At 36.1% G+C, this 70,657-nt stretch overlaps 6 protein-coding genes across 14 annotated transcripts; 3 read left to right on the top strand and 3 right to left on the bottom strand.

The window, feature by feature from the left end:
* Positions 1–5,681: 5,681 nt before the first annotated feature.
* On the bottom strand, positions 5,682–8,842 carry LOC131671819 (farnesol dehydrogenase-like). The gene is made up of 5 exons (XM_058948562.1): positions 8,569–8,842; positions 7,935–8,138; positions 7,530–7,780; positions 7,272–7,418; positions 5,682–7,205 (listed from the first exon to the last, which is right to left on the bottom strand). The coding sequence occupies exons 1-5, from the start codon at positions 8,654–8,656 to the stop codon at positions 7,164–7,166; spliced, it is 732 nt and encodes a 243-aa protein (XP_058804545.1). The 5' UTR covers positions 8,657–8,842; the 3' UTR covers positions 5,682–7,163.
* A 772-nt stretch (positions 8,843–9,614) lies between these two features.
* Positions 9,615–11,343, top strand: LOC131671805 (proteasome subunit alpha type-1). Its single transcript, XM_058948534.1, has 5 exons — positions 9,615–9,769; positions 10,096–10,346; positions 10,432–10,591; positions 10,666–10,875; positions 10,946–11,343. The coding sequence occupies exons 1-5, from the start codon at positions 9,767–9,769 to the stop codon at positions 11,177–11,179; spliced, it is 858 nt and encodes a 285-aa protein (XP_058804517.1). The 5' UTR covers positions 9,615–9,766; the 3' UTR covers positions 11,180–11,343.
* A 151-nt stretch (positions 11,344–11,494) lies between these two features.
* On the bottom strand, positions 11,495–13,800 carry LOC131671804 (lipoyl synthase, mitochondrial). 2 transcript variants are annotated; one of them, XM_058948532.1, is made up of 7 exons: positions 13,464–13,800; positions 13,037–13,134; positions 12,659–12,973; positions 12,439–12,595; positions 12,302–12,359; positions 12,078–12,233; positions 11,495–11,982 (listed from the first exon to the last, which is right to left on the bottom strand). In XM_058948532.1, the coding sequence occupies exons 2-7, from the start codon at positions 13,106–13,108 to the stop codon at positions 11,616–11,618; spliced, it is 1,125 nt and encodes a 374-aa protein (XP_058804515.1). In that variant the 5' UTR covers positions 13,109–13,134; positions 13,464–13,800; the 3' UTR covers positions 11,495–11,615. The 2 variants fall into 2 exon arrangements, with proteins under 2 accessions (XP_058804515.1, XP_058804516.1); XM_058948533.1 differs by having other exon boundaries at positions 13,037–13,123.
* Positions 13,801–15,900: 2,100 nt separating this feature from the next.
* On the bottom strand, positions 15,901–20,965 carry LOC131671831 (uncharacterized). Its single transcript, XM_058948577.1, has 8 exons — positions 20,632–20,965; positions 19,655–19,802; positions 19,453–19,548; positions 18,675–18,731; positions 18,330–18,558; positions 17,606–17,791; positions 16,634–16,833; positions 15,901–16,075 (listed from the first exon to the last, which is right to left on the bottom strand). The coding sequence occupies exons 1-8, from the start codon at positions 20,963–20,965 to the stop codon at positions 15,901–15,903; spliced, it is 1,425 nt and encodes a 474-aa protein (XP_058804560.1).
* An 8,972-nt stretch (positions 20,966–29,937) lies between these two features.
* Positions 29,938–53,603, top strand: LOC131671824 (uncharacterized). Of its 5 annotated transcripts, none has more exons than XM_058948568.1 (9): positions 29,938–30,236; positions 38,607–38,770; positions 42,589–42,746; positions 42,833–42,989; positions 43,582–43,878; positions 44,820–45,169; positions 45,516–45,883; positions 46,406–46,667; positions 46,749–53,603. In XM_058948568.1, exons 2-9 carry the CDS (start codon positions 38,617–38,619, stop codon positions 47,172–47,174), a joined length of 2,172 nt encoding a protein of 723 aa, XP_058804551.1. In that variant the 5' UTR covers positions 29,938–30,236; positions 38,607–38,616; the 3' UTR covers positions 47,175–53,603. The 5 variants fall into 5 exon arrangements, with proteins under 5 accessions (XP_058804551.1, XP_058804553.1, XP_058804552.1 ...); XM_058948570.1 differs by having other exon boundaries at positions 38,602–38,770; positions 45,543–45,883; XM_058948569.1 differs by having other exon boundaries at positions 38,602–38,770; positions 45,540–45,883.
* Positions 53,604–56,393: 2,790 nt separating this feature from the next.
* Positions 56,394–66,687, top strand: LOC131671817 (protein singed wings 2). Of its 4 annotated transcripts, none has more exons than XM_058948558.1 (9): positions 56,397–56,822; positions 58,084–58,209; positions 59,278–59,440; positions 59,872–60,031; positions 60,648–60,796; positions 61,546–61,776; positions 62,419–62,577; positions 62,812–63,012; positions 64,474–66,687. In XM_058948558.1, exons 1-9 carry the CDS (start codon positions 56,518–56,520, stop codon positions 64,657–64,659), a joined length of 1,680 nt encoding a protein of 559 aa, XP_058804541.1. In that variant the 5' UTR covers positions 56,397–56,517; the 3' UTR covers positions 64,660–66,687. The 4 variants fall into 4 exon arrangements, with proteins under 4 accessions (XP_058804542.1, XP_058804541.1, XP_058804540.1 ...); XM_058948557.1 differs by having other exon boundaries at positions 56,399–56,822; positions 61,543–61,776; XM_058948559.1 differs by lacking the exon at positions 58,084–58,209 and having other exon boundaries at positions 56,394–56,822; positions 61,543–61,776.
* Positions 66,688–70,657: the final 3,970 nt, after the last annotated feature.

The following is a 70,657-nucleotide window of genomic DNA, read 5'->3' as shown; positions in this document are numbered from 1 at the left end:
ATCCCATGTAAGATCCCTGATGGGATCCCATATGAGATCCAGTACGGGATTCCATGCGGGATTTCACGACCGGGAATCGTTAAGGGAAATAAAAAAACTAAAATTTCAAAACAAAATAGAAGAAAACTTCTCTATATCCACAGATGAAAAGGAAATGTGAAACATATTTAACTGCTTCAAAAATGTAAGAAACAACTCCAATCGATTCAGCAATAACGATTTAATACTAAATGAAAATGCCAAGAAATTTGCAAATGAGCACTGCGCAGAACCCAATTTTGATTATTCCTCATCTTTACCAACAGATAGCTCTGTAATTCCATCTCATGAAGATCTTGATAAACCTTTCACTTACGAAGATTTCTTATTAGCCCTTAATTCTGCAAATGATAAGTCCTCACCTGGTCTCGACCAAATAGATTACAAGATGCTAAAATATACACCTGACATCTTCAAACAGTACTTTTTAGATACTTTAAACGTATTCTTCAACGAAGGCACAATGCATGGCAATTGGAAACAATTCCTCATTGCACTGATACCTAAAGGAAGTAACGACAAATTCCGTCCTATTTCGCAATACTATATATAATATATTTCGCCCTCACTAAAACTGATAGAAAGAATAATCAACACAAGACTTGTTCACTTTGTAGAACAAAACAAACTAATCTCTGACTCTCAAAATAGCTTCAGGAAAGCTAAATCATGCCAGCACGCCTTAGCTCACTTAATCACAGACTTACATATAAATAAACAACTTGGACTTAAAACTGGCTGTGTCTTCATTGACATCAAGGCTGCTTTTGACAAAGTAGATCCAACCATTCTTGACGAAATCTTAAAAAATATGAAAATACCATTTAAAATCCGGAGATTTATTTATAACCTTATGATAAACAGAAAACTATACTTCAAAATACAAAATAACCTAAACGGATCTCACTCCAAAAGTACTGGAGTTCCTCAAGGATGTGTTCTGAGTGCAATTTTATACAGTCTCTATATCGCTAGATTACAAAATGCTCTCTCAGACTTAGTTATAAAACTCATTCAATAGGCTGATGATACTGTCATTTATACCGCTGGCAATGACATCGAAGAAATATTAAACATATTAGAACACACACTCAGAGTCACTAAAAATTACTTCGACTCTATAAAATTACTAATCTCTCCAGAAAAAACCCAATATATAATTTTCTCTGAAGACAACTTCTCGAATATTACTAACTACACCTTAAACTTCAATAATCACACCATTTCTCCATCGAAACAAATAAAATATCTTGGAGTGCTAATGGACTCCAATCTTACATGGAACGCTCATGCAGAATACATCATAGGCAGAGCAAGCAGACTCATGAATATAATAAAGGTCCTGAGAGGTACCTGGTGGGGTGGACACCCCATAACTTTACTCAAAATCTACACGTCAGTCATTAGAAGCACATTAGAGTATAGTCTCTTTCTAACAAACATCTCTAACACCTCTCTCCGCTCTAAAATAGAGAAAATTCAAAATCAAGCAATCCGACTAGCATTAGGATACAGGATATCCACTCCCCTAAATGTATTATATGATGAGTCGATCAGTTTTGTTTGCTGGCTTAGTTGAATTATCAATTTTATTTCATGAATTTAAGTTGTTCTGACTTGTACATCTGATATGGAATGCAGCTTTTATCTAACATTCCAAGTGGAGGATAACAAAGAGAAAATTGCCATAATAATACATAATAAATAAATTTCAGATGCAGTTGACATTCTAACATGTACTCAGTGCACTTCGTAACAGTAGCAAGGGCAAGGAGGGTCAGACGATGAGTTTTTACAAAATATTTTGGATAGTTTTGGCCTCTTCTGTAGAAGACATCAAGTTAACATGCGTGTGTTTATCTCAGCTAAAGGAGAACCAATATATGCTACCACTGAAACACACATTTATCAGGTACTTTTCATTAAATCTTTCAGGAATAAAACTTAACACAGGATGAATGTTTGCTTCTTAAATTAAACTTCCAAAATACAATTACAAAATAGAAGTAAAATATTCAAGGTTGATTGTTTAATAGAAAAAGTAGTTGTTAATCGAGATCTTTTATTGCAAATTCAGTCCTTGAATCTATTACATGCAGTAGTTGAAAGTGAAACAATTATCTTATATTATATATCAAATTTATATTGATTAGCTTGTATCATCACAGTTGTTAAATGTCTTTTTATTTCTAAAATTAAGGATTCCTGAATATACTTTTGAGATTTATCTGGCAAAATATCGGAAAAATGGAAAGCTCACGTGGTGCCCTAGTTTGGTGTATTATTTACTGGAGGTGCTTGTTAATTATGAGAAGTTCTAGTAACTTATACTACGTGGTTTAGAAGATAAAAACTTGTTGGTTGATGCTTATAATCTACCTATACATAATTCAAGCTACAGATTATACAAATGTTTCCAGATAGACAGTTGATTGCTTTAGCTTCACTTAAAGTTGAAATATCGCTTTACAATAGTACATTTAAAAACATTTCAATATTAGTTTTCAATTGGTGTTTTTATCAGTGTGGCTCAATTTTCTACTCAAGGTAAAATTTATTAACAATTAATATGTAATGAAGTAACAATGATATAACGAATATTTCAATACTGATATGTTAAATTTTATGTTTAAGGTTTTCAAATTTTATTACAATACAAATTGTCTGCTAGTCAATAACGATGGTTGCAACAGCTTGTCCATATGAAAATGTTATAATATGTGGAGACAGAAAGGGTAGTATATATGTGTACAGACTGCAAATCGACTCGTGAACTGAACAACAATGCTTTAGTTGAATTTAGTTTACTTCGGTTTACTATAGATGGCATGGAGTCTGCGACTGAGCAACAATGTTCTATTTATTCTTCACTATTAGTTAAAATGAATAGTTGAGTTAGATGAACTATGATACATCTAATATAATCTCTTTATTTGAAAAGAGTGAATTCGCTCTAGTGTATTATAATTGAAAATTCTGATCTACATATCATTGAACATAATATTAATTATGTTAGTAAAGTATACCAATATAATTAATTAACTTAAAAAATTATCTATTCGTACAGCATCTACAGCTTTTCAATAAAAATGTTTTCGCGGAATCGTTTTTGAAAATGTAAACATCACCGAAACTGGAACGAGAGATAAAACAGCTAACTGCGGACGTATGTACAAACGATATAGATTCGTCTCGACTTCGTTTCGTTTCGTTTTCATGGCTGTGGGTACCTGAGGACTCCGATGCGCCACAATTCAAATTTGAGATCGTCTTGACTTCATGAAAATGAGCAACATTGTTCCATTCGAGGCGCATGCGCGAAACAATGTCAGAATAACCTTTTTAAATGCGTAAGAGTATTATTTTATTTTAATTAATTAAATGATAAACTTTTTAATAATTTTATGTTGGGTGCCAATAATGCGTGAGACGCACTAACGATTGATATATTGTAAAAAATTATTTTCACGATATGAACCACTATATTTGGAGAATCAAATTTGGGTGCTAACGCCAGCACCCATAATTAATTTTATCAATTTTTCACATAAAGAACATGAGCATAATCGACGCACAAACGATATGTGATTAATTAAAAGCCGCCCAATCGAATGGTGTAATTAATTTATAGATTTGTTCAATATTTCAATTGTTGGGTGCTAACTTTTAAGACCTAGTTTTGACTATTTAGCATGTGTTGTTTTTCTGGCAGAGGTGTCAGAGGTTAGAAGTGTTTGGTGATTTTCTTCTATCAAATGGAGCAAAGAATTTGTATTAAATTTTGTGTGAAAAATGAAATCCAGTGCTCTAAAACTTTTGAAATGTTGGCAATTGCATACGGCGAGTCTACTATGAGTAAAAAAAATGTGTATAAGTGGTATAAGCTGTTCCAAAAAGGCCGAGAGAATATCGAAGACGAACTTCGCCCTGGACGTCCCAGGCACATCAACAAATAAATATTCACCAATAAATATTTTTTAAGAAAACCATAGTCACTTTATTTTTTGAACACCCCTCGTATCTCTGTTCTTTGCTTTTGCGTTTTTATGTCTTACAGCGTTAGGGGATTGCTTATTAAATTAATTTTAAACTGTCGCGTTTTATTGTATTCTTATTGTACTAACCTCAAATCGTTTGCGTTTTATTCATGCATCTTTGAGTGATATACTATTGCAGTTTTGCAGGTGAATAAATACTGAGAAATTTACTTACAATTATACCTCACACAGTGAAAGGGGTGATTTATATTAAAATGTAATCATAAGAAAAGAAAATAAATTAATACAAGTTCGCAATCTAGACAAATATAAGTCATCATTAATACAAGACAGTGACTGCCTAACTAAAAACTTTTCTGAACTTTCAGTGTCTTTTATATGAAACAGAATAACTTTTCTTACAGAATTGGAGATAACATGTGTTCGCGGCATCTGCGCTCCATGCGCATAGCACGAAAGTAGAGAGTAATAATTTATAACAATTTTTTGGTGGCGGTTGTAAATGTGAAAGTTTATTTAGAGATTCGGTCCTTTGTCGCTTAATGTTTTCTCTCTTTTTTTTTTGCGGATGGGGAAAACCCAGAATATTAACACGTGCGGCAGTTCCAGCGGTGCGCGCGCGATACAAAAGAAAACAGGCGGTATGGTCGTCCAGCAATTGTCGCGCAGGTAAACGTTCGGAGGGAAATTCGGCACTATAAACCTTGCTTTTTTTAATTGTCTCCACGAACAGGCCCAATGCTGGAGAAAGCTCTGATCCTTCTTCAGGAAGGAGGAAGCAGTAGTAGCTCTCGAGAACTCGATCCTTACACCTCGTAGCTCTATCTCAGCACCTCGTCGCATTATTTTTCAGTCACCTAGTTGCGCTCAGTTAACTGCTGCTTTCAATTGTTACGTCGTTGTGTTAGTTTATCGTGCTAGCCTTCACGGGTAACGTGTGTGTTGAATGTGAGTGCGAGTTCCTGCAGTATCGTGCCTTTTATCTTGTGACTTGTCGAACCCACGATCGCAACAAGGGCTACCGGCACCCGTAGGCCTAGCTGAGGATATGCGTGATATCCTCTGAGGCGTCTCCGACCCTGGGCAGCTCAGACAGCAGCAACTCGGCCCTACTTTAGGGGCAGCATAGTGCGGGCCGTGCCCGTGACCAAGACGTTGGCACTGTGCTGCTCTAGGAGACGACCTTCCTTCTCGCACAAGGTGCAATTAGCGTCGTGTGGTAAGCGAGTAGTCTATAACTTGAATGGCCATTCACAGGCAAAGCGAGCCTGCCGAAATGTATTAACTATAATAAGTAGCATAACTCTGTACATTCGTCGACTGTATTTGCTTATATTTAGATGGCTTTTCCCTACTTATGACTGGGGTTTTTATGCCGGATAAATACGAGCCTAATTATATTTGATAAAATTATAATAAAAATAAATCCATATCTTTTATTTGTTCACTATTCACGCACCATATTAGTATTAAATTTCAAATAACTCAATATACATGAGACTTATAAATTCTTTCTTATAGGGGATCAGAATTTCTGTGTTAATTATATTTAACTTGGAATTTCTACTAAGAATTGTCCAATTTGACCAACATGTATAATAAATTATTAAATGTTTATCTAAAATTCATGCATGTATTTTAAATAAACTCATGTCTGTACAATATAGTTTAAGCAATGAACATGTAATATTAAAAAATATGAAATGTATTGAAAAAAACGTTGAGGATGTGAATTAATTACACTGCCGCTTACTTGTCTTGGCTATTCAATTAGCCCTGTTCTTCTTATTACTAGTCTTCTCATTTAGACTCTTCTGTTAAGACTTCTCAAGAAAAGAGTAAGTAAACTTTCCATTGGAGTATATAGTTTGAAATGATGATAATTATGTGAACTCCAAAACATCTTCAAAGTTCCACCGAGAATGTGTGAAAAAAATGTTCATTCACATACGAATATATGCAAAAAACGTTTAAAGCGTGGCTGGAAGCTCTGTATTTTTTCGATGATAATATTATAATATAGTATAATGCAATATGCATTAAAGTGGCTTTTTTTCAACTTATAGATTTATTAGTATTTTTAACTGTTTTAAAAGCTGTCAGTTTGATACAGTTTTTAAATTTAGATCCCATAAAGCAAGTTAAAAAATATGTATTGATCTTCAATAAAATTTAATTTACTGTAAAAAGAAAATGTATCAACATAACAAAAGCTTAGCTGATCCTATACATTCAAGTTAAATACTAAAGCTTTGTGTCCTCCGCTAAATTTCCTCGTGTAAGTAACAATAAAATAAAATTGTAATGATGCACTTAGTACCACATTTAAGCGTAATTTAGTAAACATAAACGATGTTTGCGCTTGGCACATGATGCACTGTAATCGTCCCATCTCCATCAGACACGCAATTACTAAACACGCTCTTCGTGGATTGACCGATCACCTTCGAACAAATTATCTCATATGCAGCCCAATGTTAAACTTATTGCGAGTTGAATGGATTACTTATGAGCTCTAATTTCGCCTAAGGTTTGAATTGTTTCCTAATTGAATATACGATGAATTTCTTTTTGTTTTAAGAGTATCGTACGTGAATTAATAGACATTGACATGCCCCGATCAACCTTGCAAGAAAAACCTCGACTGGTATTGAATCGCAAAGATGCGGTTAATGCAGTATACTTACTGCTCAAACTCCTGCAACTGTTGTGATTTAAAATATTGTTATTATATATTTTACCGCTTGAAGTCCCGATGAAAATAAATTTCTTTCTTAATTTTCTAAGCTTTACTTTTTCTAAATATGCTGTACAATAACGTTTTCTTTGTTTATTATTTGTTTTAGAATAAATAATATTCTTTATTGTATAAAAATATATTGTATATTCCTTAGAATTTTTAATTTAAAGATCGTAATATTCATATCAAAACTTTTACAAGAATCAAAACAGTTTGATATTATTTACAACGGTAATTAAGCTTTATTAATATTACGAATAGAGATTAATTTTTAGCCTTAACGTGAGAATATATAATATATGTATGAGAATCAAGGTGCATCATTTTGAAAATTTCAAATGTGAAATAATTTTAGCAATATTTTACGTTGTATAACTGAATATCTTTTACCAAGATTCGCCTAAGGGACGTAGAATAATATCTTGGACCTGTAAGGAAACGTTGACAATTAATAAAACAAAGCAATAAGTTTCAGAAATAATTAAAATATTTACCAAAACGTGCGGAGGTAACGAGAGAATGAAAAATACTGCTTGAGCAACATCTTCTGGCATTAGAGTTGGTGATGCTTGTAACATATCTGATGTGAAAGTGGAGTAATTAGCTAAAAGCTCCGTTGCTACTACGCCGGGACTAATTGTCTGAAAGATGCATGTTTTTTTGTTAAAAATGTATGCCAAAGTACATTTGAATAAAAAGCCTGATTAAAATATGGCACTAGAAATATAATTGTTAAAGAAAAACAAATTTACCGAAACACGAATTTTCGTGCCTGCAAGCTCATGTCGTAGGGTGTGCGCGAGGGCATTTACGGCACGTTTTGTGGCCGGATAAACGTTAAAACCAGGCACCGCTGGCACTCTCTCCCCTGCCAGACTGCTAATGTGAATAATTACAGCCTCCCCGTTGGATTCACGCATCGAGCGCACGGCCTCGCGCGTGCAAACGCACAACCCAAGCACGTTCACGTCGAAAACGACACGCCAATCCTCCAGACTACCATCTGCACAATACAGCACGTGCAAACCATAACTTTCTTCGGAAAACAATTACATTTCGAAACAGCTCCGAAGAATTTTTATTAAATTGTTTTACTCATTTTTTTTTTATTTTCAATCAATTGCAAATATCTATAATTGCGCAAGAAAAAGTTTTACCAGACAATGTGGATTCTTTTGTGAAACCAGCGTTGTTGACGAGCACGTCAATGGAGCCAAAATTTTCTCTGATCCAAGCAAAAGCAGTAATAACATTGACTTCATTCGTTATGTCGCATTCAACGGCATGTAATTTCGCCTCGGGATCATCGACCAATTCTTTCATCTTTTCTACTCTCCTTGCCAGCCCGACTACGATTAAACCTGCCAATTAAGCCAGACAGTTTTTTCGAATAATTACCTTTTCATTTATGTTATGGCCAATTTTCAGTAATAACAATGGGGGCTAAAACTCAGTGTAGCTGTTCTTAAAAACACCTGTTAACGGTTCAAGATTACACGAGAATGACAATTAATCAAAATTTACTCTTTTTCGATCCCTTCATTGTTGATATAGCAAGAAAACATTATCAAACACGTCTGGCGTGACACAACTTTAACCACGGCACGCGCGTCTCAAACATAACAAGATAAGTTGCATTAAATCAAGCCGAAGGTGTTGTATTAAGGCTTCGTCATCTGTGCGCGTGCAATTTAAAATATTTACGCGTTTCAAAATATTCGTTTATCAACAACAGGAATACACACAAGCAAATAAAGAATCATGCACGAAGAAATGTATAAGCGAGCGTACCATCTTTCAGAAGCTGTTTAACAATAGCGGCTCCAATGCCGACACTCGCGCCCGTGACGACGGCGACTTTGCCAGCCCAGCGTTCCATCGCGCGGTCGTTGAAATCGCGATTTGCGCGCAAGCTAACTCTGCCGACGCGATCCAAAGCTTGCTTGGCTTTTATACGAGGCGCGCTTACGATGCACTTGCTAATTCGTTGTATACGTGCAGGTATCGCTACGGATCAAGAAGTCGAAAGTCGAGAGTTGCCGTGGTAAACTGATATCGCAGGTGGAATGGCAGTCTTTTTATGAGATGCTGGTCGCCGCGTGCGGTGCGCGCTGCGGAACGAATATATATAGGCTAGGATCACGGCTACATTATCTTCGACATTGCGAGCGCGTGCGGCCGCGGCGTCGAATTACCATACATCTGCTCCCGAGCTCTTTTGAACTCTTTTGGCCTTGTTTGTTAATACTCTATATACTTTGGTTATTGAGCGCTTCACATGTCCAGCACAATATTATTGATCGTCCAATTGTTTTAAAGCGCCTTTCACGTAGATCCTAAATAATTTTTTATTCCCTTATACTTATGTTAGTTTTTTCTTCAATGGTGCGTTCTTGCTCATTGCATACTTAAATTTATTTAATATTGTTTTTAAACGGAAGACAATGCTTTTCATTTTGAAAAAAATTTGTTCCGAGAGCTCAAGCCAGTAAAAATAAAAAAACATGAGATACTTATTATTGATAATATATTTCATGGTATATACAACCTTTTCAGTTTTCTAATTTTACGAATTTATATTTTCAAAATCTTTAGAGACAATTTTAACATCGATATAATCGTTGATATATCAAGATTTACTTTAATTACGATGAATTAATTAATCATTTTCAAAATTCACTTAATAATCCTATATTATAAAGGATGTGCCATTACTTGTTACATTTGATATTGTTAATTTGAAAATTAATAAACAAAAGTAGTGTTACCAAATTAAGTTGACGAGAAATTGGCGCTGCCCACTGCCGCCGAGCCGAATTCACTTCCATAAGGTTGATTACTTGCATGATTCATTTTTGATACATCACGCCGATTTGCGAATGGTAAGTTGAAGTGACGGTTTAGAATCAAAAGAACAATTGTTCATCATTAATATTTCAAGGCGTGAAAACGATTGAAAGCTATTGGAAAATAAATTAGATTTAAGAAAATGGTGAGTAATATAATTTTATGACTTTCTAAAAACTAACCTCAAAAGTGTGTTACCTATGTGTAGATTTTTAAATAATTTCAGATTAAATAATTAAGTAAATTAAGAGTTTACCGTTTCGTATGACTCTATTAATTATAGAACTATTTTTTAATAAAAATTACTGAAATTGCAATTCGTAAACTTCGCAAATACGTGTTATACTTTATTGTCGCGTCATTGTGTTTCACAATGCCGGTCATTTTGACATCTTTAGATTCATAATATTTATAATATAAGCTCCAAACAATACAAGCCATTTTTACTAATTTTCTTTTGATTTTGATTAGTTTCGCAATCAGTATGACAGTGATGTCACAGTTTGGAGTCCTCAGGGACGTTTACATCAAGTGGAATATGCAATGGAGGCTGTAAAGCTGGGGTCAGCAACTGTTGGTCTTAAAAGTAAGACTCATGCTGTAATTGTAGCTTTGAAAAGAGCAACATCAGAATTATCTTCTCATCAGAAAAAAATATTCCCAATTGACAGACATGTTGGAATTGCCATGTCTGGTCTTACTGCTGATGCTAGAATGTTGAGGTTTGTATCAAATTAATTTTCATTATTTGAAATAGAATGGTATTTCAGTTTAAATTTATTCACATTTTTGCTACCATATTTCTAGCCGTTACATGAGAACAGAATGTCTGAATTACAAATATTCACATGATGATGCCTTACCAGTCAGTCGCTTGATCACATCACTAGGTAACAAAATGCAAACTTGTACACAGCGTTATGATAGAAGGCCTTATGGTGTTGGTTTGTTAGTTGCTGGTTATGATGTAAGTCAGTGAAAAATAGTTACATTTAATCAGTAATTGAAATACAATATTTTTAAATACATATTTTATTTTAGGATCAAGGTCCACATATTTATCAGACATGTCCATCTGCTAATTACTTTGATTGTAAAGCAATGGCTATTGGTGCCAGATCACAAAGTGCTCGCACTTATTTGGAGAAACATTTGAATGAGTTTCCTGGGTGTGAGTTAGATGATCTTATTAAGCATGGTTTAAGAGCATTACGTGACACTCTACCAAATGAAGCAGATTTATCTACTAAGGTTTATAATTATGATTTTATTATATTACATTTTTTTATTATTATACTGATTATAATTTTTTGAATTCTAGAATGTTTCCATTGGTATTGTTGGCAAAGGTACTGAGTTTTCCATTCTAGATGAAATAGTAATGCAACGTTATTTGTCTGAAATTGAGGGTGATGACAAACGTGGAAGACCGACCGAGGGTGAGATTCAATCTGATGATAGACCGCCTCAAGATCCACCATCTGATCCTGGTCCAAGAGATCCATCTGTTGCTGTTGCAACAGAGCAAAGACAATCTGCTATGGATACAGAATAATTGAAGTAACTTGTTCTTATTTTTCGAACTCAACTTTTGAATACAAACAAAAAATAAAGATTAATTCACCGTAATGTTTCTTAAAATAACAAACGATGTTCGTTTATTCTATAAATTTTTACAACAGTTAAAACTTACAAAACTCGAGATCCAGCCGGACATTAAAATGTTGGTGTTGTGTATTCTTCTACACAAACTAGCTAAATTAAAAATTTTTAAATATATTGATCAATAAATAAAATGTGCACAATTGAATATGAAAATAATATTCTCTTTTTATTAACAATTATATTATTATAAAGTAAATAATAAAAAGGAAACTTTTCAAATAATTTAACAAATATTAACAATTTTTAAAATTAGTTTTTGATATTTGTTTCTAGGTCATAATTTGTTCATTTAAAAAAGTCAAATGAAATTATTATCATACATTATTTTATGTACTTTCTTTTGCATTTTTGTCAGCTCTCTTTTCTTTCAAAATGTTTGTTAAAAAGTATTCGCCAGCTTTATACGAAGACCTAACTAATGGTCCACTGGCAGTATAAAGGAAACCTAATTCTTCACCAACTTTTTCCCAAGATTTGAATTTTTCTGGTGTTATATACTCAATAACTTTCAAGTGTCTTTTTGTTGGTTGCATGTATTGTCCTAATGTAATCGCTTCAACATCGACCGTTCTGAGATCTTTCATTGTTTGCATAACTTCTTCATCTGTTTCACCGAGCCCCAACATGATTGACGATTTTGTTATTAAATCTGGATTGATCTTTTTTGCCTCTTGCAAGGTTAATAGTGACTGCCTATATAAAATATGTATTTAATATTGTAGTTATTTTTTATAAATCTATCTAAATAAACAATCAAATAAAGATTTTATTACGTAAATTAATCTTACTTATATCGTGCGCGTCTATCACGAACAAAAGGTGTCAATCTTTCAACAGTTTCTATATTATGAGCATAAACATCTAAATTAGAATTAACAACTGTTTTTACAGAATCTAAATTTCCTTGGAAGTCAGGTACTAAACATTCAACCAAAATGTTACTCCTAAAAAAAATGTCAGAATTAGATTTATAAAAAGTTGTTAGTTTTTATATTAATATTAGAGAACATACCTTTTCTTGAGTTCCTGTACTGTAGTAGCTATATGACTAGAACCACCATCTTCTATATCTATTATATGTATGAAAGAATTAATAATTCAAGTAAAACCGATGCACTAGAAATCATCCACAGAAATATTTATACTCACCATCACGATCTACAGATGTTAAAACAACATAATCTAAACCCCACTCTGTAACTGCTATTGCTGTATTTTTCGGTTCTTCTGGATCAAGTGGTGGAGGAGCCCGTGCTGTCTTTACAGAGCAAAATCTACATCCTCTTGTACATGTATCTCCCATTAACTAAATTTGAAATTGTAAAATTATAAAACATTTACTGAAGTGTTATTTTTAAAGTATTTATACCATGATAGTAGCTGTAGCAGTTCCATGAGTTCCACCACCCCAACATTCTCCAATATTTGGACATCTAGCTTCCTCACACACGGTACTCAAACGTAGATCACGAAGCTGTGACTTTATGCGACTGTAATTTTTACCCATTGGTATTTGAGTCTTGAGCCATGGAGGAAGTCTCAGCCGTGACTTATGATCTCCTTTTGCTAGCTTCAATATTCCATTATATTCAATAGTGTTATTAGATATAAAATTTTCTAATTGTGGACCATTCTCTAACTTTTGTGAAAATTCTTGCTTTGTTGTTTTTTCACAACATGTATTCTGAAATAAATATTACAAATGAAATAGTGATTACAAATATAATATTCCTCAACTTTTACTTACTGCTGTATGAAAGCTCAGTCCTGTTGGACATTTGATTCCTGTTATTTTGGTTGAACGTAACATAGTAACCATGTTGTATACTTCTATCTACAAAAGAACTTAAAATGATGTATATTTATATCAATCTTCTTAGGTCAAGGTCAACATAAACTATTGTGTAATATTGCATTTTATAGAAAATGAAATAGTAATAAGTAATATTCCACTTGAATCAACATATGAGTTACATTAATTTTTATTAGCAATGGACCATTGATATAACGCTTTCATTTAAAATGTGATAGGCAATATCACTTATAGGAACGCAATTTATGAAACTTGATTATTTCATAATACAATTTTTGTCCAAATAGTTATTACGGTCATAACATAAAAAAACTTTAAGTTTCACTCAACTTAAATTACAACAATATGTATTTTAACGTACATGATAAAAAGTTTGACCAGCAAATCACAATTTCGAGATGCAACTGAAAAAAAATAAACACGCTCTCTGATCAGATGGTAAGCAGATAAGCTAATTAAAATTAACGTAACATGACTTTTTAATTCATCATTTACACACCAGATGTCGTACTCGTATGTAACCTCTTTCAAAATGCCTTGAGTCCGATACTCTCGATTTAGGCTACTGCTTGGTCGAATCGAATAGTTTACTTCGAGATCACTTCCTGACTGCTTTTAAGTCGTCCACTCTAGCTCCTGCTTCGTGTAAAGTGTAGTCTGTTCGCCGTGTTCATTAATCTGACTGAATAGCTATTTAAACAATGTAATTGAAATTAAAACGTGAAAACTATTATATAGCAAATTAATATAATTTACTAAATGTCAATAACCGAATTTGTAGTAAAAAATATAATGGCTGTCTTATTCAGATTAGACGTCTAAAAATATAGAAAACAAAACTAATGTTAAAATTAATAAATTATATAAGTTGCGCATGTAAAAATCTTCTGAATTTAAGCTATAATAAATACAATTGAAAACAGATTTATTTTTTTTATTTTTATATATATTAAATTCCTACAATTTTCATTTGATAAAATCATTAATATAAGATCAAATGAATCAATATAATTTTGATCATCGATAAATTACGAATTGTTATTTTAAACACTGCTTAAAATTTTTTTCACAATATTCCAAACATACTTTAAGGATGTTTTCTTAGAGTGGATGTAAATTAAAAAAATTTTTTTTTGTTTATTAAATATGCATTACATATTTTATAACTTATCCAATTTTTTGAAATATAGTGTTCTAAAGAGTATTTCAAAGATTCTTTTAACTAATTCATCATATTCTTTGTTCTACCAAATTGTAGAACTGAAATTTTTCTTAAAAATATTATTAATATTAGTATTTTCTTGAGATTTATTAATTTATTTATTTTTACTTAGTTTTGAATCTTCAATAGTATTTAGAACAGAGTCAACAATACATTCATATTTTTCTTGCATAGATTTATTGATAAAATTGTTTTGATTGTCTTTGGCTAATGATTCTAAAGATTTACAAAAAGAAGTCCAGTCAACATTTTTAGCACTGATTTTAAGTATGGATAATTTTGATTAATTTGAATTTAATGAAAAGTTAATGGTTATGGGAAAGTGATCACTAAAATATACAATGACAAATATACTTGGTCTTTATACAATGACCAACAATAAGAAGAGAGTTTATTAGAAAAAATTTTAATTTATCACACAATTGACATTAATACTGAAAGACAGACATGCCTTCGAAACCTCGAATACCGAATCCAATTCAATTAAATTCAGTGCGGATATAGTTGCAAATAATTGCAGAGCTATTTTTCTAGCGAGCCGTCTTTTTCACGGTCGATCGTCTCTTTTTTTGTATTTTTATCATCTTTTATAGAATCTTCACGGTAGTAAGTGAAACTTACTTCCAAATAAAAACATAATGGAACGTGAAATCCAAACAGTTTGTCTCGTACGATTTTCGTGTATATTGGAGAATCAGCGTCGTCACTATGGTCTCGAAACCTGCCAATCAAAAAGCTAAAATTGACATGTCTTGTTAACAATTTATTTTTATTGATAAAAAATATTAAAAAATTATAAACATGTGCATTTAAAATGAAATGATATAAAGCAAGTTAATTTTATTATTCATATACATAAATTATTATTTAATAAATAAATCTTTCTTTGGTAAGCTGATAATTTATTTATAATAGCAAGTTATTAATGAAATATAAAAATAATTCTACGATTTGATTGTAAAACATGCCATACTTCTGTTAATGACTGTATGATTTAGCAACTATCAAAGTCAATTTTACGTTGACTGCTAAAATTATATCTAAATATTCACTTGATATATAGTGGAAGAGAATTTTTTTATATTAAAAAAATAGTATAAGTTTTCTCTAACTGGCAATTATTTAACAACAAATATATTTGAGTTTTTGTAAGCAAATTTTTTAAATTTACTTCCCTTCTTTGTATACTTGATATTGTTGACGGACAAATCCGGTAAGAATGAAAATTATCAAAAATTGATTGTTGAAACTAAAATTATTAAAAATGTTTAAGTATAAATTATAATGCCTAGTTATTTAATTTCCTGAAAATTATGCTATTAATATTTGATATGACTTTTTCAATTTATGATATATAGAATATTGTATTTTGTTTTGAAATGTTTCGAAGTACAAAATAATTTTTATTGAAATAACCTCTATCGAATTGAAATAATTAACTGTATGAGTATAACCATTGTAACATATAACAATATTAATGATGAAGAACTTATATTCTAATTAAAATTTAAAAAATAGTTCTTAAAATATATAACTTTATTACAATTATAAGTATATTCTTTATATCTTATAATAACTATTTTGTGCGTTTTGTGTCTACAGTTGTACTCTTTACTGAAGAATCACGAACAGTCAAACAGGAAAATTGATTACAAGATGCATTTTTGTCAGATCCAATAGTTATAGCAGATTCAATGAGCTCTTTCAATTCGTCAGATAGATAGTCAGCGACTAAAATGTTACTGTGAATTCTGAAAATAGAAGAACAGTTAAAAAGTTTCTTTTTGATAATCTAAATAACAATTACAATATTTCCACGAATCTCTACAACACGACCAGTGTTAAATAAATATCACGTCTGACCGAACCAGCACAATACTACTTTCCCGTAACGCAATTATCGTCGAAACGTGAAATACATCCTTACCCTAAAGTTCATAGCTGTTTGTTCAAATATTTTAGAAAAAAGATTATATCCACCGATAATTAAAAATACAATGATAACACCCGTTAATCAAACAAAATCAGTAAAAATCTGAATAATCCGTCAAAACTCGATCAAAAAACAAACAGAGAAGGATCTCGTCCTGCATCTCAACTGGCAGGAAGTATTTACCTACATAAATAATCTCTTCAACCTGAACTAATTATCAGACCTTTTGCGAAACCCTCGGTACCATCTCTCATCACGTATATCCAAAGAATAGAGAGAGAGAGAGAGAGAGAGAGAGAGAGAGAGAGAGAGAGAGAGAGAGAGAGAGAGAGAGAGAGAGAGAGAGAGAGAAACGGTTAGCTGCAACTATACGTACAAACTATCGAACCAGTGCTCGAGTCCATGAAGAGCAGCTTCATCGGTAACTGCTTTACTCTTCTCTAATTCGTCGAGGTAGTCACGATGCACATGACAGGCCAGTCTCGCCACGCATTGAGGACTGATTACCAGTTCCTGATGGCTCGTCGTCGTTGCAGTCGTATTACTACCACCCTCTGACTGTTCACGTTGCTCTACCTGTTGGTAAATCACATAGATGCATATATGTACATCTATTAATCTAGATTCTGCTAGGCAGGATTTCAAATGACGCTCGTTCTACCGAGTTGGCCTTGACTGAATCCTGGCTCTCTTTTTAACCTTGGATCATGTCAGCTTAGCCTCGTTTGTGATTCGTTGACCGAATGATTGGTGGTTTTTTGAGTTTTATTTCACGAGATCATAATAAATAGCTACTTTTTCTTGTTCATTCGTTATTGCTAACGTGAAAGACCTCAGAAAGATATTTGATGGAGATTGAAGTAGTGACACGTGTATATTTAAAACTCGACTTCGTCCATTCGAAGGAATATTTCCATCAGAGTGTCGACAGAGTCGGAAAAGTGCAATCTAAGAATCGATATTTAGCTATACCCAGATATACACCTGCAGCCAGGGTTTTAAGTAACGAGTTTGCTCTAGATATTCCGCGAGCGAGTAAACATTCAATTATTGATGTCATTATTACACTCATTTCAATTTCATTTTTAATTTTGTTGGAGGTAAAAACTCATAATTTTTCACTAGCGCTATAACGTGGATAGGCACAACAAAAAGGATGAAAAAATAAACTCAACCATTCCGTACTGCTGAAGTGCACACTGGGGGCCTAGAATATAATCACGAGCCTCCTCCGCAGCGTATAATTTTCGCTGGCTGTGTGTTATACGTCGCTTAAGCTGCAAGTGCGCTAAGTAGACTATGGGTTGCGAAGGTGTGCGCGTGGAACAAAAGGGGGGAAGTGACAAACCTCATTTGGCGTGGGCTGAATGTAGCCCTGTAAGAGAGCGGTGAGAGCGTAATTGTCGGCCTTGAGCTCGGCGGAGCGCTTTCTTCTGCCGGATATTACGCTGATTGGCATGAGGACAGGATTCGTGGCAAGGGCTGCGGCTGCTCCAATCAGCGCTACTCCCGCCAGTGCCTTCAACGCCACTGCCTGTCAACAGCCATGCGCGCGAACTTGTCATTTGACTACACCATGTACATACGCACAGTGCGCAGTAATACTTTGCGCCCGCGTTGCCCGCCAATTTTATCGCGTCATCTTGTAAAGTTCGTGGCACCCTCGAAAGATACCCTCGCACTTCTTCAAGCCTTCATCTAAAGCTTCCATAACTGTTCGTTGTTCGTTATCGTTGTTTCACCGCCAGCAACTCCACGGAAGACACGTTAAATTCTATCAATGCGCATCTTTTCCATCAACCATTGAAAAGCGTATCAAACTTATAAATTGAAAGAAGGTTAATGATTTAATATTGAATAATCAGACCGTAAAATAAGGAAATAAGAAGTAATTTTGTCTTCACAGCCCTTGAGCGCGAACTAATACCGCGATAAATCCAATCAATCTACGTGAAAGGATATCTCCAGCATACTGAATAAATATGCTAGCTGCCGATGCCTAAGAAAGCAAAAGGCAGGGGCCAAAAAGTAATAGAGAATCAGTAAAACTGTAATGAGGCCATAAATAAGACCTTCTGTGTCTGTAGATTCGAGGGTGGTAATCCAGTGGGTGGACCACCCTCAGGGAAGGGATAGTCTGTATCGCCTTCGCCAATGTTGCCGGTGATTCCTGGACGTGCCGCACCGTATGGACCTCCGTAGGCATAGTTTGCACTTTGATAATTGCCACTGGGTCTTCCTGGTCCGTATCTATCGCCATCCAAGGCATAAACTGTACTAGGTCTTTGTGGACTTGTGTACCTGAATAGTATTTACTTCTATGCATTATTCACAATTTCATCTTCATTCTGAATTTTCTTGTTTATTGTTTTTACTTTTTAAGGGGCTTCATAAAAAAATATGTTGCAATTAATTACCTATCGCCGTCTTGGGACCCATAGCCCTGCGAAGTGGGTCTTGGCCCGGAGCTGTATCTATTACAATAGAAATCAATTCAAGCTTTGAACAATACATGCTAAATTATAAGTACATAACTTAATATTTGTCTTTCGAAAATAACACTTTTTTTATAATACTTTAACATTCGAAAAATCATTTCATTATTATATAAGCTTTCACACTTGCTTGCAGTTAAAATGGTTTGATTATTGGAATTAACATAGTTATGACAAATAATTAAATAGTAGATAATAAGGAAAAAACTGACGAATTTTCCCAGGCAATGACTTTATTGATGTAAATAGTAATTGAGATTTTCAGTAAAAATTATAACTGAAGCCAATCACTTGATTAATGAAAAAATTGATTTTCAATGAATTATTTACTCCGAAACGTTAATTTTTAATAATTTGAAAGGGTTTGGTATTAATTTTTGCGAAAAGTTTCATAAAACTTACTGTTCAAATAAATTTGATACTCGTAAATTAATCATATCCAAGTTATTTCATACAAAAGTTATTTCATATGAGATAAATAAATTAATAAACAAATTAATGAGTAAAATAAATAAATAAAAATCTATAATATACGGATACAAGCTTCAAAGGAAAATGCCATAAAGTGATAATAAAGTCATCTGTCATGAAAAGGAAATCCCCGAGAGCCTCGAACCCTGAGTCAACAAAGAAAGTGAGAGAAGGAGAAGAAAAAAGTGAGAGAGCTCAAAAGAGTAAATCGAATAAGAGGGAAAATTACCTATCATAAGGGTAACGGTTGCGCTGATTGTAGTAGCCCTTGTCCTTATCTGACTGGTAGCCAAGATAGCTCGAGCTTTTCCATCCGTAACTGTACCTACAGAAAGTACAGTTTAAATAAATCTTTTTCACACACGCGTACGTCCGAAACTAGAAATCCCTCGGTGGATATGGCTAAAGAGCACATGAGAGAAGACGTATACCTGTCGTCATTCGCTTGCTTGTTGCCGTGGAAACGCGCCGTCGGTCCACTACCACTGGTCAAATCCGAAGACTCCGACTTTACTTTTTCGTCCGTAAAACCGTTGGGGGCTGACGATTTACCGCCAATGCCGCAGCAGCCGCTAGCCTCTGTGTGTGCGCGTGTGTGAGCAAACAAAAGAAAAAAAGAAAGAAAAGGTCCGCATTTTATTATGTTAAATTGATTTTAACGGCCCCGACGCCTTCGAGCCTTCAGTCGTAAATTCGTTACGCCTAATTGCATTCTACTCGTGATTGATTGCCCGCTTTTACTTTTTCTCTGGTTTCGATTAGCTCGTCTGTATTTCCTCCTCGAGATATAGATGATATGAAATGAAGAGCGCCAATCATTCATTTTTTTATTTATAAAAATTATTTAAGTTGCAAGCGTTTCCTTAGTCACCGAATAGTTAATATAAGTATAACGATCGTTAACTTTTTCGTGTGGTATTTTTTTTATCCCGATCGAATTTCATTGAAACAAAAAAAAATCTCTTTCAAACTAAATCGGTGTATATCTTTTGACGTTGAAGTTTTTACAGTAAACGAAATAAAATAAAAACAACAGTCACTTAGTTGGCCTATAGACCTGCTTTTAAATAATATTTTACTATTATCCGAATTATTTTACCAAAGCGAGTACGATTATTAATTTCATGATTCACTTTCAAAGCATTCCAATTAATTGCTCTGAACAAATTACAAAAAAGTCTAAAATTTTATCAACAAAGTAAGCAAGCTGCTAATGAATCTTTTGGGGATTCGTGATATGACGTACTTCCACGATTCTCACAATAGCTTCACCACAATGTGTTATTTATATCAAAAAGTTTCTGCGTATCTGAAGTTTATTCTAAATGAATCATAAAACAGTGAATTTTGCAATTCTTTTCAGCTCCCGTAATTTGTTTTTTGCGAAAAAAAATGAAGCCGTGTTTACTTGTCTCAGCGGACGAAGAACCCACAGTCCGTTTCAAAGGCAGAGCTTTTTCAGTGACATTGTCGTCCAACTCCTCAGTAACCTTTGGTGCTCCAGTATTGCCGCGATATACATCGCCAACGGGAAATCTCTTATTCCAAGTTGCGAAATCAGAAGCTCTTGGTGGCATCAATCTATCTTCGATAATCCTTCTTGATATCTTATCACCACCATTGGTTGTATTCGTAGTAGTGGCAAGCAGCGTTGTCGGCGTTGTCGTTGTACTTGTGTCTTCGGCTTTCAATGCTACAGCAAGTGTTAACACTGTCAACGTTAATATTCCAACACTTGTCATTTCTTTATTTGTTTTCTCAATAATTTGAATACTTTTACTGAAAAAAATCTAACGAGAGATTTTAATGATCTCTCCCGAAAAAAAGGGATCGAATATTTCGGACGGCTCTAGGCAGTTGTTCGTTCTTGTTATTTCTCGTTGTACGACAGTTGTAGGCGACTCGGCACTCCCGCACTTTTTTATATATCGCGCGAGATGCTTCGACGCGTTTCTCGTTACGGCTACACGCACGAGAGCGCACTCGACTCTTCTCTCTCTTTCTCTCTCCCTCTTTACTAAATTGGCAAAGGATGTTTCGACAGGTCTTCTTTTATGGGCTTTCCGTGTATAACGCGAACCTCGCGGATTTCAATGATCGTTACGTAGTAGCTTAATATTTGGTTTTGCGTACGGGTCACTGATAATTGTCCTGATTCACGTAATGAGTCAATTGGCGTTAGGAAGTTCTAAGAAGTGAGTTGACAAGAATATTTGACCGTAAGTAATTGGGTTATTGATATTTCGATCATTAAGTGTTATATATGATGATGGATATAATTACGTAACCTGCTCACTCTCACTCCCAATCTTTCATTATTCTCGTAGTACACCGAGTCACGCTAGTTTCATCGCGATAAAAATGGTACGTTCGTATTGTTCCTCAATTAAGTAGTGAAAAATCAGCAAGTTCGCTTTCAAGATACGGAAATGTCTTTTCCTGTGTTTTCACTTAAAACTTTCTCACTTTAATGTACTCAATTAAAAAATGCGAGCTTTCGTGATATTGACAAATTATATTGGACTGTATGCAAAGAGAAACTTTTATCTCTACGCGCAATGAGAATAATATACAGTTGATATCCTTTTTTTGACGAAATTTCCAAATAAAAGTAAACAAAGTATTCTGCCTAAAGTGCATTGTTTTTCTTTATTTATTACGGGTATATATAATTATTTGAGCTTCCTGCAGCATGCGAAGTTGATATAGGCCAATATTTGATTAATACAACGGCAAATAAAATACAAGTGGCTATTAATTAAAAAATCAAGATAACATTCCGGGCTTTCATTTGGCCAACTGTCATACTATCAAAGTCGAATAATCTCGCGCTGCAAATAAAAACAAAAAATACAAAAAATCATAGCACGCAGATAAGCACGAAAGCAATTTTAAACATGGCAGTCTCAAAGAATGCCTAATTAACAGTCTATTCATGAAAAAAAGAATCACAACAAAATATCAAAGTGACCCAAATCTCGCTTGCACAATTCCAAAATGAAAAGAACATTGAGAGTAAGTCACGTCGTGTCGTGGGCGACCGTTGATATATATAGTAGATAAGCGTCCCTCGCGGGGCATCGCACCTAATACACCTAACACGCGCCTGCAACAAAGGAGCGAGGTGCGCTGCGACAATTTGTTCCGCTCGGACTTTTTGCCGTCGCAATTATGTACGCGGCGGACGGCAATTGCGCAGCGCCGTTTTCTTCCTCCTCGTTTCGTCACATTGTCGCCACTAAGGAAAGCTGCCGCGCGAATTTTCATTGTTATTTACGCGCCATACACTATAGATTGCGCGAAGAGTGAAGTGCGCGGCGCAGGCGAGATAATACCGTCTACCAAGTCGATCTACAAAGGTGGCTAAGGACAAATACGGCAGACGAGTGTGCTTGATATGAAGCGTACGAGGTTTCACGAAGAATTCTATGCTTTCGTCATATATGCAAGCGGTTTCTAAGATTTCATTTTAATGATGATGACTCGCTCGTCTATGCAAACTCTATACAATTGCAGTCTTTTATTTCGGCAACTGTATTGTATTCTAACGGATATTATTTGTACGAATTCAAACGTGAATTTATTTTGAGTAGATTGAATATTGATGGAATTTTCACTTAGCATTATTTTTTTCGAACGCCATGATCAAACATACTATGAAAATATATTATATTGTATTAAGAATTAATTCTTATTATTTGGTAAAGTTAATAAAAACTATGTAAATATGTTTTCAAATGCATTACATTCAGGTGGTACGTACATCCTCCAATATAAAAATTATCACATTAAAATCAGATATAGATTTTACTACTCATCTTATTCATTCAAACATTCATTTATCTTATTTAATTGATAAAGTATTGTATCATCGCATTTTATTGGGCAGTTTCTTTGATGCAGAGTATTTCGTAGAAATTATTTTATATTATTCACTGTTAGTTATATAATTATCAACTTCATATAAGTTAAAGAACGTGTCTGATCTTTAGTAAATACATACTCCAATTAAACTTTTATTTAGCATTATATGTTATCACTAGAGCATGCATCATTGGAAGAAATTTCGTAGCTTGCGAAAATTGCACTACAGCTAATTTAATTATGATGTCAAGGAACTAAGCTGGGTTTACAAAATTTAGACACACGTTTGAATTTAAATCATATAATCAGGAAGTTAATTTATGCAGAAAATTATAACTACCATGCGGTCAGTAACTGTGCAACATCTTGTTGAGCTACTTGATATTCGAGGTCTTTGTTGAACGTGAATATGTGCAAAGAATGAAACGCACGAGTGACTTTTTTGAACAATGTAGATAGTGTCCATGCGATGCACCGACTAGCTCCATGACCAAAAAGAAACTGTAATATCTAGCCTTATTCGTCGGTCAAGCTTTTTTTCGATTCTTCGCACGCTCGGATTCATAGAAATTGGAGGAAAAATATCAAACACAAAAGGATTTGGGGGGGGGGGGGGGGTCGGCCGCTGCTGTTGCGGTCGAATCATCGTTTGGCCATCGTGATTGACGCTCGACCACGATATGGGAGAGAGCTTTCGAGCGCGTTAATATACATGGGCGCACGTACAAAGCTCTCGGCGTCGAGCGTTTACAGGGAGCACGCGCGAGTGACAAAGACGCCGTATGAGAGAGAGAGAGAGAGAGAGAGAGAGAGAGAGAGAGAGAGAGAGAGAGGGCCTTTTTCTCTGCTTTGTTTTTCGTTTGAGAGAGCTCCCTTTGACGGTGCATGAATTAAAAGTGCAGTGAATGACTTGCAAAATGGAATTTTTTTGCAGTGCTCACTTTCAATAACTCGTTTCCAATTTCTTTCTAGCAGTTGCGGAAAATATATTTTACGCAGTGTAATAGATAAGTCGAAACAAGAAAAGTAGCATTTCTTAACGTTCTAGCGGTTACATCGATTCCCCGTCAAAGTAAATATAACACGTACACACAGAGGAGCTTGTTGACTAAAGCTAATATTTTCCGTAGCCTGCTATATTGTGTTTACATGGTTTTTATTGATTAAACTTTGCTAACTTCTTGATTGACTCATTTTAATTAGAATTTTGTGAGTTAAATAAGAACACTTGCTACGAAGACGACGCGTCGCTTATTAAAAATATTTTTTCTCTGAGTTTCTGTTTGCTGTTTTTAAACTCAGTCAAGAAGCCGTCCTTAGAAATTTCACTAGAGTTAAAAATAGATTGTTAGATCTCTTGTATACTACGGTAATATCGTAGTTGATCTAAATTTTCTAGTAACTAGGATGGACTGTCGATGTTAGCTGTTTGCATGCATGCATTATAGACGTCGATCCTTGTGGTTCGACTTACTCCACTATGATAAAACCTTCCAACCATTTTCCAACTCCGGGTAAACTGAGAAACTACTAAGTGGTAATTCAAAATTGAAAGGTTCGCCCACGATAGCAATCCAAACTAGTAACGTCGAAAATTACTTTGCTGCGTGTTTTATTACAATTACAGGAAAATTGATTTGAAACGTCAGCAACGCTTACTCAAATACTATAGCAATTCACGTGAAAGGTTATCTGATAATATTTCCTCGGATACTCAAGCGCAGTTCAATGCGGTAGCACTCTAAAAGATCGTATTTCAACTTCCTACAGGGGAGATAGAGAGATAAAAACTTTTCGTGCTAGTGATAAATTCAATTAAAAATTTTACTGCTCACACGCTTCTTGGACGAAAAAGTTTCAAGTTTTACGAATTTACTACCATCCACACAGGAACTTGCATACAAGGGCTCCGCGACTAAAACTTTTCAATCGTACAATCATGCACCCCCACATCCTCGGGGGAAAATTGAATCAGCCACTCTTTGTTTATTATTCAAAGTCAACCTCGTGGCTCGCTACTTTTACAACTTTCACGTGCCAGCGATAAAGAAACTTTCTCCATGCATGACTGGACGTTGGTCTTTTTTTTCTCAACGATCCGAGCATCCGAACTTTAAACCTTCATTTGCTCACCCTGTACCAGCTGCTTTGTTTCATCGTCGCTGAAGAAGTCGATCTGCGTCCACGTACTCTCGCGAGCTTTTACCCTCTTGTATCTTCAATACTTAAAGCGGGATGAAATTTGTGCGATGGAGAGAAGTAAATAAGCTCTTACATTTTTTAAATCGACGCAATAGTTCTAAGACTTCGTAAAATATGAAAACAAATTTGAATTGAGTAAAAGCACTATAAAAGTGAGATCAATTCTTATTCATTCTAATATATATTGGTAACTAGAAAATATACGTGTATATTTCCCGTTGATTAATTGTTTGTAAGTTAATTCGAATTACTTTTGTGACGTCTAACGTGCAGAAGATAAAATATAATAGGAAGCATTAAGCGCTCATGTTCGTACATTCAAGTATCTATTAACACACTGCAAGGAAGAAACAAAGGGACATTAATTTTCGTGCGTTGATGACTAATGGTCTAGTCGGGCTGGCCTGCTATAACAAGACTTATCCCTTGGTAAAATAACATTGCGAGAGTCTATCTCTCTCGCATGGCTGGGTTACCACCTGGAATCTCAATTCGTCGGATCTGCGTCCCCTTGGTGAAATCCCAGCGCGAGAACTCCTCGACGTTAGGGATTACGTTTTCGGAATAGCGACGCACTAACCCGGAAGAGGCCACTCAAAGAAAATTCGTGTAAAGCCTACAACGAGCACCACATACTCATCCGACACGTCCTTCTTCGATTAGCTCCAATCGCCTTAACAGCGTGTCTATAAAGAAGGAAAGTGAGAAAGAAAAAGATAAGAGGAGCGTCGTAGAACTTTGCTTCGCTTGGATGCTCTTAGTCGTCATCATCACACCATGTGTGATGGGACGCAAGTGCAAGTGTCTCGCCTTTTTTTGTCTTTTGGAATGGAATGGAGTAATTCGACGACTGCCTGCGACGACGAGGAAAAAGCCTCGCGAGAGGCGAATTTTTCCTGCCGCTAAAAGGGAGTCAGTAAGGGGAAATAAGTCTAGAGAAAAAAAAAGGCATGCTGTATACGCGTTTCTCGAGGAGAAAAGAGAGAGAGAGAGAGAGAGAGATAGAATGGGACGCAAGAGCAAGGCTTTTGGATGCTTAGAGACCGAGGAGAAATGAAAAAGTACGGGCAACAGAGGGTGGACCCAATTGTTTCTTTTTCATAGTCCACAGATGAGGCAGGGGTAAAGAGAGTAATTTTCGAAAATATGGCTTGGTATTTGTTTTTCGGTTTATTTTATTTATTTCATAAAAAGTTATTGCAGGATCAACAACAGTTTTGTGCAAACCGAAAAAATAGGGGATTTACGAAAAGTAGTAGTATCAAAGTAACAAATGTTTTTTGCTTGAAAGAACCAGATAATTATAATTGCGGCGTGTTCTCTTCTAAAGAAAACTGGCATTCTTTGCATAGATATTTTGATATCTAGTTTCCCATCAGAAAAAGCTAACATTTATTTAATTTCAAATTATTAGCAGTCTGAAATTTTTATAGGAATTCATTACTGTACAGAAAATGTAATCCTAACTAAATTCAACTTAAACAATGTTTTTTATTATGCCATTAACAGCAGATTTTTTCAAGAAATAGTTACTGAAAAATTTTAATAACACATAAAGAACACGATAATTAAGCCCACATAAAATTACAATTTCATCACTATATACACTAGTAGTAAGACTAACGCATTGTAGAATTGCCACTCATTCAAGTGCTGACAATGCATCTACATAAGGTAGGAACTTTTTTGAACCAATAAGTTCGTACATAAGAGATAATTTGATTGAGCTAAAGTTATATTTAGAAGAAAATGCCGTACAAGTCAGTTGTGCAGTGGTACGTGTACGTGAAGAATCACAGCTAATTGTAAGTTCGCGTGCGTAAAAGTCGTGCTCAGTTAATTAAACTCCAAACTGCGGATGCTCGCGGTTTCGGAAATATTTCAATTACAATACAGCTATCATTCACTGAGGGCGAGATCGTCGATAAATCTAAAAATAAAGTTCGACCGTTCGCACGACTTTGTCACAGCTCATTAAGCGTCTAATATCCGAAATTTCGGTCTCCATCTTTTAGCAGTTACAATCGCCAGGTGTCCGCGCGATGGCGCAAAAGCCTGGGGATGGAATGAACGAACGAAGCGCAAGAGAAAAAAAAGAGCATCGCAGGGAGAGGCGCCTCTCTCGCGGTGGAGACATCACAGCTGGAAAGCCAGCGAGCTAGGGAGCAATCAATACGCATATCTGCACGCGCGCGCTTACTCTTCTCCCCTGGTCGGCTTGGCAACGGCGCAGGCGCGCAGCTGACGTACACGCGCGCGCGCACACGTATACGGTTTTTTCGAGCGCGCTCGAGCCTCGATGATGAAACGGGATTCAAGGGATGATCGCGCTACACTCTGCTGCTCTCTCAATTGCCCGGCTGGATTTTTAATGCGCCACGGACACTTTTTTCCGAAGGGTTTCTACGCTCAAACAACTCTCGTTCACGCAAAATGACGCGCCAGCTTTTCGATACAGACTTTGGCCCACTTTTTGCCCTCGAACGTACTGGAGGGTGCTACGTACGGCGATCTTATTATTATTACATCGATATGCAGGCGTTTTCTCTTTATACGAATTTTTACGAAGGTTCGTTTAACTCGTCGTTGGTTGCCGCCTGTTGATCGAACGACTTTTAATTTTTTTTCCGCCCTTGTGGCGACTTTTAAACTTTCATTGATATTCTGCAGCTATGCAATTGCGTCACCACATATCACGCTGCTATCATCTCGGACGTGTTAATAATTCATGCGTATCTTGCATTCCTCGCTGACAGTATAACCTACATTAATTTCAGGTGTGTGTGCGCGCGCCCGTATGTGTGTGTTGAAAGAATCTAAAATGTTACGAGTATTGATACTTGGTACAAAAGCTCGTAAATAGACGGAACAGGAAAAGAGACCCAGTTGCCCAGTTTTCCATGCAGTGACGGTAGCTGCAGTATCGCGTCTATTTCCCAACGATCTCATAAGCGTATGTAGCAACGATGCAGCAGCAGCACAGCAGTTAAAAATAAATGGGCCACCAGGGAACTCGGTGCCGCTGTGTTTCGTCCATATAGGGATGGAAACCCTCTTCTCTCTCTTTCTTTCTCTCCTTCTATCAACAAACAAATCCGCTGTAAGCTGCTATATAGGATTTTCCGAGTCGATTTACTGTACAAACTTCGGCTAGAGCGCAAGTATGGTCAGGTACGTACGCGTGTGCGTCACGGACAATTTAATTACGAGCCGTACAGTAATGTCGATCGCGCAAACTTATGAAAGTTTACCGGCTCGCGGAATGCATGGCACGGTAGGTGCTGTGCACAGCTCGTCGAATTAATATATGTCGCCGAGCGCTGCTGCTCGGCACCGCGTTATAAACACGTGAGCCGTACGCCACACCAATAGACATTGCGGCCAAGCACGTGCTGCAAAGAGGGGTTGGCTCCGTATGCCGCTTGCGAATACATATGCGAGCCTCTTGTGTCCACTTGTCTGCATGTGCGTCTATACGTACTATCCGATCGACGAATCGTTGTATGTCGAGCGATACTCTATGTGCGCGTGTGCGAATACGCTCGCGATTATTTATAGTGGAATGAAAATAAAATTTATTTTACCGATTCTATAGAAGTGCTTTCTATTGAAATCTCGGGTTCACATCGAGGTTATATTATATTTTTATACTTATTAAATTGTAGAACGAAGAAGAAGCTATAACGTAACTAACTATACTGTGGTTATACTGTGAAAAACTAAAAATTCATTTTCACATAAAGGAGTCCAATTTCATCAGTAACGCAAAAAAAGTATATTCTGCTGGACTCTGATCACACCGCGAGCAATTCTGTCTTTCCTGTCGGCGCGACGAGGCCTTGGCGGGAGATAATTGGACGAACCGGAATGATCGAACTTGCTCGCTTAACATTCACTAAAATTCAAGAGCTATTCGGGCGTAAAAACAATATTTGCCATTTAGGAGGTTAAAAAATACTTCTCCAACATTTATTTTTCTGACGACACGATAACACAAAGAATCGGATGGCTGTGAAAAGTATACAAACGCCATAAATATTGTTTCAACCGGACACGCTCGACCGAAGATTAATGTGCGCAGAGTGCAAATGAACTGTGGCTTTAAAAATGTTGGCTTTATAAAGCTCAATACCACAAAGAAAGTCTGTCGACGTTTATATTCCGGAGATTATTCGGCTTTTTTGTTCAGATAAAAATGGTTGAAAAAACTCAAGGGCACAAATGTTGTTGTGAAACAATTGTAGTTAACGAAATTTTTAATCAATATCCCTAATCAAGCTCACTTGTTAAAGCCAACCTATCTTGAATTAATCACCTACTTAAATTAAAAAAGTACCCCTCTAGCTGACTCTCGAGCTCTATAATCAAAGCCCATCAGAAGCATTCAAGTGCAAGCAGAGCAGCGACAGTCCACGGGACGAGGCTATGCATCACGCCGAATATTCGTCAACTCCCTGTCGGGTGGTCGTCTACGTGGCTACACAGAGAGACGGGGAGAGCAGTGACTCTGTCTCTGTGGAGCTGGTGCGCGCGTGTGGGTGGACCGAGAGGGGGTGGTTGCAAGGTGGCGCGCGTGCGTCGAGGCCTCGATGCGCACGCACGCGAGCTTCCCTCGCTGTTGCTCGTGCGCTGCTCTGTGACCCGGAGCTGCTGCTGCTGCTGCTGCTACTGCCACTGCACGAGCTGCTGCTGCGGCTCTATACCTTGAATGTACAGTGCGCCCGAGGACGCGGGAGCGCCCGTAAACAGCACAGCGTAGCGTTTCGAGGCTCGCTTGCCGAGTGTGTCAAGATCCCACGGTATACACACAATCAGTCAGCAGCTGGGCAATACCGACTAGCAGTGCAATGCCCCGTTGCCGCTGCTAGTCAGAATGTGGTCGCTGGCGCAACTGTTGTTGTAGCTTTGACACTGCAACGCCACCCTCGGTCCACCAAACGACACCACGTAAGTAACCTGCGACTTCCGACTACCGCCAATCGCTTTGCTTTTTATTGCCCTTCTGCACGCGCAACTACACGCTCTGAACGCACGACACTGTCTCTGCGGATCGCGTGCTTTCTGCCTCGATGTCGACATTCCTGTATATGTGTCTATACTTTCTTCTCTGCAGACGCTCTCTCTCTCTCTCTCTCGTAGGTCTTTTCTCTTTCTCTTCTCCCTCGTCACAGCATCTCCGCATATATTTCATTTCTGATAACTTAGCAATGATCTGTAACTGAGTGCACGAGCAAAACAGAGAAGGCTAATGGCGAAATATATTCTATATCCACAGCCAATCGAAGACTTCAATGTTTCAATTTCTATTTTCGGAATCTGTATATACGACACTATTATCTACTGTCATCACTTCACTCTCTCCAATATGTTTTTTTTTTGCCTTCCATGATCACATTGATTTCTTTTCTATTTTCCTTCCCCGTACTTGTGCAATTTTTCTTTCATGAGATCTTTTGTTCTTCGCTTGCAGAAATGGAAAGAAGACTTCTAGGTGAAATTGAGGTAGAGAAAGAGAGAGAGAGAGAGAGAGAGAGAGGGAGAGTGCTGGGAATCGAATTTTTTAAACCGATTATATGAGAAAAGCCTTTTACCAACTACCAAAAAGTTTCTTTTCAAGCCGGCAAAAAGGGAGTACGAGAGTTCCTTTCTATATTAGTGATGCTTTCCTTTGTTGCATTTACTTTGTAGTACTAGTTCGCGAAATATTAATTTGGTAGTTTTGATGAAGGTAATTGATAATTCGTAATGATCATTTTGAGGAATAAAGTTCCATTCTGTTTTGATGTCATTGTTGCACGTAATTCTAACGAGACAACTCACCTGAATTTAATGCGATTTGAATATCTATTGAAATTCACAAAGGGCTTCGAGATCCGCTTAGCTCATTATCAAACAAATGACACATCTATGAATGAGAAAATGTTAATTAGAGAAATGTGAGTATCTGGCTAAATAATACTTAGGTTGTCCTTAAAAAAACCATCTGTTTTCATTCTCTTTAGAAATAATGAAAGAGCACCTCTCGAATTCATACGATGAGTAAACATAGCTTTGTTTTCTAGCGTTCGCTCCGGTTTCGCGTTTCAATTTTTTTGTTTGCACGTTCAATTCTCTCTTCCCTTTGTATAATTTTTCTCTCACATGAGTTGCAAGTGTTTTGGCTTTGCAACACTTTTTTTCATATTCGCCCGCTTTTCATTCGTTTCCCTCCAGTTGTTTTATCTTTGCAATTGGGTGCTTTCCGTCGAATTGAATACTCAATGAAGCTCCCATGCTACTCGCTTCCCAAGGTGATTCTGGGAAACTCTTGTGGTTTGGTACTTTAATAAACGTGAACTTTTAATGAATGAGGAGTTATCTTCGAATTATAGCGGTTCAAACTACTGACACAAATAAACTTATATTCGTTACAAATTTCAATGGCATGATTTGTTCGTATACGTTACTGTAATTATCATTTATGGTACAGTAAAATGCTGATCATTTATATACATATCGAAAATTTTTCTCTTTTATTTACATTTATATGTATATATTTTGATTCTTTGTCTTGAATGATTATTACTTATTACCAGAAGTTTGGAGAATTAAGTCATTTAGGCATGCTCAAAATTGCACTGCATAGATAATTTATTGTCACAAATTTATTAATAACTTATCTTGAATGAGCCAGAATATTTTGCAACAATGAATAATTTTGACATCTAGAGTAGAAATTCAACTGTGAATTAATAATAATTTTTCTCTTGATTCACCTGAATTAATAAACACCAACTTCGATCAATTATTTCTAATTATACGTTTATCTACTATTGTCAACGTAATTATTATTGGTCCAGATTTAGCTGTTAATCATGACTGACTTGATTGCATATTACCACCTTTACACAAGAGCTGTTTCAATTGTGGAATCAATAATTGAAAAAAAATTGCTAGAACGCTTGGAAATCATGAGAATGAAATGGCGTAAGCACTTGAAATAATGGCAACATAGCCATTATATCCGGCAGCCAACAATCAAACAGATACAAAGAGAAAACGGAAAAAAGTTTACCACCCCAGTACAAAGAGCGGACAAAACAGATTTGCGATAACCACGCTCTAGCGGAGTCCCCCCCCCCCCCCCCCCAGTAGTACTCGAAAGAGAGGGAGAGAGAGAGAGAGTGAGAGAACGCGTACAAAACTGCTCTCCATTTTGAAAAAAATTCTTTTACTCTCCCTCTCGTCGGCGCGCTCTTAATTTCTCCCCCTTTACGCGTCCTTTCACCCTCTCGCGCGGCCGTATCCCTTCCTCTTTCTCTCTCTTTCTCTCTCGGCAAGCCGCTGCGTTTGATTTCGCCGTGTAACGGGATTTATTATTGAAGCGGACCAACCACGCATCTTCGTTATTGCAGGCTCTCTTTCTCTCTCGGCGGCTTGCACATATTAATAATTACACTTGGCCACGTGACACAATTCTACGGCTATCCTCCGGGAATTCTTTTTGCCTCCCCCAGTCCTGAACCTATCGACGAAACAATGAGGCGCTTCATTAATATTGATGGCTTAGCTTCTGCATAAGTTTGTTCGTTAGTCCCCTTTTAGGACTTTCGGATATTTATAACTGCTGCTGCGCTGGGAATAATGGCTGTGTGTGTTGATTCTCGCAGACGCTGATCGATTGACGTCTCGCGATTACTGCCTGTCTGGATTTATCGTTCTACCGAGCGCTGCTTATCGCACACTTGTGGCCCTTTTTTTCTTGAACTAACGCGCAAATCTTATTTATTTTATCGCTCCTATAGTGCTATACGCTGAAATGTATTACGATAGATTATGAGTTATTTATGCTTTTGATTAATTTTGTTGAAATCGTTGCTATCATTGTAAATCATAGAGGTGAAGTATAGCTAGGAATATATCTGGGTTTTACATTGTCCAGTCATAATTATTTTTATCGAGGTAAGCATAGATAGATACAGTGATAATAAAAAATCGGTGATGAAATTTTATCACAACTGTACTTTCTCATTCACCTCAAAACACATTTACATAAGTTTACAAAGAATATATCACGGAGAATTTCATGCCAATATCAGCTGATACATTTAATATCTAATATCTTCCGAGACGTATATTTACTAATCGTCGAAAAGACGCACGATAAAATCAAGATAAATAATAATGAATTATAATTCGTTATCGTAAAAATTTTTTACACTGTAGAATTCTATTCTGTCGATTTTCTCACTAAATTGAATTTTGTCAATCGAATAGTCCACCCCATCCCAACATTGAAAACCAGTGGCAGTATTATCCGGCGATTTCAATAGAAAAAAGACGAAGAGAAAGATAGACTATAGAGAGATCGGGGAGTCGGCCGTCCGAAAATGACCAAAGCGATAAGCCGATATTCAAGTGACAGCAACGAAGAAACGATTCTTTTTCCCGATCGTCCTAAGGGAAATTTATTCTCGAATTCGATTATAGGCGCTGCTGTGCGTACAGCCGCACATTGAAATTCCTTGCGCAACAAATCCTGCCTTTCCCGGGACAAGATGCAAATGCTGCGGATGTACACTTGCTTCCCGCGCCGATGTTTAAAAAGTCGATAACGTCTATCCTGCCGGAGGCACCCCTAAAGGCACTACCACCATCACTACGTACTACAACACTCTTGGCAATCGGTGTTAAAACCGCGGAGGGCTGTTTCGCCGTCGTCGTCTCTCCCCCGTCAACACACACGCGCACACGCACACACACACACACATCTCTATGATCGCGCATTATCTCGTGCAAAACAAGGAGGGGACGCGACTAAAATGTCGCGTGTCGCGCTATACGGGGATGTGCGCGCGCGCAACCAGACTCACGGGAAAATGCTCTTGCGTGTATCTTTTTTTTTTGCCTTTTGATGTACCTACAAAGTCTTTCTCTTTCGTTATTATAATAGGCCTCCTATGCAACTGGATGCGTTGCTCCCTCGACTATATCAACGCGCACTCAAGGAATTTCGCGCGGGGAATGCTTGCTTTAACACGCCGCTGACTTTTAATGAATGCATTATTTGTGCTTGGTATGTACTCGTTTGTTCCATGCGCGTACATTATTATGTTCATAATTCTTTGTCTTTGTAAATGACATTTGTTATTATTTTTTGGAGCGCGTGCACAAAGTATTCGTGTATGCAGCTACGACATTAATTTACGGGATATAATCGTGTGAGATTTGACGATAAAGTAAGCCTGAAACATGTGTAGAGCATATTCACGAAAAGTATGAATGATGTAAGGTCAGTTGCATGTTATCAGCTCATAAATTTTCGCCTACACTTTCTTCAAGTACGCTATATTTTTTTCTTGTTAACATCGGAGTTATAAGATCACGTAATCTTTTCATAGCTATATTCAATAATAAAATATTTTTCAATATACTCATGTCTTTATTGTCTTTATTAATTTTCATATTTTCATCATCTATCATAGGTATATGATTAGTAATACGGGTTTACTTAAATTTTTAGCACTTTGCAGTGGCTTGCATGTTCCGAATCGTTGCACTTAATTTACTTAATCTCTGATAAAGAAAAGTCCAAGCTTATACGTGGCACGTTGTGTAGTTGAAAGTTTGAGAATGTGATTCAAACGTAACCTTTGAGGTTTTCTTTCGATTCTTACAAATTGAATGTTTCTCTTATGTTATATAATTAGGATCTGAAAAAATTAAAGAAATTATTCTAGGTAGAAGTAAAGTGAAGATTTTCTCCTTTAACCATTACCCTATTGCAAAGATATAGAAATATAATATCTGAATAGTTTTTTGCGAATTAATCAATTTCCTGTATGACCGAAAGAGAGAAGTCGAAAGTACTGGTACAATATTGGTTGTGATTGACGTAATTTCCAACCTAGTTATCGCACAACTGTACCAGAGTGTCTGCTGCAATTCGACATACCAAATATTTGAAATGCTGCTATTTCCTGGCAACTCCGTCGGTTTTGTTCTACAATCGTTTACGAGATCTCTCACGGGTGATAAATTATTAAAAATTAATGCTTTCAAACTTGAGTTATATCTCGACAAAATTAGTAATATTTTCAATGCGAGAGATGCATCTATTTTGTCCTTGCAAAATTATTTCGAAAATTTAAGGCTGTAATGATTCGCATTTACCGCAGTTTCATAGGCACTTGATTTCACGTCGTATCACGCGGATAAAAAGAAAAAGGCAATCCTTCAAAACTTCACATCTGACCTAAAAAATATTCGCTCGCAACGGCACTAGGTATTTCTTTTGCCCACTAAAAACAAGTTTCCCTCTCAGATGCCGTGCGAGCGCGAAAAATTTTAATCAAAATTCTCGCGACGACTGCAGCTAGCTATGAAAAGAAGACCTGTTCGGGTGGTGTTTCTTTTTTCTTCGTTTCCGTGTTACTATGCAAAAGCAAGTCGCCTCATTCTGTTTGGCGCGCTCTCAGCGTTCTCTCTTCATCGCGAGTATACCTACGTTTATACAAATACGCTTACAATCGAGGTAGAGAAAGCCACAGCACGTAGGACGCTTAAAGCTGCGATTAATCGGTGTTATATACCTGAATACTCGGTTCTCCGGTGTGCGGCATGTGGGTCAGCAGTCGCGGCGCCTTTAACGAGATAGAAAACTTTACTGCCAGTATGAGAGCGAGTCGGGTAAACCTATTAAATAACCTCCCTCTCTCTTATAACGTATTCACAGGAGTGGCAAAGAGGACAGGTGTGTGTGTTGCGAGGGAGGAGGATAGCTAGGGCTGCTGCTACTGCTGCTGCTGCTGCTTCGCTCTCTCTTGAGTGTCTACGGCCGCGGGGCTTACGCGCGTGCAAAGACCCACAGAGTACGCAGCTCGACCTTATTTTTCCGTCTCTTATTAAACCTTTTCGTCGTGGGTCAAACGTGCCGCTGACGTATTCTGATGTATTATTATTTCTTTTTTCCGTATTTTATTTTATCTCACGAACTTTCATCGCAGCTTTGTAAAACTTTTTCAACAATAAATACAGTGTGAGATCCGGACTTCTGTCCTACCATATTCTGTTTGTACTACTTGTTGCGGTATCCGGCTGTGTATCTGATCGAATTCATCTGTCTTTTGATGTGATAGTAATATTATCAATCTCTGTATTACATTTCTCAACATGGCAAACTTTCGAACTCGCCATCAAAATTACATTTATTCCATGAAGTCTATTCGAAAGACTCGACTCGTTGAAAATCCTACGGCAAACTTCAAAATGAATCCTCATGTGTCCGAAATGAAAAGTTGCACGTGAAATATCAATATAAACTTACTAAGCCATTCCAGCGAGAGAGAGAGAGAGAGAGAGAGAGAGAGAGGGAGGGAGGGAGGGAAAAAGAGAGGTTTATCCGTCGTTTTCGAGCTTTCACTCTCATCTTCTTTTTCTAAGCGCGCGCAAGAGTTCGCACACCCCGAGCTTACAGCATACGAAAGGTTTGCGCTTCGACAAACACGTACGAAGAAGCGCGCTCGCCGATGAGTCGTAAGTAATGCTCTCGACCACTTGAGCTTTCGCGACTAGTCTGACGTCTCCGAGTTTGTGCTTTTGCACGAGCTTACGGCTGTCTCCAGTACGGGATGTATTCGTTACGGCATAACGCGCGCCCAAGATGGATGTTACTACATTTACGAGTATATATATTATAATGTACACGCATTCGTATTTGGAGTGGATTTACGTGTCGTGTTTGTTCACTTATTTACCGAGCGTTTCCTATTCCATTACATGTCTCTTTCGTGATCGAAAGTTGAAATGTAGTTATGAATCGTATTTTATTTTTTTACGACATGATCAATGGCGGAGATCAAGTAGTAAAAGTCAAGTTTGGTCAGCCGTGACGCATTAACCAATCGCAAAAGTAAACATACAGTCTCAAGAATAAATTGTAATCAATTCCAGTTGAAAGTAGCTGATATAAAAATCTTAATCTGATTTCAAGACGACAAATTAAATGTGACAGGGTAATTAGGGATTTGGCGAGTGTTGCGCTAAAGCTCTCGAGCAATTATTTATAGGAGTGTTATTTATCAAGCTCACTCATGACCGCAGGATGAAACTGACGACGTGTGAGCCCCTTCGCAAACTTTAGCCAATTTATAGTGAAACATGAGCCGCGAGCATGCACACATAACTTGTTAGCTTCACGCAATTGGCGTCTATGCGATCGTTGCTCACCAACAAGCAGTTAGCGCAGTGTCGTGTCGCCAAAAGACAATATTTACTTTCACGATATTAACTTACTTAAAGGGCTCAAGCCCGCAATTGTGTAATTTTTCTCATGCAGCGGTGCATCACGTTGCTCACCGAGGGTCGTTTCTCTCTATAAAAATGAGCTCTGAAGCCACAAAAAGAAAACACGCATGAGCATAAAGTGGTGGCTAAGCGAGCACGACGACGCGTGCACGCACGTCTGCTCGCAAGAAAGTGAAGCAATTAGCGATGGTTAGAAAAAAAAAGAGGGAGGTAATCCTCGCACGAATCTTGGTGGTCGAGAATAATACATACCTCAATCTCGGGTAGCGTCGTGAACTGAATGGCAAGAGCAGGCTACCTTGAATAAGGTTTCTTGCGCGAGCACTCGAGTGAAAACTCATTCGCCACCGCGGCGCCGTCTCTCATGCTCCGTTCTTTCTTAATTATATCTGGTGAGCGCGCGTGCTTGTCTTTGCTCTTATATACCGTACGTGGCGTTCTCTGATTAAAGTACTACGTTTTCAAGAGGGCTAAGAAGACAGAGCGATAGAGACCGGGTTTGAGAATAATATATAGTAGCTTATCGTTCGGATTGGTTGTGGAATGTTTTTCTCGCTGAGAAAAATTCTATCTGTCTCTGCTCGCTGCAATTCCAACTGTTGGTGTTTACTGGAATTCCTTCGAGACACAGCATCTTCATAGCTACAAAGGACAAAATTACTTATCAGCGAATATTGTGGTTTCTTAAATTTGAAAAATTCTTGTAAAAACATCAAACTAAATAAGCAATCACCAAAAGTCAAGTGCGCGTTTATGAGCTAACTTCTTGTGGACAATGGAAAACTTGCAGATCTAATCAGATCAGGCGCGCGCGCGCGCACGTGAGCGTCGCTGTGCAAGAGAGTCATATTGCTGAAATTGAATTTGCCCCTCTAATAATTAAACACGTCGCGACGCTATTCCAAGGCACGAAAAGCATGCAGGCTAAGCTGTATTGTTACGCAACTACGTTTACATGTACTGAGACTTTGCGTCGTCGTGTAAATCGATCGACTTTACGTAAGATTGATTGCAATTTCCGTTACAGCGCAGACTGTAAACGATGTGGAGCTCGGTGACGGCGGCCGGAGTAGAAAACGGACCTGCGCCACCCTCCAGAAGTAAGCACAGTGCTACTCTACTCGCTGGACACGTCTACTTGCTCGGCGGTCGTAATGGCAATCTTCCGCTCAAGGATCTCTGGCGTTACAGTCTTGGTAAGTATATTTTGCATATTCATGGCTGGCCGAGCACTAGGCTAAGCACTGGTAAGTTTATTTATAAGCTCGTCACAGGAAAGCGCTAAAGTTTTGTTGATTGTTCGCGGAGCAAGACTTTGATGAGCTTTATTCGTTCAGATCTTTATGCTGTTTTTAACGCAATTCAATTTTGTTTTTAAATGAATTTTAATAAATTTTTTAATTTTTTCTTTTTAAATGCACATACTTTTTTCGGCGCCGTTAATTTATGCAAATAGTCGGTGCAATATGATTTATTCCTGCAGCATATTCCTTTCAAGTTCTGCATTCCGCATCGTGATGGTTTATGCATCCTCATTTACATGGTATTGCAGTCGAGATTAGTCAGAAATGATGGAATGAGCATCCGGCTGCGAGTGTATGGTTATGCATATCAAATGAAACAGAAATTTTCTTTTTCCCGCATAATTATCCAATACATCAGGTTGAATGCTCTATTATACATTTCGGAAGAGCGAATGACAGCGACAGAGGCGCGGTATCAGCTGCAATAATTTTTTACCACTTTTTATTGGAGAACCAGAATAACTTTCCTTGCAAGATAATCCAATATACTTGGCTTATTACGAACGGCCGAAAGATTTCCGTCGACATATTTATTTTTCGTACGAGACGTGGTGATTTATTCGCATGCGAGGGAGCCCCAAGAGAGAAAATGATTATAAGGGGAGGAGGCATATGGTATTCGTTGAGAGGTTGAACGTGTAGATACATTCGGAAAACCTCTGGTCCTCGAAGATTGCCAAGATATGTTGTTCGTTAGATCGACGAAATCATTTTCGTGCATTTTGTCTCCCGTAACAGTTTGGTTAGGCTAATCTTATTTACGTTGAATTGCTGTAGACACGAAGAGAGAGAGAGAGTGGAATGAAATGATGCATCATTGATATGTTTTGCCGATGAGGGGAAGAAACAAAAGTAAAACGTAATCAGAGCTAAAACATGCATTGTTTTCGTGAATACTGAATTTTTATGAAACGTTTATATTAGCAGGAACAAAAACGATGCCTCTTTGCCGGGTCACCAATTTATTCCATTGAATATGAATGCAAACACGTTCGCTGTTATTGATCGCCGAAACGTTAGTTTGAAATATTGAGTTGGAGCAATTTTTATAAATTCCATTGCTCGCGCGCGTTCTATATAGATTATTTTAACTTTTTTACAATTGAAAATAGAATTTAAAGGTAAAATAAGGAAAAAAACACAAGCATTTAACGATATGACAAAGTTGATAATACTCTTGCGATCATGCAACGTCAACCAAAAAAAAAAGAGCTTTACAAACGCGGTGTCAGTGTGAACGGTGATTGCATTCTGTCACTCGAGGCTAAAATGTTGTCAAAATAAAATCGCATGCTGTTGTTGCTCGCAATATGAATTGGGTATTCGCGGAAGAGAAAAATTGCAAGATCGCTTAAGCTATATGCGACACGAACAAGTTGAATGAATGGGTCGACTTTTATCGAGTGACGCGAATAACGCTTTTTAATACATACACCGTACAGGTTATGTTTTTGTTGTTTTCACCAATTTAACTGAACTCTCATTTGTGAAATTTCTTTTAAAGAACAATGAGAAAAAATCGGAAGTCCCAAAATTTGAATGTTCCATCAGTGGTTAAAGCGATGAAAAAACTGAACAATGTGACAGAGAAAAAAATTTTAAAATATGTTATCGAGGATCGAAGAAGGTTGAGGAAAGCTATCAAAGCTCAGGTAATATTACATTTGCTGTATATGGAATATATAAAATCAAATGTTATCTTGATCACATCAACTGAATTGAAAATTTTATTCATATAAAATTTGATTATTTCACTTTTATTGCATTGGTACTTGAAATCAATGCGCTGTTGCCACAAATGATTCTATGAACGTAGTTCAGAGAGGGAGGTTATTAATTGTATGAGCATTTCTATTTGAAATCTAATGTTGTGGTATGGATAATAGATATATACTTGAAAGATACAGGCGCTATATGCAAATCGCTTCTTCTCTTCTTCTCAATTCCAATTTCGACTAAATATATGTATAGCGCAATGGAGAGAGAAATCGCAGTCAAACAGAATACAGTCAGCAAGTAAATCTGACGATGCCTCATTATTTCGCAGTTGCCCCTGATCCTCAAGCGCTTCGAGGAGTTTGGCCTGATAGAGCGTCGAGCGGACGGTCAATATCACATAATCGACATGACGCGGCCTGCTTGCTGCGATTGCACTCATTGCACTGGCAATTGTGGCTACTGCCCGAAATCCCGTAACCCACAACGCGGCCGCAATGCCAGGGGCCGAAGAAATAAGCGCGGGCACGTGTGCGCCTGCGCCAAGAAGCGTAAAAAATCCAAATGAACCCGACTCCCGCAATTTCTTTCTCTTGCTTCGTGTTAACTCGTAACTCTTTACTCTGTGATCATGTTTTATTGAATAAATTATCCCGGAAATAGGCATCCCGCGATTTTCAATGTAAGTACGCGCACTACTTGGAGTGTAACGGTTTAGACGTCCAATACGGAACATCTTGCTGAAGTATCTCAAGGGGAAGTAGAAAATTAAAATTGCAGCTTGAAATAATTGTTATACTGTGCAATAAGTACTTTAGTCAATGACATTTTTCAATGAATGTACGTTTGGTAATCTCGTTAATCACAACAACTTATTCAACAATCACTAGTAAAACACGAAATTCTTATGTAAATGTGTTGGAAACATTTTTAAAAATGAGAAAGCCATACATACTTTTTTTATAATCTAAGAACCCTGCCGTAAAATTGAGCACTCAAAGTCTTCAGGACAAGAGACCTTCTGTTTGAAAGTCATGTTATCAAGCATTTTAGTTTTAACAACTCTTGACCCCCACGTGTCAAGTCATTTCCAAAAATAGTCAGTAATAATGAAGGCCGAAAAAAAATCGAAAATTGATAATGGACAAAGTGAGAATATAAGTCAAAATAATGAGTGAATGTCACTTTTAAAGAACGTCACATAAAATTTTGAAAGAACAGCATGAAAAAAGTTGAAACAATGCGATGAAATAAGAAATAGCCCATCAAAGTTTGCTAGTGTACGGTGTCTACAAGAATTGAATCGGTTGAATCTCACGGGAAACGAGACAAGCCCACTCATGGTTCAGTAGTTTTTCGCCGACGACGACGAGTCGAGCGCTGCCTTATCTCGGTGCAAGCGCCAGCAAATACCGAAAGTGTGACTCGACACTGTGTTGGCTTTTGTTGCTGAGCACGTTCTCCACTTGTTTCTGGCAATTTTCAGCCTCGGCTACCACGCTTGCAACTGTTATATACTTCGAGCTGACGTTAACTTCTTACCTTGATGCGACTTGCAGCTCGAAGATTGTGTGCCCAAGTTATCTGACGGTTTTTTTACCATGAGTTTTCTGAAAGCCTTTGACGTGTACAGGGTATTGAAAGCTGTGATAAAACTGACCGATATTGGTTTTTTTTTTTTTCATTCAACCAGAATTCGTTTTATGAGGTAGAAAAATTTCTTTTTGAAGTTGGAGACTGATATTGTTATTTTTATGACGGCAAATTTTTAATGCTGCAGAAAATTAAATAATCAAATCCTTTTCACTCGAAGACAAATCCTATAAGATGCATAAACCAGATCTCTCGTGTTATTTCATAAAGAGGATACAAGAGCCCGGATACAAAAGTAAAATTTAAATTGCCTCCTAGAATCTCTTTAATCTGTCGTCTGTCTGATCTTCCATACGCCGTAGTTCATCGGTTGCCGGATTACCATTCATTTTTTATTGCAGCGGAGAGCAGATGGGAAGAGCTGCATCCCTCGGGGGAACGTCCACCGGCGCTTCAAGAGCACAGTGCTGTTGCCCACAAGGACTGTCTTTACGTCTTCGGTGGTGAATTAGGATTCTCTGCTGGCACCGAAACCCCGCTCTGGTGCTATTCGGTTAAAGTACGAAGAAAGAAAAGAAAAAAATAAAGAATATACATCGAAAAGGTTTATATGAGTAACTTTTCGCCTCGTGTCTATTTTTCCAGACGAACGCGTGGAAAAAAATAAGAGCACAGAAAGGATGCGCAGTTCCTAGAGGTCGTCGTGGCCATAGCGCACTTGTGCACCGCGGACAGATGCTGATATATGGCGGCTATCAGGATTTAAGAGGTAGCTCGTCCGAGCTATGGGCTTTTCATTTCGGTGAGACATTTTACGCCTTCATGATACTGTAATTTCAATCGAAAATCAACACCTGCCACATTTCCATTGAAAGTTTGAGCGTGACTGTAATAGCAAGTGACCACGTTATATATTTTTTTATGCTTTATTCATTTTTCTATATTTACTCGCTTATTTTTCACTTTCTTATTTCCACTTTTGCGTATGATGCTTCCGAGAAAGGAAATTTTATCCTGTTAAAACAGTCGTCTTCATGAAATAAAAAAATAATAACGTTCTACTTTACCTTGCATGATTTTAATTAGTAATGTAAACGACCTCATTTCGAATTCAGGCCTTCTAATTGCATTCCCTTTTGTTATTCAACAAAACACCAGACCCTTTCAATTCCCAAATTTCCTTTTTTACCAAGCTTAATTTGTATTACTTAATAATCCAGCAGAGAAAACAATGAATTAAAGTACTTACGAAACTATTGTTAAAATGAATTACTCAATTAACCACCCATAATTACAACAAAGTCGGAGCAATGAACTAAATTAATAGCATCAATTAGTAACTAAAATCCACACATACTAAATCAGTGTTGAATTTACGAAAACCAACCAAATAGAGACAGAATCGTGGCACCTGCTGTCGTCGTGTGACTCTGGGCCACCAGCACGACACAAGCACTCAGCAGTGTTACACGGTGACGCAATGTACATTTACGGCGGCATGACGGATCTACAGGAACGAAGCGACTGCTGGCGCTGGGACGCCAAAGGTTCTTCGTGGGCCTTACTTAGAAATAAACCTGGTCCTGGACCTTTGCATGGACATGCCGCTTGTAGACTGCCAAGCTGTATGCTTATATTCGGTGGCGAGAGCAACGGCTCGCCTACGAACGAGCTCTGGAGGTTTCATTTCGGTTAGTCGATATTCCCTTTGAGTTTTTCACATCTTCAAAAGCATTGACATCACTAGCCAATGTTAAACCATGAAAATTGAAAGTTTTATTTGTTGATTTGTAAAAACCATTCTAATCAAGACATCGTCATGAAACTTTTCTTATCTTGAAGTATTCGAAATAAACTTTCACTTTTAAGGTTGTGAATTTAAAAATTTAAATATACGCCCAAAAAATTTAGTGTCAACGTTTCTTTTATTGAAAAATAGCGTTGTATGCGACTTTGAAAATCAGAGTGAATGAAAATCATATTTAAGGAGCTTATTTTATTGGTTCAAATGCGTACTTCGAGAAAAGTATTTTTTCCAATAAAATCATTCTTTCATTTTTAAAAATGTAGTTTTTTTAATTTCGTTAAAAAAATGTTATATAATTTATCGTAAAAGTACTTTTTAAACATTAAAAAATATTAAAATAATCTCTCCTTTCAAAACAAAAAAATTATTTTCGTTCACTCTGACCTTTACAGTTGTATACGGCGCTAAATCTTTTCAATAACTAAAATGTTATATTAACAGTGACTTTCTGAGGTGTATATTCATAATTTTTAAACTGGAAAACATGACAATTTAAACTTATTCGAAGTATTTTTAGGTGAAAAAAGTTTCATGACAATATCTTCATTAGAACAGTTTTTAAAAATTATGCTATTTATTATTGGCAGGTTTTGTATATTTATAGATGAATTTGAGTCCGATAATTGAATTTGAAAATAAGTCGTTTTTTAAAAGAGACAAATGACCATCATGACTTTTATGAGGACGATCCAACCGTTAATTTTTTGAACTATTGCCAAGAGCGAACATTGCGAAACCGCTGGTCATAAATATGCAAGGACATTACAATCAAGTTGCCGCAAGTGTCCGAAAGCAGCCTATCCTACATCTCATCCATAATTGCAGGAACGGAAACGTGGGAGAAGCTAAGTGTAACAGGCCCTAAACCACAACCTCGCGCTGAAAGCGTCGCGCTGGCAGTCTCGGAACTACTCATCCGTGGCAATGGCATCGACGGAAACGGTAATGGGAATGGCAACACTGTCAGTTGCAGGCCTCGCATTAGAAATCAGCGTGTTAAGAGTTACGGCTACGGTCGAAATTCGCCGTGCGAGCCAACGCCAACTAGACCTAGCTTTCTACGTGAGATTTCCAAGTTATCGCAGATCAACCTGTCTAGACTTAGCCATCCTATCAAGTATAGTTACTCTGTCCTCGGCACTCACGACGACACCGAATTCGATGGCTCGCAGGAGGTGAGATCCATCGAGACTTTGATTTTTTTATGTTGTGCTGTGTGCAATTTTCATAGGCAAGTACTGATTCGGCGAACGTATTTACTTTGCATGAATGGCCGTTGCACTTGCCCATTATAGTTTGTAAGCAAATTTTACAATTAAAGTCAAATGGCCCTTTTTCAAAATTAGAGAAACTCGAGAGTATTGTTTTCATTAAATTAATTAATAAATACAATCTAGCTACAAACAAAAAAGTTTCACGTGTGTCATTGAAGATGCGAACAGTGATCCCCCACCCCTCCTTCCCTTTAAACTAATTGGCTAAATGAGAGTGAGAGCTGACGCAGCATGAGTTTGCGCTCAGGCAAACTCGTATTATCCGTTTCAGCAGGTCGACATCGAGGTAGTGGAACCAGCCACGGGCATGGTCAAGTCACGTAGCGCCAACACATTGGCGCGTCGACGACAACGTTTTAACGATGTCCAACGTTCGAGCATGATCGAGCCGTTGCTCAACAATGATGCTTACGGTGGTTGTAGCTACGCCGGAGGCATGACAAGGGAGCCAGTCTCTGTACCAAACTTCCGTTCGCTCACTCTGCCGACACCTGTGCTCACACCTGTAGAGGCCGCGCGACTCGTTTTCGTCGATCCGGATGAGGATACCGACGATGAAGAAATCAGACAGAAATGTAACAGTCAACTGATCGAAGTGCCAGAGGAAGAGAAGAGGTGAGAGTAATGCAGTGATTTATTAATATTTTCATTTTGAGCATGTTTGTAAAATCTATTTGAGGAGTAGTATAAGCAAAAATATAGCGAGGCTAGCATTTGGTTCTTATATTTTTGCAAACGTTAAACATATTATGCGTTCATGTGTAATTATAATACATACATAAATGTTTGAAATATTAAGAGTTATTTCAAATTTTTCTCACAAAAGCTGTGCCACGTCTCGATATGAAAAAGCGGCACACTGTTGCATGTCGCTCTATTAATGTTTATTTGGTGGATAGAGAATTTTGAAGATCATTTACCTTGAGTAACATCACTGATTCTAACTTTCTGCTGACCTAAAACTGCATACGTTGAAATTTAACTTTTATATGAAAAAATATTACATGAAACTTTGTATTTTCAGTAACAAAATAATTTCTTTTATTCAAAATGCTTTGTTCGCATTTCTTACTATCTCACGGTTAAAGAATCGTAATCTCGTTTTAAAAAAAGAATATTCCTTGACTTTTTGAACAGTGACTTTGCGAGTGTGCATCAAGCTTGTCAACCACTACGCAGTGAAAATTACAATCCTCACATCTACGATGTACAAACACCCAAGACACCGTGTACGAAGTTGCCACACTCGACGTCTGTGCGCTTCGCCGATCTCGAGGAAGCCGACGAGGCTACGTCGGACTACGCGAGTATCGAGGCACGAAGTCCTGGAGATCCACTCGCCGAGGACGATTGGCCTAAGCCTAAAAAGAGTAGTTTGCGAAACTCGATTACATCTACGGTTGGTTGAACAACTCTTTAAATAAAACATATCGCACCTATGAAAATGTTAAATGATATAAAGTTTTTCTGCTGTTGCTAGAATCTACGCGAGAGTCAATATGGCTTCTGCAATCCGAATTACTTAGGTCTAGATACAGCCAATGGTAACGACATAGACTCTCGTTACGCGAAAATGTTGAACAGTCCGCCGGACAGCGTTTTAGAAGACGAGCCAGGACGCTCAGCCTCGCAGACGTTTACCGAGTTGTTGGAACTACAGGAGATGAGGCCCCGTGCTCCACCGAAAAGTTTACCTTTGGGTTCACCGTCACGTCGGGCAGTTAGTGCTTCGAGAGCAGAACGTCAACGAGCTAAGCTGGCAGCCTCGGAAAACAGCGAGAAAAGTACTCCTGGGCCGGCGCCTCTTTATGTCTTCCTCGTCGGTGGCAAAGAGAAGGGCCAAGTCACTGTTTTCGCTCGGCCAGTTTCGTTATGGAAGCTGCAGCTCGCACCACATATCTTCTAAAGTCTCGACCTTAACCATGATAGGCGAGCAATTAGTTAGTGCAGAATTATATATATATATATATATATATATATATATATCGTGTATCTTTTTTCTCTTGCTTTTCGGTTTTGAGGAAATGATAGCCGTAAGTAGACCGCTATTATCCGATGTATCTGAAACATCCGGGATCTTTACGTATAGTGGATTAAACCGTTATCAGCAAAATGGCGCGCACCGAGTTAGATGGCTGGAACATGAGCCGACATGAAGCATACATCATTAGCTGCGAGTCATTTGGCTGCCGTAGACATTTTTTATTTACCACTCGAAAAAATAACACATACACACACACATGCATACAACATATTTAACATCAATTTCAATACACATTGGTAGCTACCGTTTCTGCTTCTCTAGTTCCTCTGCTGTCTTGCTTATTGGGGGAGGGGAAAGTACATTTAAGCGTAGGTGTATTAGTGTGCTCACGCCATTTTCGCTGACTGTTTGCAGCGCGTTAGGAAAAAAGAAAGAAAGAAAAACAATGTTAAAACTTAATCTTGCGGCGATAAACGCTCAAAAATAAAAGGCAAACATGCACACGCATAAACACCATTTGTATAAATGTAAAATGTAGGAGATCGAAATAAAAAAAAAATTTATTTGAGAGAGATGCCTTGTTAAGGCATGCAAAAAAACCCTGATTTATTATAAATTTAAAAATACAAAAAATACAGATAATTAAAACTTATACTTTAAATATATGACAGAATTCGTAGATAATTAACAATAAATTACTTGTGCGCATTTCTTATATTTTTTATTAGTTCACTATATATGAGTAACATCGTTTCTCGATCTTCATGAAAGAGATCTGCTTGCATGATTTTTTATGTCGCGATCGAGAATTCGAAGCACTGCGGATTGTGCAATTTCCGTTACAAGTCCAATACTTTACCGTCGTGAACTTAGCCAGTGATGGGCTTCTTATACGATGAAAATACACTTACACATATGTGTCACGAGAGTATAGATGAGAAAATCGTGGTCTACATTGAACAGCCCGTCGATATCCACGAGTATATTTTCAACGCTATCGATGTATCGGGATTCTTCGGATAAAATATCTGACACAAACTTTTTGAATGCGCGGGCGCACTCGAAATATTCCATCACGTCGAGTGCTTTTTCAGAACACGCTTGATTTACACTCAAAAATGACAATGGATCATCTGCCACGCTTGGACATACGTAATTAAACCGGTGTTTCGCATATTTTGGTGAAGACAGTGCGATCGCGCGCGTTCTCCTATTGACAAAGAACTTCAAATCGGCGAACGCTTCGTTCACCTTATCGAAAATTTGTTGCCGTACTATAACTGGGAGGGAAAACCTCAGCTTTAAACTCGCAAATGAGTATGATATTTCGATCTCCTATATTTTACATTCAGAAAAATTATACGTGCATGTCTTTTTTTATTTTCATTGTCGCAAGGGTGAGTTTTAACATTGAACTGTCCTCTCCCTCTCTTTATCTCTTCCTAACGCGTTGCAAACAGCCAGCAAAAATGGCAAGAGCGCACCAACACACGTATACACAATATTGTACTCTCTTCCCACTAGGCAAGACTGCAGGAGAATTATAGGCAAGCACAAGCGCTAGCTACGAACGTCCGCTTAAAAAGAAGATAAGAAGGATATTGGCGCGCATTATATATAGACGATAGGACTCGCACTCCACGGCCTAATTCGTACAATTACGCGCAAATATATAATGATATTATTTTTACCATTGGCAAATAAAAGATCTTTCCAACGAGACAACTAACTCAGTCACCTAACTCGACGTCCCCATCGTGCTGATAACGGGTTACCCTGCTCCTCTCGGAGATTCAGGGTTATACCAGTCTACTTACTACTAAGGATGTATACGTCGGAGAGAGAATAGTATGTCATTTCTTTTTTTATATAGAGGAATAGGGGAGAGAACTTTTTTAGAAAGAATCAAAATGTTCTATAAGGTTAACAATTGTTGTTGCTACTATTGGTATAGTTATATATCACTAGTATGACGTACCTATGATATCTTCTGTCCATGCTACACAAAAAGTAAACCTCACGAGGACAATTTCGCCGTCGAATTTTTAACGGTTAGACTACGTGCATATAGAGCGATACATCTTTTTATTTTTATTACAATTATTGTGGATGGAAAAAAAACTTTTCAACGTTACGCCCCATCATACGAGAGAATACTTAGAATTCAAAAACCATTCAAACTACGACCATTGATGTTACAAATGTCAAATAAGAAACTAGTACAAAAAAACAACGTCAACGATGAAAAAAAAAAAAAAAAAAGAAAAATGTAATTTTAGAGGAACTTTTTACGAGAACCAATACGAATATAAATTATATCGATATGTATGAGTTGACGTCATCACGCAAATTCGACTGCGAATAACTTGTGAGGTATCTCAATTGCTTCGTCCAAATATCTACTATGCAATCGATGAGTCAAAACGTCCCGAATTATGTTACAAATCCGTGAGTCCAATTCCCTCGGCATTTTATTGACACGAGGTACGTCTATATATGTATGTATGTGTTATACTCGGCTACAAATAAAGATCCGCCATTTATAAATGGTATTGTATACTTTCATCAGCGAGGGCTAACGCGTCGCATTATATCATTCCATGAATGCGTTTTAGTTCCGTCAAATTCTTACGATTAATAATGAACTGTAGTACGTAACAGTGCCAAAAATATATATAAAAGATTCATAAGTGAGTGGGTAAAAAAATTTTTATTAAAATTATCTAGCTAGTTTTACTGTCAGCGTAGCGACTATTCTAGAGTACTATATTTATTTAAAAAATATTGACTTTTTAATTCTTTTCTTAAAAGTGCTTTTGTCTAAAGTTGCTTTACCCACCTCTTACAATCTTAATTATCGATGTTCGTGTTCGATTAGATAAATCAACTCAATTTAGGTTGACGACGAATTCATCAACCGAGTCGTAGAAGGAATCACTCATAATCGATGAGATATCAATTAAGACACGTCAAGGCTGAAATAGAAATCTATAGGTGATACGCGAATAAATAAAAAAACCATAATAGCCGTCTCTAAGATGAACAGAAAATAAATTATACGCGAAAGCGGCATGTTTGTGTGAGATATTATACATATGTATAGTTATATAGATAAAGTGAAAGTTGAAAAATGTAATCGCAATTGATTGTGAGAAAATGAAACGGTATTTTAGTAAAAAAAAGTGAAAAGAATTATGATAAAAAAAGAAAATGGCTGATGAAACAAACAATTTATCGAAATCGAAACAATAAGCAGAATTGGAAAAATCTAATACGTAAAAGTGTATACAGGCCAGTTGCATCTTGCAACTTGTCTTTTCAAACTTTTCTACTTAAACACTTAGACTTGAATTGGTCTCGGTGTGCATTTGGACAATTCTTACTAATTGTTTTCTAAATTGTAGATATAGTTAGGATGTATCTGATCGATTATAAAATGATAAAATTCTTAAAATTAAGTAGTTTTCTCTTAATTCTAGTTGTCAAAAAGTTTTGGGGTATTTCAATTGAAAACCGAAGCCATATAAAGTATTTTCAACGATCTTAAGACTGTCAAGTTGCAATATACAATTATTTGTCCAAAGATTATATAATTTTCTCTCTTATTGTGGTACAATTGTCACTGAATTAATAACAGTGAATGTACATGCCGAGAAAAAAAGGATCTTTTGATATTAGTTAGACTTAGTCTTGTCTTTTCCAATGTGAGTAGATTAGGAAGAACGATATAAACAAGAGTAGCCATTAAAAAGTAAAGCTCGATGTAGAATATAACTTTTGTCGTTTCGTTTCTTAGTAGCTACTCTTGGGTCAGTGTTGATAAATTACCTATCCACTAGTTTTTAAGTACATTGGAAAATACAAGATACATGCTAGTACCATTAGCGTGAACTATATGTAAGTGTCACTATTTATAATTATTTTAAAATTATGCTAATGCGTTTCATTTAGTCGATATAATAAAAATGGTACTATTGTATAATTTGTTTAGTTTTTAAGGTTTTTAGCTATTAAGATAAGGATAGCGCTAGAATATTGCGATTATTTATCGAATTTTACCCATTCCCGTCCGTTTTAACAATTTGCAATTTTGATAATTAAATCAATTGATTTTCTAATTATCATAAGTTTTTAACTGGATCATTTTTATTTGTAACTGAAAAACATTGTTGAGCACTATAACTTATAGATAATAAAATGATGAGCGTTTTGTTGAAATCAATTCACTGTTTGTTTATACACAAAAAAGTAGATAGGAAAGTGTGCAATAACAACAAAAACAACAATGTATAGACTACAACCTATAGTTTAAATAAATCTGGAAATCAGATATAGGCATACGTTAACGTCATACGTATGTAAATATTTACATATACTATGTCCAAACCATGCACTATATAGTGTTACATTTTATGAAGATATGGAAAAGAAATTATGGACTTATAAGATGACAATGTTATGTTCAATTTGTACATGAATTTAAACGCAGCGCATTCGGCAGAGCAATGGTGCTGTGATTCCGTCTATACAAAGACTTTTCGATAAAGTCAAAGCAAGGTCATGAGGGTTTTTTCTATTTCCTAAATATCTTTTTTCATGTTATCCACCACACAGTATTTTACTATTAATTTAGTTGAGAGTGAAGATTTTACTAATCCGTCGAAAAGCAAGTAATAGGAGCAAGTTATTTTTAATGAATTTTTACTCTAGCGCTTTTCTTAGGTAATGTTAATATCGAAGAGAAATAAGATAATTTAATCGACGATTGAGTTTTGTAAGCCAACTGCCAAAATTAATTATTAGTTTTTTACTTGAATTCGGATGTTTTATTCTTATAACTTGAAAAATTATGACTTTACGAATACAATCTAAGTTATTTATTTATGGTGGAAAGTTGTTAGAAAATGAAAACCAAAAAATATGTAATTTTGTGGAAATTTACGATTTTTTAAAACCTGAGTTCAAATTATTACCACGTAATGAATTTGAACTAAAATTCAGGAACCACTGTTCCCTGTTTTCAAGGGTGCTCTTTCCAAAAGTGATAGTTAAAAATCTCGACAAGAAAGTTTTGCCATCGAAGAATCAAAAAAAAAAAATTAAACAAGCTTATTTTTTCAATTGAATTCTTTTTCAAATAGATTTTTCGATCTCTTAACATTTTTTTATATGCCTAAAACGTCTTTATATCGTGGTCTCAATATCTAAAATAAATATAAGTAAGTTTGCTTGAACATGAAAATTTATTGTTTAAACAAAATGGCGGTCGATATGAAAATTGTTTTTGGAAATTTTACGAATTTTTTTTCGAAAACTATAGATTTTAGTAGAAATTGCCTAGAAACAAAATTATCTTAAAATTGATCAAAGAATACCCTCAAAATCTTTTTAGAATGGTGCGAGAAAATTTGTTAATTTTCGATAAGTCACGAATTTGAAAATTTAAAAATCGTATGAGAAAATTCTGAAATATTTCTAGAATATTCTTTGATATTTTTGTTCTTAGAGAATTTATTGTAAAATATATAGTTTTCGTGTAAAATATTCTTAAAATTTACTCAACGTGAATTTTTTGCTCGATAACTATATATTTTAAAACAAATTTTTTAAGAATAAAAATGTCTTAGAATTAGTCAAAGAGTATCCTAGAATTATTGTAGAATTTTTTGATAGAATTTTGGTATTTTGAATCCGTGACTTTTCAACAATTCAAAAATTTTCTTGGAACATTCTAAAAAAATTATGAGAATATTCTTTGTTCAATTTTAAGATAATTTTGTTCCTAGGAAATTTCTACAAAAATCTATAGTTTTCGAGAAAAAAATTCGTAAAATTTCCGAAAAATATTTTCATATCGGCAGCCATTTTGTTTAAACAATAAATTTCCATGTTAGGAAAAATGTACTAATATTTATTTTAGATATCGAGGCTGCGATATCAAAAAGTTTTAGGCATGTAAAAAAATATTAAGGGATCGAAAAATCTATTTGAAAAGAAATTCAATCGAACAATGAAGCTTTTTTATTTATTTTTAATTTTTCGATGACAAATGTTTTCGTCGAGATTTTTAATCGACACCATTGGTAAAAGCACTCTCGAAAACATAGGAAACTAGTTTCTAAATTTTTTCCGTTTGAATTCATTACGCGGTATAATTTGAACTCAGCTCTTAAAAAATCTTCCTGTGGGCGTTAATGGATTAACCACTTTTAAAGTACAGCGAACTTTAATTTTAAATTAATTTTGGTGGGATTCGTTATAAACGAATTTCTTCTTGATTGTATTTCTGTTTGTTAATTTTGTTATTTTTTTGAGTTGTAATTTACGACTCGGCAATTTGTTATTATAACGATTAAATACAGTAGATAAGAAAAAAATTTTATTCTATTATTTGATTACCTTTCTGCTCATACGATTCCTCTATTATCATTTGTTAAATATCATATTGGCGATTGTTAAAAATGATAATTTTTATTTTGTTGGATACCAATATAAATTGGCTTTTAAAATCATTTTGAAGAGATTACCATAATAGCATATCATGTTGCTCAAGTAATCCTTTTATAAATCCTCTTCCTTTCCTCCTTTTACCCTCCTTCCTCGTTTTATAAAAGAAAAGATGGCTCTAAAAGTGAAGCCAGTTTATTCGTTATCTGATTGACTGAACTGTGATCATGCGAGTTAATGAGTTACTATTCATAATTCAGCATAGATGAGGATGTGAGCGAATTGGTAGCAAAAGTAGCAAATCGGTGCTAATAAATGGCTCGTTTCAATAAATAAAAAATAAGACGATTCGTAGCATCAGATAAAGAATATAATCCACATTCACCCAACGGTCTTAAAATAATATAATAAACCTTAAAATAACATGGTAAAATAATCTTAAATGCAATTAAATTACATTTATTCTTAGGGCATATAAATTTATTGTATATTTAAGTTATAAAATTTAGCTTCGAATAAGTATAATCATCAATAGAATCATAAAGCGATGTATTATATTTTTAGTTTATATGAAAAGCATTGCTCCAAATGAGCCAAAACTGACTTCCAGTGTTTTTGTCAACAAAATACATCTAATGATATGAGATATCTTACAAAAAGTTTTGAATCATAGACAAATAAATATTAAAAAATAAATAAAATATAATAGTCAGGCATAGCCGACGGTACAATTTATTTAAAAAACAAAAGGGAGAAATGAAAGTAGTGCGCTTTTCATTATCTATAGCTAAATAGTTAAAATTCTACTACGTTATTAGATTTGAAATTATAACTAAATCTAAAAATATAGCTTTTATTGAATTTTATTTACCAATTAATATAGACGGATATTATCATGTCAAAGCATAGAATTGTTTGTTGTACGTATGTGATGTATTTTAGAATTTTTAATTTTGCCTATAAATAGTCGTGATTTGATTCAAACACATGAAACTAAATATTAGCACAAATGATGAGCACGCGAAGCACTCTTGATGACACTAGACACTGGTATAAATAGTTCTGTTGTTTCAATCATGATAAAATAAGCACCACTTAATATCTTTATTTCGCCTTTATTATCACAAACTTAGTTTTTCTCATCAAGAATCTATAAATAATTAACTCTGAATATTTTTTAATTAAATATCTTAGCATTTGTCAATTTCTAGATAGTTTATGGATAAACAGTGAATCTTTTCAAAATTAATAAGCGTTGTACAGTTTTTTCATGAGCCGGCTAATGGTATGAGGATTCTATATTATAATTAAGTACCGCTAAAGAAATTGAGTGCTCAATAATATGCTATCTCATTTTTTAATAAAGAACGTTGCTTCTTCATTAAAAACGTTTTTAAATTAAAAATATATAATATTATTTACAAAAAAGTCGTATTATTATCGACTGACAATATCTACTACCATACGTGTTTACAACAGATAGCATTCGACCCAATAGATGTCTCTGTGCATTACGAATTCGCTACTACTTTCGCTTTCAATGAACTTCGTTAGATCAATAAATAAAACGGAGCGTTTAGTTCGTCGCTTGTGGTGTAGTATACGCCCTACAAATTTTAGTTTTGAAGAAAAAAGAAAAATAAAACTCATAGCATTTGTACTTATACGTGATAAGACCAAGATTAGTGTTCATATTTTAATAAATTTTGTCCAATATAAATATACAAATGATATTGTTTCACTGAAGGTGATCTACTCAATCATGAATTCGTTTAAAAAAAGAAAAGGTTCAATTTGTATGAGCACAGTCATTAAGAAAAAGCATTTTTCTTGTAGCAGCAATTTGCGTTACTTAATTAATAAAGGTTTTTTCACAGCTGTTTCATGATTTATATGCGTGCTAGAATCATAAATCAATTGTCAAATCAACACTTGCACATTATTGTATGTTTGTGTACTTCTTGTCCGACACAATAAAAGATTATATCATGTAAATCTAAGTTATGTATGCATGATTGAATGATTAATTTTTTTTAATTCACATGACAATTTATGAGATCTATCAATGCGAGTGAAAATCTGAAATAATTATTTGAGGGAAGACTTAAGATTAGAAAAATCATTAAAGTGCGGATGTTGCCTACAGAGAAAGGTGGTTTAATCTTGTATAGTATGAAGCTGAGTTGGAGGCTTCGTAGTATAAACTTGGAATATTCAATCAATGTCTGGTAGCTACAAGTTAGATAGTAACTAGTTAAATGAGGTTGAGTACATGCCGTGAAATAGTAATTTACGTAGTCTTTAGTCTATCGCTTTGGTAAAAAAATATCTTATCACAAGTATAATCACCTTACGAAATCAAAATTTTGCGATAACGAAGAAACTTTCTGTCAAATATTCAAATAACTAAAATTCGCATGTACAGCAGCATAAGTTGTCCACGCAACTTACATAGCGCTAAGTAAAAATAAAGTAAATGATATTCCGAAATAAGTTTTTTTTTATAAAAAACGTTACATACTGCTACTGGTGCGATAATATGAGTAAAAACAGCCAATTAAATAAAATAACTTAAGAATTTTGCAGATTGTGGTTGCACAATTGGAATCTATAATTAACAACTTGAATATATCTAGCGTAAGTTCATTTACTTATTTTAATATCAATGGGCCTTATTTTGTTCAAGAAACTGTTGGCAACGCGAGCTAATTTCGCCTCATTAACAGCACTATGTGCGTTACTACTACATACTGTGGGATGCACGCAATGAGTTAGCTGCTTGTTATATGTACAGCAATGATTTAACACTAATTTAATAATGCTAATCGTCTCTGCTCTCGTGGCGGCGGTCACGCGGTTGGTTGGTTGTTTTCTGGTTGGATTAGCATTCGCCGGGTTACCTCGACGTGCGCACACCTTCGTATCTGGCGCGCATACATGTGATGTATTTGCTTTGGCGCAACAGCTATCATACTTTTACATGTCGCGGCGAGACGCGTCTCTCTGTATTTCTCTCTTTCAGTTTTCATTGCGAGATTTTCCGTGCAGGTCCGCGCGCCTGCGCGCACCAACTCGCAACGCGATGATGCTCGAAATCTGTTGGACGTTCGTCGCTCTTCTTACGTGAGTTTGATTTAATTGTAAGACATCGTGGCTACGTATCTTGTGTGTGTGCTTTTTTTTATTTTTTTTTGCCGTTTGAGTGAACACGTTCAAGATTTGGCAGAAATAATTTAGTGATGAAAAATGTTAAAAGAAACGTTAGAATCAGAATTTTTATTTCGTAATTTCACTAATTTAAACTTAACAATTTTCGACATATATAAAAACAATTTGTTTTCTCATTATCTTAACATTAAACAACAAGTTGCAATTATAACATAGCTTAAATTATTCAGTAAATCCGTACGTCTTTCATAAAGAAGAAAAAAATCCAACGTCGTAGGAAAATAATTCGCACCAGTAAATTTTACGATAAAAACCAATATCTATTTTCATTGAGTGTCACGTGGAGGGCTCGGGAGCACGATTGTTCAAGCGAGCGCTGAAAAGTGCGCCGCGCGAGTACTAAAAATAAAAAAAGGCGATTCCCAACGATAGTAATAACAACGTTTGGACAAGTGTCAACATCATAGCAGCTGCGGGCTCTCTGTGATATGTTTATTTTTTCTACTCACAATTGACGTAGATAGTCGCACTTCTTTATCGAGCAATCGTAAAATGTTCAGTTACTTTATTCGTCACTACTATCTCTAGCTTACACAGCCGTTGCGAGTTTGTCTTTTGGTAATTGCATCTTTCGTCTATCAATTTGAGCTTTTAATGCATGTACATTTCTCTGAATATCAGATAAGATACGAGGAGCTTGTTTCCTCGCATCTTTTTACAGTCGTACAAGATCGCTTTACTTGGAAAAGTTCATAAAAAGTAATAGAAAAAATATTTTATATCATTTTTAAGACCAGTTTGAAATGGCGTGATTATTCTCACTATATGACAAAGTCGATAAAGATGAATCTCAATCATCGTTGAAAACTAATAATATTCCAGCAAATTAAAGTTGTCGACGAACGTACAAGAAAGCTCGCCAAAACCGCGAGATCGCGTCATTGTAAAACTTATTTTAGCTTCGAATATGGATTGTTGTCCGTTTATTAATGACAAATATCGATTGCCGCAATGCGCGTCGACCTAAAAGTGAGCCGTTGCTTTATTCATCAGAATCGGAATTAAATCGTCTGCCGCGGACTCGAAAAAGAGATAAAAGGCACGTTCTGTAAAGGAAATTATACTTTTTAATAATAGAATCGGCCCAAATGAAAATATCTTTTGCTTTCTGAACTACAATTTCGCGGTCCGTTTAGATCAATGTGGACTTTTACAGATTGTTACCGAAGAGGCTACACTTTACTGTCTTGACCAATCCCGATGAATGCAGCATCGAAACGAGTCTCAATGAAAGCAACTTATTTTGCCTGCACGCTCCGCCGCATACTCCGAATATTGAAGGGTATAGGAAACAATATAATTTTAATATTGGCAATGTTTCATTCAATAGCAAAATTGATCTCCTTGACTTATATCGTGATTTCATATAAGATTTATATTTTATTCAGAATTCTCGTCTATTATTGATATTCCATTTTACTTAGTTTTGTAGTCGGTATCCAGAGTTAAAGAAATATCTTATTATCAATGACCAACGATGATGGAATTCGTGAATCTTTTTGAAAAAAACTATATGATGCTTTTATTTAAACTTTTATAGTATTCGGTTTACAGTTTGTGAGACCCTGAACAATTTTTTATTCGATATATTAGTTAAACCATTCTTTTCTAATAATTAATATGTAAACTATCTAATAATTAAGATGTAAACATTTTCTCTTGCGCCATTATATTAGGCGCCTCACGTTTCCTGTTGTTTTCTGAAATATTACACACAAAAAGGAGTTTTTAGTATAATAGCAGCAAAATTTCTTTGTTATGTCTAATTTAAAAGCTTGAAACTATTTTTCAAAAAAATAGCGGATTTTTGAAAAAAAATTAACGTATTTTATTGGCATTGCACAACCAATTTAAAGATAGGTATATCAAAAATTTAATGGTAGGTATATCTTGGTAGGGATATCGAAACAATAATTGAATTTTCTTTAAAGTGATTTTCCTTACGATGGATTGAAAACTCGCTGAATAATTCTCTTTATATAAAAGCGAAGAGTCGTGAAAATTTTATTTCGTGATTGAAGTTTGCTCTACGCACCGCAATGAATAGATAGGATATAAGAAAAAGCAGCTGCAACAGTTCCACCGCTTTGGTATTAGCTCTAACACTTGAACAATATATTTTTAAATATGTGTACGTTCAATTTATATAATAAAAAATATCGACTTTTCGATTCATTTATATCAAAATATCTCTTTAAGAAAATTCAAACAAAGACTATCGTTTGACATATTACAGCAGAATTAGCTTGAAATATGATGAATTCATATGTATTTCTTGAGATATATTATGTATATGTATATTATGAATTACAACTATTAAGGTCATAAGAGCTTTGAACATTTTTTGTAGTTATGGGAGGATCAATACTTTAATAATTCATGATGGGCATGACAAGATTTTGGATGCGGAATCAGTATTGAAAGATTTTTCTTGTCTACGACGTTTTGTGATAAAAAGCGGCAATCTCACCTCGATAATTTCACCTTTTCCGGCAAGTGCTAATCTACTTGAGGTAATGTTTTATTTTAAGAATATTCATTGTCTGTGAAAACGTGACTGTTTGTTAATCATAAAAAAAAATAAAATAATCAGTAGCTGATTTATATAGTTATATAAGAGATAAAAGGTAATTGTGGTAAATAATTCTGCGAAGTTAACAGTATTAGCAGTAAATAAGGTAGGCGAAAGTTACCAAAAAAAATTAAAATTGTAATTAACGCACAACAAACATCCAATAGGAAAATAGTGTATGCTAAAATTAGAGAGAGAAAGAGAGAGAGAGAGAGAGAGAGAGAGATAGTATTAAGAATCTATTAACCCTGGGGTAGATTCGCTTTATGCCGCGCATGTGAGGGGGGGGGGGGGTGAGGTCGGATAGTAATAGGTTAGACGGGCGAGTAGTAAATTGATACTGACGCTTTGGCAAACTATGTGTGGACCTAGGTGGTCGAAATCACGGGCACAAGCCTGCGTACACTGACGGCACGAAGCTTCGCCGATCTGCCGGCTCTGCGGGTGCTTGATTTGCGAAACAATGCCCTTATCTACATTGATCCGACAGACTTGATTGGCATTCCTACCCTGCAAGAGCTTTATTTATCAGGTAATTGAAAAACTGGATTATTTCTCTCTCAATCTCTTTGCCTCTAGCTATCTATTTATTTTCATTGCTCGGCTGTCACTTCGCTCCAGACGTTTCTGTCGATATTCATTTATGTAACTTTAACAACTGTACAATAAAAATAAACCTATTATGCCAAGACATATGCTTGATTTATCATGATATAAACCTGGATATGATTTATTGAGTAGCTTTTCGTTTCTCTTGGTTTATTTTGTGACACTATAAAAATATTTTGTTTTTCTTCAAGGATTATTTTTATTACGTCAACTTTTGAATATCGGACCGAATAAATACTAATATATACATATATACATATATACATACATACACACACACGCACACACACACACACATATAATAACGACAAGCACTCATTATTTTCTAAAAATTTATTGATACATTCTTGAGTTTATTTATTTGATTCCGGGATGCCAATTCACATTAAAACGTTGCTTCACTTTCAAGAAATAACGAGAAAGGCTTTTGAAGTAATATTGAAAGACGCGGTACACTTTTACGACTAATCACGAGTGAAAAGAGAAATTTAGTTTTCAATTTTTTTTTTCGTTTTGTTTCCTTCGGTAACGTTACAAAGGAAACCAATGGAAATGCGACGAGAGCGCGGCATGGTTCGCAAACGCAAGTTTTGCCTCGTTAGTCCATCGTGTGTTTGACAAGGAGGAACTTAATTGCGCGGCACCACTCAAAAATCGACCTCTTCTGCCGGTCATGCAATTCAAACAGGTAAAATTATTTGGCACTACCAAAAAGTTGTCAACGAGGGAGACAAATCAAATTTGATAATTTTCACACTGTCAAAATAATTATTTGGCAGACTATTTTAACGATGAATTGGACCGCATTGCTAACTATTTTAACCATGAGATTTTCATAGTTTGTTTCGTGACTTTACTGTAAGATGTCATGCGTGTAAATCTTCTCTACTCTTACTATTCCAAAAGAGGTAGAGAGGTAAGTTTACATGTTAATGAGTATAGAAAATCAAGATTAATGCGTACAGGTACCTATTGTACCTCTGCAGCGTTCCACACGAACGTAGTTCTTGAAGTAATAATAATAATAATAACAGCAGTAACTAATTATTTCAAAGGTTAACTGTATTCACTTAATTCTTTGATTTACGAACACTTTTTCAACTGACTTCTAATGAGTTCAATGACATTTTGTTACAATTATAAATATTTTTAAACATTTCAATTGCTACGGAATGATCAAACTGCGATTAAACGAAGAAAATTTAACGATTAAGGCCATAAGTAAATTCGTCAGCTCTGAAACTGTTCGAATTGAAATACTGCACTGTAGTTGTGTTTAAAATATGTATGAGGTCAAACGACAAAGTCGTCGAACGCAATGAATGTAGTTGGAGGGTAGTGGGTGCCTAGCAATGTACAGCGGTATATCCCCATAGGGCAAGTACGATTTCACGCCTAATAGATAGTTAAAGCAGTGTACAATTGCGCCCGTAGCAGTTGGCCGAAGAGTGCCTGCTGCTGAAGGTATGCGAGTGCAAGCTAGTGTACGCCGTGAACGGTTTAACCCTGGGACTTCAGTCTCAGCAGCAACAGCAACAGCAGTTGTCGCTGCCTCGTCAGCGTACGTTTATAGCTTTCGCCTCTGTCAACTGCAGCCACCGGGGTTTTACCGATATGCCGTCCTTCCTGCCTGCCAACACCACCACGCTCCACCTTGAGGGCAACAAGGTGCGTATGTGTACCCGCTGGATCGCCGAGCGCACGTATATATAAAGCAAACGTGGAGCGCACGCCGAGTTAGTTCGACGCTGCTCACTGCTGATGTGTTTGCGTCCGGCCGACCCTGCGTCTCCTTGCTCATCGACTGTTTCACTGCTATATTACTTGAATTACTTGACGTGTACTTTCTACTTACTGCGGTTCCACAAGAATCACTAAAACGTTTTTTTCAGTTTTCCGTTTTTCGTAAAAAAATTGCCTTGACAAATTTCCTGAAAAATAAATTATAAATTTGATGTTTGAATACGTATATGCACTCTGTCGGAACTTTGTTTCCAGTTGAAACATAAATTAAAAGTACAATTTTGAGAACACTTGGAAACTTGAAAACATTGGAAACCATATCTCAAAAACTTCATGAAATTTGGAATATCACATTTATTGCGATGTTTTTCAAAATAGTTTGTATGATAATCGATGGGAATTAGGAATAATCAATGACCCAAGGTAGCTAAATAAGAATTAATGTTTAAAATCTTTCGAGCACTGTTATCGATCATTTCTAAACAGCTGATATACAATTTGCCTTTCCAATAAAAAAAGTTATGGCCAGGTCGCAAAGATTACGCTAATTTGAAAACTTGTTTCCAGATCACCGATTTGGCACCTCTTAAATCTAACTCTGTTTATAAATCCTTATTGGACCTGTACTTGGATGACAATATGATCGAGTCTATAATGATGCTAGACGGTTCTTACTGGCTAGAGAGGTTTCGACTTTTGAGTCTCCGGGGTAATAAATTGACCGACGTGTGTATTTTGTTATTTATATCCTCATTATATCAATCATCGTATTGTATACATTTTACGATACTAATTTTGAATGTACAAGCAAAATAGACTTAACACCATGACGATCTCTACATATATTTTGAAAAGAAATATCATATACCTGCAATGTTAGAGCTTGCGATAAACCCATACACATTTTAGATTTGTCCTTTCGTTCAATTCGATAAATCCGATTTCCAATAATACTTTCAGTTTCCGACGTACGCGTTCGAGAACGTTTTGCCGAACAGTGAAAGTGCGGTAAACATTTTTCTCGGCCACAATCCGTGGAGATGCGATTGTGAATTTACGCCGGGCTTTCAAGAGCTTCTTATAAAGTATGGCTACTTGGTCAAGGACATAAGCGACGTTAGATGCGGTCCGGTAGGAAACGGCGAATTTGCCAATAAACAGGTAAACGATTCTACTTTATTTATTCAGAAAGTTTACTGGTGACATACTTTTTTTCTGTATTTAATTTAAGAGTATGTTATCGTAAAATAATGGCACTGTTTATTACTAAAGACGCTTGAATTTTAACGTTATGTATTATCAATGGGTTCAAAGTGGCAGATTTTCAAATTTTCTCTTTTCGATGCGTTTTTAAACTTCGTAATATTCCAATACCTCAATATATTGATATAATAACAACGCACGTACAGAAAGCTGCTTTTTTTATCTAAACTACAGAAATAATTATTACGAAGATCCTATAACAACTAACTCGCTTGATGATAAACAGCAAACTAAAACTGCTTCGCAAACTTTTGATCTTCATTTTTTGACGATTGACGGCCTGTTATATTATTTTAATTATGTTTAGGGTTCTACCATTTTAACCATTTATTCTCTTTAAAACATTTTGAGATTCAGCAGACTTTATCAGCATTATGCCGTCTAGGATGTGATGAACATACAAGTTTAATTACTGCTCTTTAATGACAAGTATTCTAAGCACATACTAAAATTATTCAAATAATTGTTTATTTGCTGCAGTCTTTCAAATGTAAATTATAATTTTTTGCTAAAATTTATCGAAAACTGAAACAAATTATAAAATGTTCAAGAAGAGCATGATTTTTCACTGATTATTTGGATTATATTTACGTTATATGGCTTATTCCTGTTTGGGATAGCATTTGGTAATTTTTAAATTTAAATATTCTTGTTTAAGAAAATATGTAAACTTTTTCAAATTAGTAAATTTAATAGAACTTAACGAGATATGTATTTGTGTGTACGTAAAGTGTAAATTGAACAGTACCTTTTGAATTTTAAACTTGGAATATTGGGTTTTCAAAAAAAGTAAGAATTTTTGATATTATATTTTGTTGATGGATACTGTACTGCTACATAAATAATTTCAAGCTAGCGTGTGTTGTGTTCTGTGAATATTTATTTATAAAGCGATTTTATATTCACGTGGATTTTTATGGCTTTCGAATTTTTAATTAACTTTAATCAATCTACTTATTTTCCACTCACGCTGGCAAATTTATTTGCCATAAAATAATCAGAAAATAAATACTTAATTGAAATTAATAATTTTTTAAAAATTAAATAATTATTTTGAAAATGTGAATCAATTAGAACTTTCGCCAGAACATTCGATAATACGGTTAACACAAACTAGTTGTGACTTAACCAGGTAACAAACAAACAAATTTGATATAACTTTGATATAACTAACAGAAAGATGGAGTTATATCTTGAGGATAAATATCATTCTAATGTAAATTTTGTAAGAAACAAAGAGCGTAGGAGAGAGGCGAGCTAAGAGGGAGAATTAAATTAAAGAAGAGATGTAGTGAACAAAGCGACACTTGGCATTCATAGATTCATCTTGGCTTATGGCAATTATGGGTCTGTTTGCAGATTCGCGAATTATCGAGGACGGAAATTTGCGTGCCGACGGATGAAAACTACTGGGTATACCCACTGGATATTCTCAACGTGCTCCTGGCCAGTCTCATCATCCTGATTCTCGTCAAGCTATTCTATGACTACTGGAACTTCAAACGTACCGGCAAACTGCCCTGGCTCGTCGCCAGAATACCGTGATCATCGACCAATCCACCGACGTCAGCAGCAACTCGTTTTTCAATTTTCGCCGCTTCTCGACAATATTGCATTTTCATTTGTAAATATAATGGCATCATGTTTGTTGATTTAATTATTCGATTTGGCCGACTGACCGTGAAATAATGCTCGGATGACTTTTATTGAGAATTGCGTTTCTCTTTCTCTTTTTATATGGATGACTGTACGTTTCGAATCGACGGATTCTCTATTATTGTACGTTTTTAGCAGCAAAATTTAACGTCATTAAATGAAAAAATAATGTATTCTTTTTTTGTTTCACGCGTGTTTCTGTTACTTCGTGTTTTATATTAAAACATTTGAGAGGTACGCCGTCGTAAAAACAATAAGTGCCAGTGAAACGCAAAAGTATGAATGAAAAGTAAAGAGCTAAGTTCACGGTAAGTCGTAAAAAGGAGAACAACGTCTCTTATTCGTCCACTATCCTTTGCTACGCGAGTTCGCAAAAGTAGGCGAAGGATTTCACGCAATACTTAGTTTTAATAAAACAAAAATCCAACTGCAGTCCTCTCTCTCGGGCCGTACTGTTCCATTAAAAATTTTACAACGTGCACTTGTCGCTCAGGAGCGTGCGCGCGCTCCGATCCGCTCAATAAAAATCCAAGTCTCGTGCACGCTCGAATGGAAAACATCCTCAGGTCCCAAAGTAAATAGGAGAGAAGCAGAAACTGTCTGCGCGCGAGAACGAGGAGGAAAACAGGAAAGCCGAGTGGATTCATAAATTGAGCCGACATCTTGGCTGTTGGCGCCCGATAATCGCTTATCGTAGCGTAAAAGTCCCTTGCACTTTGATCCCCCGGCCGATATTTCACTTTGTGAGAGCACGCGGCGCTCCCGGGCCTCTCGAGGCGTGTACTACCGTCGCTGCTACCTGGGCTATTTAAGCTACGCGAGAGAGGCAGAGCACCCTCCCCAAGAGCGAGCCCTCTGTAAACACACTCAAACGTACACACGAGTGAGTGGCTAATGGAAAAACATTTCTCATGGGACTCGCCGACCATGGAATACCTGGTTTTATGCGCGCAGGACTCTGCTGTTGAACTACGCCAACTTTCCTACTCGACTTTCTTGTTTTTCGGGCTTTGCATTAGGGCATTACATTACACTCACTGTTTACCATGATTTTTCCCGTCGCGATTGATGCGTATGACTCATTACGTTACTAATAGATAGTTTTTCATTTGAAAGTTGTGTTTGTCCGACCATAACCGGAATTATCTATTGAAATATATCATGGCGAATCAACTACAGCAAGCGTAATCATTTGAATACCCAATTAGAACTGGATCATTTGAATTATTGTTACAACAAGAGATTAAGCACTGCATGAAACGTAATTACTCTACGATACAATTTATGCGATATTATGTAGAAAACAAATTTGCAGTATCATTTTCTGCTCGATTCATGTGAACTGAAATTGGATTTCAGATATGATATCAACAACATTACAATGCTGAAATACGATCTAACTGAAATCCCGTTCATTATCATCCAGCCGTGAAATGCAATATACCACTATCAAACTAATTACTTCGATGTAAATTATAATCTTGCGGCTGGGAAAAAATGTTAATTGGAAGCACAAAATTGAATCTCCAAATGAATTGTGAGCTCGATCTAATTATATCCGTAAAACAGCTGAGCTTGGCTGGCGCAGCTGCCGGGCTGAAAATCATCTAAGATGAAAGCTACGCTCATAAACACTTGCCTAAGTAAAACCCTAGCTTTTTCCTTCAAAGGCATTTGCTAAAAGCATGCGGGTGTACGTGCGTGCACGCCTTTGAAAGTTCTACTCTTTTAATTTCAAACGCTGTTTTTTTCTCGATATGTTATGTATAGCTTGTAAAAATTTATTACATGTAATCTTGATAAGATTGAATGTAAGGTTTAAACTTTGCTGACATTTTTGTGGCAGGGCATAATTTTCACTTGTTACACTTTCAATTTAGTGCAAAGCTTTATGTACCATAACCGATGGCTCACGCACGTTTAATATTGTCGTAAATGAAATGAATAATTACAGAATATTAATATTTATATTGAAATGCTGATTTTATTTTGCGATTATAAAAGGCAATATATTCCATCGAATCTCAGATAATCCACGTTATTTTTCAAGAAAATGAAAACCAATATTCTACTGATAAAAAAAGCTTTCTTCAACGTAAAACTAATCTTCTTAATGATAAAAAAAGGAGAATAAGAAGATAGAAGCTTATACGTGCACACGTGAGCGCGTTTTCTGAAAGAGAAATCGAGGGTAATCTTAGGATCTGGCGGAAAACATGTAGCAAATCAAGATCAATGTCAATCTGTTCTGCAGACATCATCGTGCTAGTGGGGGGCAAATTGGTAGGTGTAGCTCCAGCTTATCGTCACCATACAGAAGAGAGGTTCTTTCACCCTCTTTCTCAAGTATAATACTATATCGATTTGATGAACACTTACACGCGCATTTTCCGGCAGCCATTATCCATCGGCATCTAATAAGTAGCAGCGAACAACTCGTAATTTGCGCTTGTCACGCGAACTGTCGTTCACCACCACAGCTGGATACTTATGTGCATGTGCACTCACGCCAAAGCTATGATGTAGCTACACGCTCAGCTTGCCTTTTCTCTCGTTCAGGTGTATATAGATCTCCCCATCTATACATTTTCTCCTTAACAGCCCTTTTCCCTCGTTCCCTGTACGCATTGCGTGTGGAGCTGTTGTTTTTTCCTCTACATCTCGCGCGTGTTATTATTAATTTACAATCTTTTTTTATACTGAAAAGGGCTTATGCGTAATTTTGCGGTTCAATTAGCGTATACCGCTACGATGCGAAGTGATGGCTAAATGATAGTGTTTTTTCCTCCCCCTTGCGTGAACTACGTTTTGCAATGTCTATTTTTTCTACGTAATCAACTCTTACTTGACTATAAAAATATAAACAATTGTAGGATGCTGAATATTATTCATTTAATTTCCATGAAAAAATTATTTTGTTTCTTATATGATTGAAGGTTTAAATTTTACCGCGTATACATGTTTTTCGATTCCCGAGTTAGTTAAGATAGGATATTCAAAGCGATGTTGTGTATATGCTCAATCGTACTTGAAACATAACAAGCCAATCGCGATTGACTCCATCTAACCTTGAGCCTCGAGCAATTGAATCGTTACACATTTGTTCTTGGAAAACATATCGACAGCAAGTAACCAACATCAATAGTGATTACATCTTCGGATAAAGATTTTTTAAAAAGAAAAAATAGTTTTTCATATACTTGGCATTTTCTTAGAAAAGAATTTGTTATTTTTTCTTCGAATTTCTCTGGAATTTTTTATCATTATTTATACTATTTGTAACAAGTTTTCATTGCTTACCAAATTTCTCACTGTTCAGGAACTATTTTAAATTTTTGCTTCATTTGAATATCTGCTGCATTGTGGGAGCTACCAAGTGTTAAAGAAGAATTTCCTTGCCTTTTCTTCCTCTTTTGTTAGAATTCTTAATTGGGTAAAATACCGACCGTGGGCAGTTTAAGATCTCTTAAAATTTTCTTCTCTAGTATATGATAGTTGTTTTTTGCATCTATTTTTCTGCCCTACTGTATACATAATCTGTAATTCTAATTACTTCATGTCATAAACTAGGTTCCTCTATAAAGTTCAATGTTTGTTCATAAATATTCGAAGAGATTATTATATTCATTCGTGTTTCTGAGAGCTTTGCTGCATTACTCTTTAAAATTTTTAATCGCGATGATCGGACAAAATTTTTAAATTCGGCGTGTTAGAATTGAAATTGGGAGTGTTAGAGGTGTAAAGATTTCACAAAGTGAATAATATAAGCGATATGAGTTTTTATTAAAAGCGAATTGCTCAAATTAAGAGATACAAATTCTGACTGGCTTGTTTGGTGAGACGCAGTTCTCGTATAATTCTCGTAAATGTCAAATGGTAAAGGAACAAACAGCGAAGGGATTTTCAGGGTGACCTAGACTAGCTTGGGAATGCATCACTATGAGCGAGTAAACAATAATATACCCTTTGGCGAGTAAACAATAGAATTTTCGGAGGAAGTCGTTAAGATTGAAATAGGATAGGGATGTCTGTGTAGATGAGTGCTGGTGACAACGACGGGTCAGCAGTTATCCTTAGATTGCAAATAAGTGGTGTTCCGGATGACTAAGTATTTACGCGTTCGTATGCTAAGTGAGGAAAATAGTCAGAATCAAAATCACGCGCTAGTTACAGAATGCCCGTTCGCGATATATTTTTTCTTAGACCAAGGCGCAATCGCATTTCGAACCGTTAATCACCCGATATCCAAATGTGTGGGAAACGTTTTTAAAAACAAGCAGAGTGCGCCTAAGAATGATTTACAGCCTCACCTAAGAGTAGCGCCTGCAAGAAAACCCGACCCGACGATGACCGCTGATCGCGCACATGTTTTCGCTCAGGTTTCTGCGGGCCTTCTCGACGCGCAAAGACCTTTCCTACTAGTTTCCTTTTACAAATAATATGTTACGGATCGGATAAGACATGTGACGTTGAAAGAATTTCTATAGTCATAAGAAATATTGTAAGCCAGCGACGCTATATTAATATTAAGATTAAGGATAAGCACCATAGAATTTCAAATTTGTGAGAGGTCGAGTGGCGAGTTTAAACGGGTTATGAGCGATTCTGCGTGATGCGCGCTGACACGAGTCGATTTTAATTATAATAAAGAACTAATCAAACGAGACGTTGAGATCCTCAAACTTTAAATTGTTCAAATAGGAAACCTGCACCCGTGTGCGAAAGCCGCTGTCCATCAAGCTCGATTAAGCATGCGCACAGCCAGAATTGATGCTAGCTTGCGAATCAAACCAGCAGATCGGAAACGTGTATTTCCGAATCTTACATCGAGATAAAGACTCGAAGGTTGAAAAGGTTGAGAGCGGGGGCCGTGGGTCCCCCTCGAAAACTAATCGTGAAACGTGACGCGAGCAGGACAGCAGGCTGAAAAACACCATCATTGGCGGCAAAGCGAAAACAAGCAACGCCCCGCGGCCCTTGAGCCGCGAGAGAAGGAAAATTAACGGGAAAGCGGGAGAGGGAAAAAACTATATGCTTCTTTTTTGACTCGCTCAGCGGATTCAGGCAGAACCGTTCGACCTTTCGCCTAGGCAGGTTAGCGTCGTTTTTTCGTGCGATAGTTGTCTGCAGCAACTTGTTGTTTTTTTTCGTAATAAATCTGTAATACGTTTGTATCTAATGTTAGCTTTTATCTTTGTACTATTGATTGTGTTCGACTTGTGTTGTTTGTAATAAATCTGTAATTCGCCTTTTACTAATTTCGTCATTTCACTCCTCAACCCGAACAAGTAGGATATTTGACAAAATCTAACGGAATGATCATTCAAATCGATCTACACAATTCCGTGTATTTATGCAAATCAGAAAACTAGTTTCTGAGACTGAAAATTGAAAAAATTAATTCCCATTAATTGACTTATTGAAGCAACACCTTGGTACAGCACCACCGAAATAAAATGAATCATAGAGTGAGAAGTGCGGTATAATGAGCTACATCTTTAGCTTAGTAGAAAACTAATAAAATGATATACTCTCGATCTATGAATCTAGAATGAGAGATGAGAGAGAGGGGGAGGGGGAGAGAATAACAATTTATTTAATTACACCAAATTAAAAGTAGCGCACTTAACTTACAAGTAAAAATATAATGTAAAGTGAATGAGAGATGACAAAATAAGGATATTAAAAATTTCTGTGCTGTAAGATGAACTGAAATTATTTAAAAATAATTAAAAATGTTGTCGGTGAATGACGATAAAATGACAAGGTAAAGATAAAAATTAAGATAAATATAAAAACAATGTATAATATGAATATGATTAAAACTTAAGGTAGGTGTATTCTGCAAAAAATGGCTAGGGATTTAACAGCATACTATTTAAGTAGA

Source organism: Phymastichus coffea, unplaced genomic scaffold (genome assembly GCF_024137745.1).
Source record: "Phymastichus coffea isolate CEN01 unplaced genomic scaffold, Cenicafe_Pcof_1.1 PCOF00136, whole genome shotgun sequence".
NCBI lineage: Eukaryota > Metazoa > Arthropoda > Insecta > Hymenoptera > Eulophidae > Phymastichus > Phymastichus coffea.
Note: the sequence above shows the minus strand (reverse complement) of the source record. Positions and strands in the feature narration are given on the sequence as shown.

What these genes read in the sequence shown, in the direction of transcription:
- LOC131671819 (XM_058948562.1), bottom strand. Translation starts at nt 8,656, where the DNA reads ATGGAACGCTGGGCTGGCAAAGTCGCCGTCGTCACGGGCGCGAGTGTC. An exon ending in TAAACAGCTTCTGAAAGATG is followed by an intron (nt 8,139 to 8,568) that starts GTACGCTCGCTT and finishes CTTAATTGGCAG; the next exon opens with GTTTAATCGTAGTCGGGCTG. An exon ending in CGTTACCTCCGCACGTTTTG is followed by an intron (nt 7,206 to 7,271) that starts GTAAATATTTTA and finishes GTTTCCTTACAG; the next exon opens with GTCCAAGATATTATTCTACG.
- LOC131671805 (XM_058948534.1), top strand. An exon ending in GCTGATGCTAGAATGTTGAG is followed by an intron (nt 10,347 to 10,431) that starts GTTTGTATCAAA and finishes CCATATTTCTAG; the next exon opens with CCGTTACATGAGAACAGAAT. An exon ending in AAGCAGATTTATCTACTAAG is followed by an intron (nt 10,876 to 10,945) that starts GTTTATAATTAT and finishes TTTGAATTCTAG; the next exon opens with AATGTTTCCATTGGTATTGT.
- LOC131671804 (XM_058948532.1), bottom strand. Translation starts at nt 13,108, where the DNA reads ATGGTTACTATGTTACGTTCAACCAAAATAACAGGAATCAAATGTCCA. An exon ending in GACTGAGCTTTCATACAGCA is followed by an intron (nt 12,974 to 13,036) that starts GTAAGTAAAAGT and finishes TATTTATTTCAG; the next exon opens with AATACATGTTGTGAAAAAAC. An exon ending in GTACAGGAACTCAAGAAAAG is followed by an intron (nt 12,234 to 12,301) that starts GTATGTTCTCTA and finishes CATTTTTTTTAG; the next exon opens with GAGTAACATTTTGGTTGAAT.
- LOC131671831 (XM_058948577.1), bottom strand. Translation starts at nt 20,965, where the DNA reads ATGACAAGTGTTGGAATATTAACGTTGACAGTGTTAACACTTGCTGTA. An exon ending in AAGCAAGCGAATGACGACAG is followed by an intron (nt 19,549 to 19,654) that starts GTATACGTCTTC and finishes TACTTTCTGTAG; the next exon opens with GTACAGTTACGGATGGAAAA. An exon ending in AACCGTTACCCTTATGATAG is followed by an intron (nt 18,732 to 19,452) that starts GTAATTTTCCCT and finishes CTATTGTAATAG; the next exon opens with ATACAGCTCCGGGCCAAGAC.
- LOC131671824 (XM_058948568.1), top strand. Translation starts at nt 38,617, where the DNA reads ATGTGGAGCTCGGTGACGGCGGCCGGAGTAGAAAACGGACCTGCGCCA. An exon ending in GCTATGGGCTTTTCATTTCG is followed by an intron (nt 42,990 to 43,581) that starts GTGAGACATTTT and finishes CCAACCAAATAG; the next exon opens with AGACAGAATCGTGGCACCTG. An exon ending in GAAACTCGATTACATCTACG is followed by an intron (nt 46,668 to 46,748) that starts GTTGGTTGAACA and finishes TGCTGTTGCTAG; the next exon opens with AATCTACGCGAGAGTCAATA.
- LOC131671817 (XM_058948557.1), top strand. Translation starts at nt 56,518, where the DNA reads ATGCTAATCGTCTCTGCTCTCGTGGCGGCGGTCACGCGGTTGGTTGGT. An exon ending in GGGGTAATAAATTGACCGAC is followed by an intron (nt 62,578 to 62,811) that starts GTGTGTATTTTG and finishes TAATACTTTCAG; the next exon opens with TTTCCGACGTACGCGTTCGA. An exon ending in GCGAATTTGCCAATAAACAG is followed by an intron (nt 63,013 to 64,473) that starts GTAAACGATTCT and finishes GTCTGTTTGCAG; the next exon opens with ATTCGCGAATTATCGAGGAC.